This window comes from Humulus lupulus, chromosome 3, assembly GCF_963169125.1.
Source record: "Humulus lupulus chromosome 3, drHumLupu1.1, whole genome shotgun sequence".
NCBI lineage: Eukaryota > Viridiplantae > Streptophyta > Magnoliopsida > Rosales > Cannabaceae > Humulus > Humulus lupulus.
The window spans coordinates 138,556,987-138,629,075 of record NC_084795.1 but is presented as its reverse complement, the minus strand read 5'-3'; the positions used below and the strand labels follow the sequence as shown (position 1 = coordinate 138,629,075).

General features: G+C 41.7%; 2 protein-coding genes and 1 long non-coding RNA gene across 3 annotated transcripts; 1 reads left to right on the top strand and 2 right to left on the bottom strand.

Annotated features, from left to right (window-relative positions):
- Positions 1–41,332: 41,332 nt before the first annotated feature.
- Positions 41,333–42,140, top strand: LOC133821373 (uncharacterized). The gene is made up of 2 exons (XR_009887519.1): positions 41,333–41,665; positions 41,755–42,140. It is a non-coding gene; the product is annotated as an uncharacterized LOC133821373 (long non-coding RNA).
- A 16-nt stretch (positions 42,141–42,156) lies between these two features.
- On the bottom strand, positions 42,157–43,002 carry LOC133821372 (uncharacterized). Its single transcript, XM_062253708.1, has 2 exons — positions 42,713–43,002; positions 42,157–42,612 (listed from the first exon to the last, which is right to left on the bottom strand). The coding sequence occupies exons 1-2, from the start codon at positions 42,932–42,934 to the stop codon at positions 42,487–42,489; spliced, it is 348 nt and encodes a 115-aa protein (XP_062109692.1). The 5' UTR covers positions 42,935–43,002; the 3' UTR covers positions 42,157–42,486.
- Positions 43,003–47,328: 4,326 nt separating this feature from the next.
- On the bottom strand, positions 47,329–48,991 carry LOC133823175 (probable galacturonosyltransferase-like 9). The gene has a single exon (XM_062255793.1). The coding sequence runs from the start codon at positions 48,858–48,860 to the stop codon at positions 47,583–47,585; it is 1,278 nt and encodes a 425-aa protein (XP_062111777.1). The 5' UTR covers positions 48,861–48,991; the 3' UTR covers positions 47,329–47,582.
- Between the last annotated feature and the right edge of the window lie 23,098 nt (positions 48,992–72,089).

Below are 72,089 nucleotides of genomic sequence, written 5' to 3'. Positions count from 1 at the left end.
TCAAAGTTGCAGGTTGACACATCAGCGTGCCAGAGAGCTTCCAGCCGTGGCAAACTAGAATGTCAAACATTTGGCCTGTTGAGGTAACCGAGCTCCAATAATGTTCCGCCTCAAAAAAACCTTCTTGCAGGGTCAGAATAGATGTCGCTCGAGAAGTAGAAGGGTGATCTAAAAGGTCCTCCATCAGCGAAAAGGAAAGCGCACCAGGCTCGTAAGCAACGGTGACTTTGAGTTTGGGATCGAGCAAGATAGCTCTGATCTCGGGGTCCGGATTTGGATAAATCTCGACCCAGAGTTTTTTCCTTTTTCTTTCCTCGACCTCGTTAATCTGACGTCGAAAATGGGCTCAAATGTCCTCTTGTTCGCACCTCGCGCGGTGCTCGCATATCAGTCACTGGTTCTGAGTGAATGGAGACTCGGGACTGGGAGTTGATGGAGAATAAGGAATTGCGAGCACTAACCCCCACTGATTCTCAGAGTTCTGCAACATCTAGTAAGAAAGAAAAAGGCGAGGATTAGGCTTACAAGAAATCAGAGTATAGTTTTAGTGATTCGAGCTCGAAGGCCCGAGATCATAAAGTAAGCTCGATCGAGACTGATGTCTCGAAAGGAAATATCGAATTTGATGAGGAACCCCGAATTATTGTAAAGTTCGGGCTTCAAGCGTGTACTTGACGCGAGGGTGGGAAAGTATGGATTCATTTTAAGAATCCCAGATTTTCAGGGGTAAAGTTGACGATTACCCAAAAAGGTGATAATTTCAGGATTTGTGCAATTAAAATCCCTAATTCAGAACCCCATTTCTTGGCTTACATGATACATTACCCATAATCTAAAAAAACCCTATGTTTGTATTTTTTACACTAAATCTGGGTTTCAGAACTGTGTTATTAAAAAACTTTGAATTGAAAGTTTATGAAGTATTATTTACACAATGTGGCTAAGACTACTAATATCATTATACGACTAGTGAAAAACTAGTAAACATACTCACAATGTAGAAGAAACACAAAAATGCATGAAGAAATAAAAATACGAGAGTCAAGAACAAGAAACTTACACACAGAGGCTTGCGAATACAGTGAAATCGACGACTGGAGGAGTGGTTGCAAGAATGATCTCACGGAGTCGAAAATGCTAGGGTTGTTGTGTCTTCTCAATTTAGAGAACATGCAAGGAGGAGAAAAGAATTTTTGGATCTGGTTATTTCTTTCTCTCTGAAGCTTGAAACATAAAAGTGAAGAGGAGGATGATCATGCAGTTCTATATATAAAAATGTCCCAAAAGTAGGTCAAGGGTCGAGCTAATCTGGGCATTTGGCTGAATTTGGTATACGATCAGACAGTCGGGTGCAAACGTGATGATGGTGGCAAAAAGCTGAAATGTGAAAAGACGTGGGCGTGTTGGAAAAAGTACTCGAGTACTTTTGTTGTGCAACTCGTGGCTGACGCGTGTCCACACTTGAGTGTGGTAGGTGGCTTAATTTTTGCAAATGGCAATTCAAAAGTTTCCTTCTCATAGGATTCGAAATGATACTTTTGAGGGGGCAAAATGTACACCCAGATTTCAAGAATGGAGATTTCGATCTCGAAACTCAAGCTCGTAAGGTGTAAGCTCGAGATAAGCATACTTTTCATGTAAATCAGTATTTATGAGAAAGTCAAGGATAGTCTCGCTAAACAATAAATGTGACAACATTGGAATTGGTGAGCTCGGAAACTACGTGGTCTCGGAGGAGTTTCGAGGTTATAAGTCAGGCTTGAAACCACAATGACAATAGTTTAGTACTTGTATAAATCTCCTGACTTATTTCCTACCATCAGACAAGATGGTTCGAGCTCGAGAGTTGTGAGCTCAGAAAGGATGATCTTGACAACATTACTCGGTGAGAGCATAAGCGAACCGAGGTGTTAGGTTCGCAATGGATGAATGGTCTCGAAGGCGTGAAAGTGTAATGTCCCAGCTCGTAAGCTGTGTGTGAACGTGTTTATTATTGTAAAATCCCTATGTTTAAGGGATCAGGTGTAATCTATTATTAAATCCCAAATATCATGGGATATATACGCGTACGTAGTAACTGTATGCATTTAATTGCATTTACATAATTGATTTGTATCATAACTCCCCAAAATCTGTGGGGAGATATTCGTTGAACCACTCTATAAATAGAATGGAACAGTTCATTTGTGGGAACGGAGGAATTTGTATTGGGAAGACTCTATAAAATTGCTTCCAGAAAGCTTTGAGAGAATTCCAACAAGTGTATAACACAGACTCGTGGACTAGGCAGATTTTAACTGCTGAACCACATAAAAAAATCATGTCTATATTGTTTGTTTCCTCTGGTATTTTTGTTTAATTGCTCTTCATTTCTAAGTTGACGAAAAACGGCGTCAACAATTTGTAATGTTGGCCCGTTAAGGGTATAATTGTAATTATGTGTGTTAAATGATCGGGACCACATTATTATGTGGATATATTTGCGATATTCGACTTGAGGCGATCTTAGTGAACGCATCAGCGAAATAGTCACATCGGTGTCAAATACCCATCTCAGGGTGAGCCTAGGGGTATTTTGGGAACGTAGTGATTATTCGGGGTTTATTGGGTAATGGGTAGTTATTTTGTGATTAAATGGAAATTTATAGGACAATTTGACGATTAGCGGGAAATATGGCAATGACGGGTTTTCCCTTGGAGGCTTTAAAGGGCTAAGGATAAGACTAGGGGCGTTTGAGTCTTTTTCCCTAAACTTTAGATGGACCTAGGCTGTAGAACCTTGAGGAAGCAAAAATAGAGGAAACACTTTCAACTCAGCTTCTCTCTCTCTCTCTCGTTAGTTCTCCCTCTCACTCTCTCTCAAAGGTGGGTTGGAGTCTTGGAAAATTGAAGGGGAACGATTGAGATTTCTAAGGATTGAAGTTGGGATTGGGATTGGGATCAAGAGGCAAGCTGGGGTCGAAATCATTGCTGAGGTAAGGTTTAAAACCTTTTTTCTTGGTGAATTTATGTGATTAAGTTAGGTTTCGGCTAAGTTTAGTGTTAGCTTTGGTTGTTGAGTTGGGCAAGGATTTGTGATTAGTTTTTTGGATAATTGTGATGCCCATGTTGTGCTGTTAAGAGTCCTAGACTCAATTCTGGCTTTAGTACATATTTAAGTTGAATTATAGTGATTTCAGCTCGAGTAAATGCAGGAAGAAAGCTAGGGGATTCTTGGTTCGCGGGGTCGCACCACGGCGCTACTCTTGAGCGCCGCAGCCCACATGAACTCAGAGGCCTAAGGGGGTTTGCTGAATCGCCTTAACGTCACAGTGCATGTCCATGGAAATGCCTAGGAATGCTCTCTTACTTGTAGAGGGTCGCGAGACTTCTGAGGAGCATCGCGGCTCAAATAGAGAGTGTTGGCCAAGTATGGTTTTTAAGCTCGGGAACTCAAACTTAGGGCTCGGGAAGGATTCCACTACCCAGTTTAGTAGAATTCGAGGTCCTGGGGGCTAGAACTAGATTCAGAAGTCTTTATTTACCTGAGATTGATGGAGGCTCCATATTATTGTGACATAGGGCTCATCCAGGCATTTGACGGGGATTGTATCTAGGTCGCTTACCCAGAGCTTTCGGAGTTCAGGTAAGAAAACTGACTGCGCACATAGAGCAGAGCATGGCTCGATTATCTGTGCTTGTATTGTGCTTAGTGTTATGTGTAAATGTTTGTAACTATTATGTCATATATGTGTTTGTGACTGAGCGGGAAGGGCCGGGATCGGCAATAGGCATGTTGAATGTCGGCCGCCATGGCAAGGCCATCTAAGGGTGTTGTACTCACCCACTCGGTTAGGACCGTGAACTTGATGCCTGGTAACCCACCTTGACCAGCTTAGGCCACTGTTGTGAATTTTAATGGTAACATGTGGATTGTTTGTTGTGTTTGATTGGTTATGCACTTATTGAAATGAATTATTATATGCTATGCTAGTTAAGTTTTCTTGTTGGGTCTTGGCTCACGGATGCTCTATGCAGGTAAGTGCAAGGAAAAGGCCAACCAACCATGAGTTGGAGGGCATGGAGTGGTGTGTACATGTTTGGCTTACCTGGCCGCCACAGTTGGGGTACTTTTGAGGAGCACAGTGTAATGTCTTATTTTGTCGCCTAGGTCGACTGTACAGTGACTTTTGAGTTGTAAACACGTCTTAAACAACATTTTGGGATCCAAATGTAACTCTTTTATGATCTTAATGATAGTTTAAACCTTTTATATGGAAGTTTTATTAAATGAGTATTTGCTTTAATTTAATTACACTTTTTGGTCTAACACTTCGATTAGTGAGTCAAATGCACTTTTTAAAACCACATGGTAACGACTCTAGGGTAGTAGGGCGTTATAGTAACCGTCTTAAACTATGTTGGGATTCCATGTATTGAAGTCAAATTCTTTTAATGAAATGGTTGACTTTTGACAAAAAAATTTAATACCTAAACTTGTGGTTAGTTTTCATTACACGGTTTAAGTCCAAATGACTCGTTTAGCGAGTTAAACACTATTTAATTACAAAGTGTAACGGTCTTGGATTAGGAGGACGTTACAGTTTTCTAAAGTTTTAAAGGGACTTAGTGATTAAGTTTTCTTAAGCTTTTACAGATGCAGAGAAAGAAAATATATTGTATCTTTTCTCTAAGCTTGAAAAATCAATTTCAGAACTAATTCCAACATGTCCACACACGTCTTGAGATGTAGAGAGCACTTTGGAAGATCGTGGTCTGAGTACCTACTTTTTGCTTGGATTGGATGTTCGTTAATTAAATACTAAAAGATTGCAAGGGCTCTTGATAGACTTTAACTGGTATGTTCTTCTTCGTATTTGTTTTGATTAGGTAAAATTACACATTGCACTGTAAATTTTAAAATTTTGAAAAATGTGGAATTTTACAAAAATTACATAAATACGTAAACACTTTTGTAACTGTCTGTTACAATTTTCTATTTAGTATGTTAATATTGTTTACAAAATTGTAACATATGTTACAAACTTGTAAACTTTAGTTACAAATTTGTAAACTTTGGTTACAACAAAACTATATTGTTGCAAATCAGTTTACCAGGAAAAAAAATAAGACTTTGTATTTAGATTATGCCCCTCCGTATTTTTGTAACTTTTTTCCAAATTTCGTATTTTGAGTATTTTTTTTAAAATCTTAGGTATTTTTGTAAATTTATCTTTTGAATAATGTATGTATATTAATGGATCCGTTATTTAAAATTTGTTTAAATAAAATTTTTGAAATCTCCCGGGCCCACCACCCCGTGCATTCCACTGCGCACATGGTAAACTTGTTACCAACATGCAATTAAGCTCCTCATATATAATTTTTTGAATAATATTTTATGGAAAAGTGGAAATCTTAAATTCATCATTTTGCTTAGGGTAAATACTATTTTGGCCCCTATATTTTGCAAAAGTTACTGTTCGGACCCTCTATTTTGTTAAATAACAATACGGACCCTGCATTTTTCAAAATAGAACATAATAATACCCTTAGCGTTATTTTGGTCAATTTTTTTTAAATACGACTAAAATGCTCCTATATTTATCAATTATTTAATTTAATAATATAAAAAATAAATTAAAATGAAATAAAATTTAAAAATAATATTTTTAATTTTTAAATAATATATTTAAATTAATTAAAATGTATAATTAATTTTAATAAATAAAAATTCAATATAATCCTAAACTTACAAAACTTAAATTTAAATCAAATGAACAAAAACAAAGCAAACTAAAAAAAAAATATTTACACTAAAACTGATTGGTATAGTATCTAAATTTTATTTTATCATTTTAAAAACTTGAAAATAGTGGGACCTACAAGAATAATTGATTGGTAAGATGGTTTTGAAAATAAAATTCAAATCAGCATTCTAATTTGGTGTTTTAAAATCAAAAACAATAAAATCATGTTTTCTCTGATTCAAAATCATTGAATCCTAAAATCGTATAAACCTATCACTTTTTTATATTTTCAAATTCCCTACCAATCACATATTCAGTTTTTTAAAACTCAAAAACATTTTTTAGATACTGAACCAATTATATTTTCAAAAACATGTTTTGAAACTATAAATTCATATTTTTATTTCAGAAACACACTTTTGAAAATGCAGTTTTCCAATCGCAAACCAATCAGGCCCTAATTTTCCTTAAAACTTTTTTTTCCTACTTCTTCTTTGTATTGTTTTTGTTACCTCATTCTTGCATCCCAATCCCAGATCTGGAAAATGAAGGGAGGAGTAGAGATGCTTCAACCTGGGTTAACTCAGAGCTTCTACGATCTTTGGTCTTCATCGTTGTTGAGGACGATGCTGTAGGCTAGGTTGAAACGATGTGGCTGAAAGATCAAAGAGGCTTCAACCTGGTTCTGAACGACACAACAAATCCAAGCTTCGAAGAGGCTTTGACCTAGGAGGGGTTTTGCGACAGAGTATGGGTTAGCTTCACGGGCGATTGTGCTTCGCATCAAAAGGCTTTGCCAAATTTCTCCTAGCTCTCCACAGTGACCAATGGGATCCGACCCCACTCTAGATCACTCCCAATGAGATCCAGTCCCGATGAGTAGAAACCACCAGCAATGAGGTCCAGTCCCGACGAGTAGAAACCACAAGCAACTCAATCCTACTGTAGCTCCTTAGCAAACTCTGACTTATCTAGTTTTGATTTGTTATTCTGAGATTGAATCTTAGTGTTAATTTGATATTGATTGTGCATTTTATTTTTTTGAGATTGATTGTGTATTTAATATGAAAGTTCTTCTAATCTGGGTTTTGTATGAATGTGTTTTGGGGTTTTGAATTCTTGGTTTGAGTCAGATTTGACTATGAGTTCTGGACTGTGGGGTTTTGTGGTTTAGTTTATAATTTTGTATTGTTGATGTCTCGTTTTGATGGTGACGAAGAACATAAGCAAAGAAAAAATGGAAAGAAAGTTTTTTTTTATTTTAGGATAGAGATTGATTTAATTTTGATTCTGTTTAAGTTTTAATTTGCTACTTTAATGTTCTATAAATTTTTGCTTTTTATTTTGTAATATAAATATTACATTTTGGTTTTATTAAATTATTTTTATTATTTCAAATATAGAAAATACATTAAATATTTTTTTTAAATCAAATTAAAATATGGGGGCAATTTAGCCATATTTTAAAAAATAGTTAGACCAAAATTGTAATGTCTCAAATCAGTTAATAAGGCTTAGTGTCTTGATTAGCGTGTCGGAAGGGCAATAATTGATTTAATTATGTTATGACGTGATTAATTACGATATATGTGTATCAATATGTGATTAATTGGATTAAATATGATTGTATGACTAGGTATGCATGTTTAGGTGAATTAAATATGCATGTGGGTCCGTTCTTGTTAATAAGGGCATATTTGTAATTTTGGTCCATTGAGGGCGTAGATGTGATTATGTGTGTGTTATGACTGAGACCACAATATTGTGGAGATATTTTTGTGATGTGTGATCTGAGATGGTTCTAGGGAATGGAATAGCGGATGTTATCCAGATTTCCGGATAGCGTTTAGATGGATAGCCTCGGGGAAGCAGAATTATCAAAGTCTTTCACGAAGGGTGACCAAGGCTCGCGGATGGACAGAAAGGCTTCGCCTCTCCCGTTTAGTGTCTAGCACACTCTTTCAAGCAGCCGCGACCCGGAAGCTCGTCAATTCTCCCGGACTCCCGAAGGGATATCCTTCGGGGAAGGTCCTTCCAGGAGAAGCTCTTCAGGTTACCTTCGCGGATACAGTTCCGTGCCTTGCACGGAAGAAGACCAAGGGGTCGAGTCACGGAGGAGGCACAGTTGGAATGATACTCACCTGACACAGGGTCCCGCCTGACAGGTCGAGGCCGCACACATCCCAGCACGCCTAAAAGTGCCTTTTCGCCTACTGTTCCGCTGACAGCCTGGAAAAGACAGCTGCCTTTTGACATTCCCCATATTTTCATGTAATTATACCTACGTAGAGCCTTGTAGCCATGCTACTAGGGTAATTGTATCCTCTATTTACGGCTGGTGTAATTAAGACTCATGGGGGCAGAGTAAAACCCTAATCCAAAACCCTAGCTATAAAGACCTCCTCATTTTACGATAGGAGAGAGGCCAAGAAATTACATAGCAAGAACTCTGCCAAAATCTCTCTAGCTTCATATTCCTCAAGAGAACCCGAGAGAAACATTGTGAGTTTGTGAGGTTCTTGTACACCAGCCATCTTACTGTAATTCCCTACAAGTATAATAACATCGACTCGTGGACTAGGGCTCGTTAACGCCTGAACCACGTAAAAAACATGTTTGTCTATTTATATTTCTGCACTTCTACAGTTCTTATCTTTTTATTATTTTGTTTGTATTCGTTTCCGAAAAACTCGGTAAACATTTTGGTGCTTTCATTGAGAGCTGTAGGGAGTTGTTACTCAGCTCTTTTTCTGTGTACGTTTTTTGTATTCACTCCGTACTGAAAAGATGGTGACTACGAGAAAATCCGCGGTTGACAAGAATGCTAGGGTCAACCCCGATACTATGATGGAAGATGCGGTACAAAACGAACCCTCGGCAGCCCAGACCGAAGGAGAAAGTACCCACGACTCAGACTACCAAGGTGAAGACCCGACATCCCGCCAGGATCGGGTCAGTACTGAAGATACGACATACTTAGAAAACGAAGAAGAGTATGTCCGAGACGGTTACTACAAAGACGGCTACTACTACGAGAAGGATCCAGAACTGGTCCAAGTAGCCGAAGAACTGGTGGCCACTAAGGCCAAGCTTGCTGAGCAGGAGCGCGTCTCCGAAAAAATGCAGCGCATGATGGAGCGCCTCCAAAGCAAGTTCGGAGATCTAGGCGACTCGGACGAGGACGCCTCTGTTTTAGGTGGTGCTGATGCCACCATGCCGGATCCAGCCGCTGCTGGACCATCCAAAGCCGCCCCTAACAAGGGCAAAGAAAAAGTTGGGGAGCCTGTGCGCGCTAACGCCCCTGCACCTCCTAAAGGCGTGAATCACCAGGCCGACTGCCCCCCCCCCCCCCCCCCGCGCGCAGAAGGTCTCTGGCGCTCCTAAGCCCAGACGTCCTTCAGCCCCAAGGGGGCACTCTGTGCCTAAAGGGCTCGGTGCTAAGGCACCCAGGCCTAGGGGAAGGAACAACCGCCCCAGTGATTCCATCAACCAGGACGGTCGGGCTGCAGACACGCACTCCGAAGATAGCTGGTCCACGGTGGACCTAAGAAGAAGGTTGGAGGCCAAGTATGAAAAGGCCAAAGGAGAAAAGGCCCGGCCTCGCGGAGATGACCTGCGAAATCATCTCAACGACAAGCTCCGGGGTCGCGACCTCCCGGAGAGCGATACAAAGAGGCTCGAGGAACAGATCGCTGCCTTGGCCAAGCTGGTCCAGAAGCAAAGTGGGGCCCTGTCAGACTCTGAGGAGGAAGACCCGGAACCATGTATTCGGAGGATCGCGGAAACGCCCCTCCCGGAGAACTTCAAAATGCCTCATATAGAATTATATGAGGGGAGGACAGACCCGCGCACCCATCTAGCTAAATACAACAAGATGATGCAAGTGGCGCGCGTCAGTGAGGATGCCAAATGCATGTGCTTCTCACTCACCCTTACCAAGTCCGCGGAGGACTGGTGGAAAAGATTAGCTCCCGAATCCATCCACAGTTGGAAGGAGCTACAGTCCGCATTCAGGAGGCAGTTCATTGCTGCCCGGGACCACGACTTGGAGGTTGGTTCCTTAACCAACATCAAGCAGCTACCCAATGAGAGCCTCAAAGCTTTCATTCAAAGAATGATGGAAGCTGCTGCTAAGACCAAGGTCAGCGATGACATGAAGCTGATTGCCCTTCAATCGGGGCTTACGGTCGGCTCCCTGCTATGGGGAGAAATGCAAAGGAGACGAGCAGAAACTCTGTCCGAATTCATATCAAAAGCTCAGGGAATCATCAACCTTGAGGATGCCTACATACAGGCCTTTGGAGTTCCCCCAGCTCCGACGCCCTCCGTGACTGCGCCGAGCTTTGCTTCGCAAGCTCCCGCACCAGCCCTTACGCTTCCAGGAGCCCAGTTCACTCCAAGCGTGTATGGGCCTTCCGCGTCTGCTCAGACGCCGAGTCAAACCCATTTCTCTGGGTACGGAGCTGTACAAACCGGATGTAGTATCGCTCCCGGCCCGTCGCAACCGCAAGCGGAAGGCCCAGAACAAAATCTGAGCCAATCGCGGAATAAACGAGGCGGAAGAAACTCCAACCGGGGGGACCATTCAAAGAAACCCCGGAAGGACTATGAGCCCAAGTTCACGGAGTACACCAGTTTGATAGACTCACGAGAGAATGTCTATCGGGCGACCTGTAATATGGTCAACTACAGGAAGCCCCCGAAAGTGTCTCACGGAGGAAGGCGCCCGCGAGACTCCAATAAGAGGTGTGAGTTCCACGGAGACGTGGGGCACACCACAAACGAATGCCTTCAGCTGAAGGATGAGATCGAGTCCCTGGCAAGAGCGGGACACCTCGGTCAATGGGTGAGGATACCCATAATCTATCCCGGACAGGGAGTAGTTCATGGAGCTGCATACTCTCCGGGACAGAGGGGGACCGCTAGCGCTCCTGGAGCCGGTCACCCCCAAGCTCCTGGATCTCAATTCCCAGCGCTTCCTGCTCCGACCTCTCCGGCACCCATTTCCATGTTGACTCCAGGACCCGGAAAACCATATCCGCCTGGCCTTGCTCCACCACCCGTTGACAGACACGTAGCCACCATTTCCGGAGGACCGCACCTTGCCAGAAGCACCCGCAACTCCCAGAAAAGGTACTTGAGGGAGTTAGAACAGACCGGGGAGATGTGCGCCTTGGTTCAGTCACCTGCTCAGCGTCCCCGAATGATGGATCTTCCCATCACCTTCACGGAAGATGATGCCCGACATGTGCACTTCCCCCACAACGATCCCCTCGTCGTGGAAGCCCAGATCGGCAATAAGAAGGTGTCACGGATCCTAGTCGATAATGGAAGCTCCGTAAACATCCTCTTCAAAGCTGCCTTCCACGCGATCGGATTAACCGAGACAGATCTGACCCCATGCCCCATCCAGCTTCAGGGGTTCAATGGGGATGCACTCATGCCCTTAGGCAAAATTCAACTTCCAGTCACCCTCAGAGGAGATCACGACGCTTGTGCCTTCAAGCACTGCACATTCGTGGTGGTCGACTGCCCCACGGCGTATAATGCCATCCTAGGTCGACCGATCCTAATTGATGTTGGGGCCATAACCTCGATACGCCACTTATGCTTGAAGTTTCCATGCGACAACGGGCGTATCGGCACCCTCCGGGGAGACCAACGAAGTGCACGAAGCTGTTATAACGTCTCCGTCTGATCCGTCTACACGGTCCAGGACGCGATTGTTGCCGCGCCTTTGGCGGAGGATTTACCAGAAACTGGGGGCGCCCAAGGGGCATACGTTGACGAACTCGACCCTAGAGTGGGGGTCGAGAGGGCGATAGAGCCGATGGAGGAAGTCGAAGAGGTGATCCTCAACTCGGGAGATCCCACCAAAGTCATTCAGGTGGGGAAAAACCTTCCATCGGCCATTCGAGAAAAGATTGTGGCCACTGTGAAGAATAATCAGGATATCCTGGCATGGTGCCACGCTGATATGACGGGGATTAATCCTAATGTTGCGTGCCACGCACTCAACATAGACCCATCTGCAACTCCAGTTCGCCAAAAGAGGAGGCCGTTAAACCCAGTGAGGGCCGAAGCAGTCAAAGCTGAAGTGGACAAGCTGATGTCCATAGGCTTTCTCCAGGAGTCACTCTATCTCGTGTGGTTGGCTAACCCGGTTCTGGTCCCGAAACCCAATGGGTCCTGGAGAATGTGTATTGACTTCACGGACCTGAACAAAGCCTGCCCAAAAGACTGTTTCCCTCTTCCGCGAATCGATCAGATGGTAGACGCTACTTCCGGGTATGAACTCTTATCCTTCATGGATGCATACTCCGGATACAACCAGATCAAGATGCATGTCGCGGACCAGGAACACACCAGCTTCCTCACGGACAAGGGTGTCTACTGTTACGTGGTCATGCCTTTCGGTTTGAAGAATGCTGGGGCGACATACCAGCGTCTAGTAAACAAGATGTTCAAGGACCAGCTGGGGAGGAACATGGAGGTGTATGTAGAAGACATGTTGGTGAAATCCAAGACCTCCGGGGACCACAGTGGCGACCTTGAGGAAGCTTTCGTCGTGATCCGAAAGTACGGAATGAAACTGAATCCGAAGAAATGTACTTTCGGGGTCTCGTCTGGGAAGTTCCTCGGTTTCATTGTCAGCTCCCGCGGAGTGGAGGCCAACCGTGAGAAAATTAAGGCGTTCATAGATATGCCTTCTCCCCGAAAGCATAAGGATGTCCAAAGCGTTACCGGAAGGATAGCTGCTCTCAGCCGCTTCGTATCTAAGGCCACTGACAAATGTGTCCCCTTCTTCAATGTGTTGCGAGGAAACAAGAGGTTCGAGTGGACCCCCGAATGCGAAGCAGCCTTCCAACGCCTCAAGGAACATCTAACTCGAGCGCCCATTCTGTCCAAACCTGTCGAAGGAGAGGCGTTGTTCTTGTACTTAGCTGTGACAAAGCATGCCGTAAGCGCCGCTCTAGTCCGGGAAGACGGCCGTCTCCAGCTCCCTGTGTATTACGTGAGCAAGAGGTTACTGGACGCCGAGTCCAGATATTCAATGATCGAGAAACTCTCCCTCTGCTTGCTAATTTCTTTGTGGAAGCTAAGGCCCTATTTCCAAGCACACACCATCAGAGTACTCACCAACCACCCTCTCCGGCAAGTCTTGCAGAAGCCCGAGTCTTCTGGCAGATTACTTAAATGGGCCATGGAACTGAGCCAGTTTGACATCCACTACCAGCCACGTGTTTCCATAAAAGGCCAAGCTCTCGCGGACTTTATTGTGGAATGCTCAGGAATGAATGACTTCCCAAAAGATCTTGTCCCGGAACTTCCCACATGGAAGGTCTATGTAGACGGAGCCTCAAATGAAAAAGGAGCTGGAGCAGGGGTTATCCTAATTTCTCCCCAAGGACATCAGCTCCAGAGCGCCATCCGTTTCACGTTCCCAGCATCCAACAACGAGGCAGAACACGAAGCCATGCTAGCTGGATTACAACTGGCCAGAGAAGTCGGAGCCCAAAAAATCGAAGTATACAGCGACTCCCTACTTGTGGTAAACCAAATATCCGGAGAATACCAGACGAAAGGCGAAAAAATGGCTGCCTACGTGGCTCTCTCCCGTGGCCTCCTGCAGCATTTCAAAGGCTACCAAATCCGCCAGGTCCCCCGGGACCAGAATTCACTCGCGGACACACTGGCCAAGCTTGCAACGAACCCGGAGATTGAACAATATGGCCTAGTGCCCATCGGGCACTTAGAAGCACCTAGTACTGAGACACAGAGAGTAAATGCCATCATCGACCATTCCCATTCCTAGATAGGACCCATCCTCAGATTTCTCACCACCGGAGAGCTCCCCACTGATAAAGTTGACGCAAGAAAGCTCCAATATCAAGCTCCCCGATACATGGTTATGGATGGAAAGCTTTACCGTAGGGGGTTGTCCATACCCTTCCTCAGGTGTGTTTCCGGAATCGAAATCAGCACCATCATCCATGAGATTCACGGAGGCTTCTGTGGCGACCATACCTCCGGGCTGAGCCTCTCCAAAAAGATCCTTCGTCAAGGATACTTCTGGCCCACCATGAAGAAGGATTGTGTGGATTATGTCAGAAAATGTGAGCAGTGCCAGAGGTACGCCAAGGTTCCGCGAGCGCCGCCTACAGAAATTACCTTAATGACCATCCCCTGGCCGTTCGCCGTTTGGGGCATTGACCTAGTAGGTTCCCCTCCAACTGGAAGAGGTGGAGTGAAATATGCCATAGTCGCGGTAGACTACTTCACCAAATAGGCTGAAGCTGAACCTATGAACATGGTCACGTCTAAGAAAGCACTGGACTTTGTCATCAAGAATATAGTGTGTCGTTTCGGGCTTCCACGAAAGATTGTGTTCGACAACGGGAAGCAATTTGATAGTGAGCATTTCACGGACTTCTGTGCTTCGCATGGAATCATCAAAAGCTTTTCTGCAGTCGCCAGACCTCAAGCTAATGGGCAAGTGGAAGCCGTGAACAAAATCTTAAGACCACGTTGAAGAAAAAACTCCAAGCATGCAAGGCTCACTGGCCGGAAGAGCTTCCGCGAGTACTTTGGGCCTACCGCACAACAGAGAGAACTTCGACGGGGCACACACCTTATTCCATGACCTTCGGTTGCGAGGCCGTCATCCCAGTAGAAACTATGATCCCCTCTCACAGGCAGGACACCTACGACCCTACCCGGAACCACGCCCTTCTCCAGGAGTCCCTGGACATGATCGAAGAGCTCCGGGAGCAGTCACAGGTCCAACTCAAAATGTACCAAGGCAAGATAGCCCGACACTTCAACACAAGAGTCAAGAGCCGTACATTCGAAGTTGGGGACCTTGTCCTACGGAGAGTATTTCCTGCTACGCAGGATCCGGGAGTGGGAGTCCTCGGACCCAACTGGGAAGGCCCCTATGAAGTCCAAGAAAAAGTGGGCCATGGGACGTATCACTTAAAGAGACTCGATGGATCTAAAGTCCCGCGCGCCTGGAACGCGGAGCACCTCCGCCGTTACTATCAGTAGGCCCCGGACTATCTAGTCGAAAGTCCTTGGTGGACGTAGCAAAAATGTAAAGTATGGAGATAATCCTCCCAGCTGTAAAACACATGCCTAACAGGCTAATTTAATAAAACACGGAGAGATTCACTCCGCTTTTACTGCATTTTTTATCCCTTTGTTCCAAGCTGTGTTTTAACAAGTGACCACGCAGCCCGGAGACGTCCGGACCCCACGCTCACTTGGGGGGGTATACATGGCTAAGGCATAGCCATACGCCCCTTGAACAAAACATACAGAGAACACCACTTATGTGTTAGCATTGTGTTTGAAATTTTTAAATTGTTAAGCTTAGGTTGATTTGTTGCCATGAACATATTTGCATTACGTGTCATGTGTGCATTATGTGGTTATGTGAAAATTGCCATGAAAATGTCTGCCATTATGCATCAAGAAAATTATCTCCTGTGTAGCCCAGCGATGAACAGGACTGGGGGTTGAGGCACATTCAGAGAGCTACGCCGAAACACCCCCATCTTCCTGACAAGTCCTTCGCAGAATACTCCGCGACCGCTGTAAAGCTTTGCTTCGCAAGCTTCAGCTCCAAGTCTCATAAAGTAATGCATGGCAAGATCCGCGACCGCTGAAAGCTTTGCTTCGCAAGCTCCAGCTCCGGGTCCCGCAAGGCGAAAGATGGCAAGATCCGCGATCGCTGTAAGCTTTGCTTCGCAGGCTTCAGCTCCGGGTCTCACAAAATAATGCATGGCGAGCTCCTCGACCACTGCAAGCTTCGCTTCGCAAGTTTCAGCTCTGGGAGCAGATATAATCGATCCCCCAATTACAGCAGGCCTTGCTTCACAAAGCCCCTGCTCCAGGATCGCACATGATAGGCGTGACGATTTCCCCGACCGCAATGAACCTTGCCTCGCAAGGCTTCATGCCAAGTCCCTGAAGTCGGCCACCGTGAGGTCCTCAACAATAGTTAGTTTTGCTTCGCAAATATCTAGCCCTAAGTCTAGCGACGCTCACCAAAAGAGCTCCCGTTCCGACGCTATCCCGCGGAATCGTATTAAGTGTTTGCCTCGCAAGCTTTGTAAAGATCGCGATGGGGAGATGGAACGGGTAACTTTAGCCATCCCAGCGAACGATATAACTACAAGTCCCAGGATTGGCTATTTACCTTAGGAAAGCTGAGTACGATGAAAGAGGGAGTCTGGCCGTTGGAACCAAGAACCCTCCGGAACCTAGAAACTACGTGGGAAAAGACATAAGCCGTTGGAGCTTCAAGTTAGAAATGCATAGGTTCTGGCCGTTGGAACCTAAACCTCATGCGCCCCTACAGCAGTTTCTATCGTATAAAAGTCTCTACCCTAAGCACAAAATTAAACAAGGAATTCGGCAGAAAAGGAAAGAAGAAGTCTGCAATTATTACAATGAAGGCCCTGCGGACCGGACATCTGTAATGTTCCCGCAATTAAAAAAGAGTACAGGGAGCTTCGCCCCAAAGGAAAATAAAGAAAAAAAAAATTATTATATATACACAAAGGATAAGACCCCTTCAAGCACTTGGGGTGGCAGCGGCTTCCACGACCGGGACCTCGGAGACAGCGGTTTCAACTGGGGCTAGCGGAGTCGGCTCATTGGAAGGTGCAACTTCATCACTGACAGGTTCAGAGGTCCCCGCCCCTCCGGGATCTTCTGCCTCAGGGGCTCCAGCAGGTTCATCAATGTTATAACTCTGGACGTACACCTCTGGGCTTTGATCCCACACCTGTATCTTTTCCCTCATGGCGGCGGCGTCCTCTCCCAGGTAGCCTACTACCTCCGGATTTATTTTCCAAAGTTGGTGCATGAGGACCACGTGGGATAAATTAATCGTTCTATTCAGCACCACCTCGGCATCTTCCTTCTCCTTCAAGCGCTCCGCCTCAGAGTTCGCCAGCTTTGCCTCCGCGACAGCCAATTGAGCCCTCAGTTTTTCCAGCTCGGCCTTGGATGCATCCCGCTCTCCCTTAAGGGAATCAATCTCCTTGCGCTGCACCTTATTTTGGTCCAGCAAGGATCGCTTCTCGGTCCCATGCCCCCTGACAGCGAATTGCAAGGCTCCAATCTGTTTATCCTTCTCAGCGAGCCCCAACTCCTGCATAGACGCTAGATCCTTGCTCCTCTTGTGATCTTGCTCCTCCTCGTGCAGCCTCTTCTGAAGAGTGGCATATTCCTCGTTCTGCTTAAGGAGGAGATTATTTTTCGATTGCAAGCGGGCATCCAGGGTATCCTTCTCCTCCCTGGCCTGGGATAGCTCTTCCTGGAGCTTGGAGTTCTTGGCCTTCAAGTCATCCGACCGCTGCTTGAACTCATTCTCCGCGCTGGCCCGGTACTCTTGATATTTGGCAAGATATTTCTTGTCCGCCTCTTCTTCAGCCTTGCGGCGGGCCTGGTTAATCTTCTCCACAGCCTCCCCCTTTATGCTCTCGACCTGTTGGATTAGTTTCTGTTTCTCCGCCTCCAAGGCCTGGCGAGCCACCTGGCTCTCCTCCAGCTGAACCAGAACTGCACCCACCTCCCGGAACGAGCGTTCCGCGATGAGAGAGGCCTGCGAGGAAAGACAACAGAATGAGTTAAGTAGAACCAAATGTACTAAGACAATTGATCCCAGAACACAACAACTGACAGCTTACCCCAGAAAGTTGTTGCTTCACGGCATGTGTCAGCCTTCTCGGCCTCCAATCGCCACTTCAAAAAATTATCAGCCCGTCTTACACCCTCCAGGAGGGCAGCGGGGAAACGGGTTGGTTTCTGAGGGAAGTGGAACTTCAGGCCAGGCTGAGGAAGGCTTGTTTGTTGAGAAAGTGGAAGAGAAGAAGAAGAAGGAGACCCCGAAAGGGTGGACTCCCTTTGGACTGGAGGAGGAGGTAGACGGGGTATTAGGGACGGTAGCAAAGACGCTACCGCCCCGGTTTGGCGTTGCTGCTGATGTTGCTGTTGTTTTTGCTGCTGATGTGGCGGTGTTTATTGTCTTTGTTGTTGTTGTTGTTGTTGTTGTTGTTGTTGTTGTTGCTTTTGCTGTTGGGGTTGTGTTTGCTGCTGGGTGGGGGTAGTCTGGCGGGGACTGCGCGCAGCCCGGAGGTCTCCATCACCTCCGGGAGAAGAATGTCTAAGGCGTTTCTTCTTGTCGCCCTCAGCCTCTCCTCCAGGGCTCTTGCTCACCCCGGCCATCTTCGCGGGGAACACAAGACCTTCCCCCTCGCTGCTACTACTCGAGACCACCATGTTCTCGGAAGGCCCCTCGACAGGAGGCTTCTCCACCACGGGCACGATTGCCCTCTCCACCACCAGAGACCCTTGCGCCTCGCCACTTGTCTTCTTGGGTGTGGCAGCTTTACCTCCCCTACCAGCTCCGGCCTTTCGTCCTTTCCCCTTGGGCGGGTCTTGGCTGGTGGCGGCCTTCTTGATAAGTGAGGTAGCTCTCCCCAACATCTTTGCCTCGGGATGTTCTGCAAGAAATGTACGAAGCAAGATTAACCAACCAGCAAGCGATGTGAAAAAAGATAAGCAGAAAACAAAACAAGCCACAACATAAAAGCACAAACAAGTCCACCAGCAGGGAACAAGAAACAAAAAAGAGAAAAGTTTGAAAAGGACGACCATGCACGAGAAACGTGGATGGCCTTCCCCGAGCAAAACAAGACACCGCTTCCTGCTCCAGGAAGCTCCCGTACTCCTTGAAGTCCGGGAATGACATGCTGAGGGAAGAAGGGTCAACCATGGTGACACCTTCTGGCAGACTACCGTCACTCAAACACCCGAGGAGCTCATCTACCCTATCGCAATATCTGTCAAAGGGTATCCTACGCGGATCTAGCCTAAGGAAACGGGGATCGAACCCCATCTGAGAAGTCCGAGAAACCTCAGACAGGCTGGGGGTGTGGATCAATCGAAAGCTAGTCTTACCTTTCCCGGAGGTACCAGCTCCCGGAGTCCCTTCATTGGGGTAAGCTGCGGCGTGGCGATCCTTGATTTCTTCTTCCTCCGACTGGGGGTCGGGGAACCTCTCTGCCCAACTGGGGGATAAATTATTCTCGTCCTGGGCCGCCTGGCAGATCACCTTGGACAGCTTCAGGGCAATCTGCTCTCGGACGTTAGCTGACACCTGACTCTGCCCCCTGCCACTCACTGGCTCAATATTTTGGAAAGAGGCGAGTAACCCATACTCCCTCAAAGATTCGGTGGTCACAAGTCCTTCCACCTTCAGCTCTTCCTCCGAGAGCCCCTCGTAGAAGTTTGACCTCCTTATCATCTCCGCACAGCGAGGTGTCCGCGGGACGGCTTCTGCAAAATCCAAACACGAGTGTTAGAGATTCTCCCGGAAGGCAAACCAAACGTGAAGAAACAAAGTTAGAAAAGAAAGGAAGGAGCACTTACCAGGGACTTTGAAGTCCAAAGACAGAGCTGGCACCCTCTTCAATGGGAAGCCAGTCGTCAGGAACCAGTACTCCCGGAGATCTGGAACCCTCGCGGTATGACATGTGGGACACATCACGTCCAGATACCTCTCCAGCCTATAAAACCCCACCTTGTCTGCATGACCTCTCATGGGCTGAGACTTCAGCCCATAGAAGTATAGCACCTCCTCCGGGGTAGGGGCCACCAGGTCCCGGGACTTGCAAAAGATATACCACCCCGCTAGAAGCTTGTAGCTGGGGGGAATCAACTGGAAGGGGGCAATCCCCGCCTTCACGCAGAAGTTGGCAAAATAACTTCTTAGGGGCAAGTGTGCCCCACACACTATGTGTGCCCAGCTCTAGGCACCAAAACCTTCGTGACTCTGGCTGGCAGACTCACCCAGCACCGACAGGCGGTGCCACATCAGGCCTGGGATGTTCTTCAGGCCTGCCTCTGAGGAATACAGATCCAGCATGCCGTAGTTCCTGAACAGGTTCGGCTTCTGGTCCATCTCCTAGATGGAACTGTTGATAGTCGGTGGGCTAGCCGCGGCCACCTTAGCTTTTTCTTTCCCCTTTGCGCCGGCAACAGGGGAACCTTGCTCCTGGGCAGATTCAGCCTCTACCGCAGTGATGATTTGTTCCTTTGAGGTGTTTGTCACTGAGCAAAAGAAACAAAGAAGAAAACACTCCAAGCAGTCAGCACCCTTGTCATACCCTAACGGTATTAAAGGCGTCGGGGAGACCCTCCCCGAAAACTGCTTGGAGAGGCTCCCACCGAGCTTGCCGAGGGGTTGGCACCATGCCACCCGGAGGACAACAAGGAACCAGATTCAAAACTTCGAGCCTAAGCCCACCGAGAGAAGTGTTTTCCCAGGGGAAGACACCCTAAAGGCATTCACGCTTATGCCCTAAAACAACAAACCAGAACAGCACAAGCAGACGAGAAACAACTTTCCAAAAGCAAATCGTCAAAGCATGCAAAGAAATGACTTATTGACTCACATCAGTCACATGCTTATCACAGCCCTATTCACGCATGCATAAAGATGACACCGGCAGAAAACTCAACCCTAACAACTACCAACAATCTGAGGTTTAGAAGGAAAAAGCAAAGTAAAAATACTTACTGGTATTCGGGTAGTTGAAGATTGAGGGAGTAACCAGGTCACTGCACCGCACGAGCACGTGAAGTAAAGGCTGCAAAGACAAGCAACGATTCAAACCTAGAACTTCGGCGAACAAACCTACTGCCAAATCGAAAGAAAAGTTTCTGGATTCCTTACCAAAAGAAGTGGCGAATTCGAAGGAAAGGAAGCTTGGAAGCTTGAGAGTTCGAAGATTTGGGAATCTGAGAATCTGAAAGCTCGAGAATTTGAAAGCGTAAAGAGGAAGAAGGGTCCGTTCCCTCGTTTTTATAGCAGGAACGAAGTCATTTCGAATTCCACAAATGGACGGTCCCGATCTTCCCATACCGCATGCATCAGATCCGACGGCTGGGGATGAAGTGCCGGTCCCATTTATGACTCCTCGGATGGGAATAAAGTATTTATTTCCCATCATTGCACCATCTCGGGCCCGGTGTACCATTAAATACCGTCAAATCACTACTCAGATGCCTGACGCACGCATACTCAGCCAGTCGCCTCACGCACACGTCTTGGTCACAGAGCCATTCCCTGCATGACGCATGGCCCTTGCCACACTTGAGTACTTGAGTTCAAACAGAAGAAATTTCCTTTTTTTTTCATACTAACACTCAGACGGGAAAAAGGAACCCTTCCAGGAACACAGGAGGTGACCCCTCGCCTAATCTAGAGACCAGAATACCCGGGGGACTGTACAAGCTCCCGGACCTCTCAAGCTCCGTGACCTTAGGGGGTAAATGTTATCCAGATTTCCAGATAGCGTTTAGATGGATAGCCTCGGGGAAGCAGAATTATCAAAGTCTTTCACGAAGGGTGACCAAGGCTCGCGGATGGACAGAAAGGCTTCGCCTCTCCCGTTTAGTGTCTAGCACACTCTTTCAAGCAACCGCGACCCGAAAGCTCGTCAATTCTCCCGGACTCCCGAAGGGATATCCTTCGGGGAAGGTCCTTCCAGGAGAAGCTCTTCAGGTTACCTTCGCGGATACAGTTCCGTGCCTCGCACGGAAGAAGACCAAGCGGTCGAGTCACGGAAGGAGGCATAGTTGGAATGATACTCACCTGACACAGGGTCCCGCCTGACAGGTCGAGGCCGCACACATCCCAGCACGCCTAAAAGTGCCTTTTCGCCTACTGTCCTACGTAGAGCCTTGTAGCCATGCTACTAGGGTAATTGTATCCTCTATTTACGGCTGGTGTAATTAAGACTCATGGGGGCAGAGTAAAACCCTAATCCAAAACCCTAGCTATAAAGACCTCCTCATTTTACGATAGGAGAGAGGCCAAAAAATTACATAGCAAGAACTCTGCCAAAATCTCTCTAGCTTCATCTTCCTCAAGAGAACCCGAGAGAAACATTGTGAGTTTGTGAGGTTCTTGTACACCAGCCATCTTACTGTAATTCCCTACAAGTATAATAACATCGACTCGTGGACTAGGGCTCGTTAACGCCTGAACCACGTAAAAAACCTGTTTGTCTATTTATATTTCTGCACTTCTACAGTTCTTATCTTTTTATTATTTTGTTTGTATTCGTTTCCGAAAAACTCGGTAAACAGCGGAATAGTCACAACGAGGTCGAATACCCAACTCGGGGTGAGCCTAGGGGTATTTTGGGAATGTAGCTCATGTTTGGGGTTATCGAGTAAGGGTAGTCATTTAGCAGTTATTTGGGTATGCCGGGATTAATTGAGGATCTATAGGAATACTCGAGGAATTAGTGGGAATATGGAAAATGATGGGATTTCCCTTAGAGGTATTTAATGGCTAAGGATAACCTAGGGACATTTTGGATGTTTTGGAAGCTAAGGATAGACTTGGACTTACAGTAGGACTCTAGAGCTAATCAGAAGACAAAACACAACTTTCTCAGCCTTCCTTTTTCTCTCTCTATACTCTAATTCTCTCTCTTTGGCTAAGGGAGTTTTTGCTGAAATTCAAGAGAGGAAGCTTTGAATTTAAAGGGGATGGAAGCCTGAGGTAACTAGGGTTTAGCTCAGGGTTGGTTCATCAATTGAGGTAAGGATTTGATATTGGTTTGCTGAGTTCTTTTGCTGTGATTTAGAGGTTTTGTTTAGGTTCAAACTTAGGATCTTATTTTGAGTTTTGATGAGTTTATGAGATAAGTTATGGGGTATTTATGCTGCTGATATTGCCTTGACATGGATTCTAGACTAAATTATGGGTTTAGGAATGAATTAGTGATGTTAGCTTGAGAAAATGCATGGAAGATTTTTAGCTTTTGGGCTCGAATCGCGGCCCTATTCTTCAAACGCCGCAGTCCGTGTGTGCGAGAAGGATTGGGAAGCCTCTAAAGTCGTTCAGGCGTCACGAATCAAATAGGGCGTCCCCCAAAAGAGAGCCCCAAGGCTCTCTAACTTGTAGCATGTCGCGACCCTAAGGGGCTGGGTCGCAACTCAAATAAGGAATAATGGCCAATATAGGGTTTTAAGCTCGGGAACCCAAATTTAAGGGCTCGGGAAGGATCTTACTACCCGGTTTAGTAAGATTTGAGGTCTCGGAGACTAGAATATTATTCTGAAGTTCTTAATTGGTTTAGGGCTTGATGGATGTTTATTATTATTGCGTTGTAACTAGGTTTTACTGCCAAGGCTCAGGTTTAGGAGATCATGCTCGGGATCGCACTAGTCAATCAACTCGGGACACAGGTAAGAAAAAGGTTTGTGTCCATAAAGTAGTGCATGACCCAATTATTTGTGTTTAATATTGTGTGTGAATATTTTAGTTGTTATGCTATGTTTGCATGATTATGATTGATCAGCGAAGGCCGGGATTGGCGAAGGCCGGGATCGGCGAAGGCCGGGATCGGCGAAGGCCGAGAATGGCAAAGGTTGGGATCGGCGAAGGCCGAGAATGGCGATAAGCATGCTGAATGCAGGCAGCCATGGCATGGCCATCTAGGGTGTTGTGCTCACCCATTTGGTGAAGATCGCGAACCCAATGCCTAGTAAAGCACTGGATCAACATGGGTCGTTATTGTAACGTCCCAAAATTACCTAATAAGGCTTAGGGCCTTGATTAGGGGGCCAAGATGACAATATATGGCATTATATATTTATTTGATATTTTTGATTGTGATTATGTGAGTTATATGATAATATAACTAGTTGTGCATGTTTAAGGATATTAAATGTGCATGTGGGCCCGTTTGTTATTAGAATGGCAACTTTCGTAAGTTGGCCCGTTATAGGCATAATTGTATATATGTTTGTATATGTGATATATGTGAGAGACCACATTATTATGTGGGTTTGTTTGGGTTACTCAGCACGAAACAAACCCAAGGAGCAAGTTAGCGGGAAAGTGACAACGGGACCCAATACTCGACTCTGGGCGAGTTAAAGGGTATTTTAGGTATTTAGCATTAAATCAGGTTATCGGGTAATGGGAATGAATAATTGAGGATATATTTGGAGTTAGTGAGTTTAGGAGGGAATAATGGGGATTTTGACCATTTTGCCCTCGAGGACGTTTTTGGTACCCTGAGCCTCGGGATTAGCTTAAGTCGCTTAAGCCTTAAGTAAAGAAAACACAAAAACGCAAACACTTAGCCTTCTCTCTCACTCTCAACCAACTCTCTCTCTCTCTCTCCCTCAAACTCTTCCATTTTCTAAGAGGATTTCTTGAAGAATTTTTGGCTGAATGCTAGGGAATTGAAGGCTTAAGCTTGGGATTGGATTAGCTACAGCTAGGGAGACTTTAATCACAGTTGAGGTAAGCTTTGGACCTTGATTTCCATTGATTTTTTTTGTTTTGTTTGGTTGTTCTTAAGGTGTTCTTGAGCCTTAAAGCTCAAGAGTTGAATTGAGAGTTTTGATGAGTTTTGCATCTAGGTTCTAGTTGGGTTTTGTTGCTGGGAGGATATTAAAATTGTTATATGGATTGAATTATTGTTCTATGGTGAAATTGGGATAGTTTTGGTTGGATATGGCTGATGAAAAATTGAGGAAATCTGGGTTCGCAGGGCCAAGTTGCGGCCCTGTTCTTGAGGGGTCGCGACCCAACTGAACCCAGGGCCTTGGGTGGCTTCTATCTGGGAGATGTGTCGCGACCCTCAAGGGGCAGGTCACGGCCTGTGTCCATTATCAGGGGAGGAGGGCCTCTGACTTGAGGGGCGCACCGCGACCCTCAAGGGCAAGTCATGGCCCGCCTGGGCTGTTTTGACCATGGTGAGTTTTTGGTGACGAGAATCTTTTCCTCAGGGCTCGAGATCAATTCTACTACCCAGTTTAGTAGAGTTGAGGTCCCAGAGGCTAGGACTCAGTCTAGAAGCCTTTATTTTCTTTTTATTGATGGAATTCTATATTTTGGTTGTGACTAGCTAAGGGCTCGAAACCGAGATCGTACTTGAGGGTTGTTCTTATTTTACGCTATACTCGGACCTGAGGTAAGAAAACTGCACTCAATACGTGTTATATGTGTTCAGGGCTTGGATCGACGGTTAATAATAATTATGATTAGGGCTTGGGCCCTTGAGAACATTTGTGTTTAGGTTATCGTTTCACTTGTTGATTAAACCTACTTGAATAGTCTATATCTGCTTAAGTGTTTCATGATGGTTTGCATGGTTTGCGTGGCTAGGGCTTGGCCCGTTAAATAAGCATGATTATTACTATGATTACAGTTACTTAATGATGTTACGTGATTAATATGTATGCGTGTTTCTCTTGTTGAGGTATGCCTATCCATATCTGTTTCTGTATCGATATTCGAATACCTGGATTAGGGCTTGACTTATTAGTGAAGGACGGAAATAGCGCGTTGCACACTAGTCGAAAGGCTTAGACCTAAATCAGCAACATACTATTACGTTGGCCAATCCTATGGTTGTTGATACAATAAAGCACCAGGTACGTTAGACTAGCTCTATGGCTAGTTACTCAGAGCTAAGGGCAAAGGCCCCAGGTGACTCTATGGTCACGTAGCTAGGGCATAGGGCTCGGGGTTGACTCTATGGTAAACTGTTCAGGGTGGCGTGCCCCAGAATGGTCCAATGACCATCTTTTTGTAATTATATGTATGCATGAGTAGGTTATTACTGCTGGCCGTGCTAGATAGGTATCTGGAAATATGTATTTTCTATTCATGCATATATTTTAGTTTTCTTGTTGAGCCTTGGCTCACGGGTGCTTTGTGGTGCAAGTAAGGGAAAAGGAAAGCTAGACCAGTCATGAGTTAGAGAGCTTCAGTGGCGGTGTGTACGTATGCGGCTGCTCGTCCACCACAACCGAAGATATCTCAGAGGAACTAGGATTGTAGCCCAATTTTGCCGCTTAGGTCGGCCAGTTGTAACTTTTGATGTATATACACCCTTTTAAACGTTTGTTTATAATATTTTGGGATCCCATGTATGTATGAAACTTTTTAAATAAAAGTCAACAATTCATTTGACCAAAATGTTTAACCCTAACCATTGACATTAACCTTAGTTACACATTTATAACAAAATGACTTGATTAGCAAGTCTGACAAAATTTAAATAAATAGTGTAATGGTCCTACATTAGGAGGATGCTACAGTTATGTGAATAGTTTGTTACATGTTTAAAGTTGTGTATTTACTGGATTGAATTGTCATATGCTGTGTGTGGAGTTTTATTGTCGGGTCCTGACTCATGGGTGCTCTATGGTGCAGGTAAGGGCAAACGAAAGATCGACCAAGCATGAGTTCGAGGGCATGGAGCGGCGTGTACATGTTTGGCCCACCTAGCCACCATGGCTGGGGTTGTTTTGAGGGACATGTTATAGACATTTGATTTTTTCGCTTAGGTCGACTGTACCTTAACTTTTGAATTGTAAATACATTTTGAAACAGTATTTGGGATCCAGTGAATCACTTTTATAACTTTAATGGATGTTCAAACCTTTTATACTTAATTTTCATTGAATAAGTCTTTATCCCAACTTAAACACAATTTTCAGTCTAAGACCTCAATTAGCGAGCTAATGACACATTTTAAAATCACATGGTAACGACTCTAGGGTAGTAGGGCGTTACAAAAATCAAACTCATGGTATTATTATGTTCTCTTTTGCAAAACATAGGGTCTGAATTATCATTGAACAAAGTAGAAGGTCTGATCCGTAATTTTTGCACAACACAATGACCAAAATGGTATTTACCTTTTTGTTTATAATGCCATATTTTAATATGCGTACATTTTTATTTTTACTTTTATTTGTTATTATTTTTTTTTCAGAGAGAGAAATAAAGAAAAGAAAAAAAGAGAGACTATGAATTTTGTTATAAATATTATATATATGGATGTCCATAATAATGAAGAATCACTAGGTTACCCAAAGTATTATATCAACATTGATTCTTGATTTTATTCAGAGTAGTTACCGGTTTCTTTAGGGCTTATGTATCTGTATAAATAGGGGTCCTTCCTCTATTGAAATAACACACAAGAGGTTAACTCTCTCTTTTCATCTCTCTATTTCTCTGTCAACTTACTTTCTTTATATTGTGTAGTTTAGTATTCTTAATAGTTTTATAACACGTTATCAGCACAATTCTCTAACTACCATTGTTTACAGGTTCAAAATATTATCACGGCTATCTAGCCATAATCATTCATTGAATCTAAACTTGATGATTCAATCTTCAACTGCCATCATATGTTGATATCAAAAATCATCATTAAAACTCTAGTCATCATATTTCATTGAGGTAAAAATATTTTGTTGCGAAGGTATGTTTATATCATTATCATTTTATATATTTTGATAAGACTTGTATATATATGAGTTGCTATTTTACCATTGTGATTGTATGAGATGGTTTAATAACTTATTATCATATATATGGTTATATTTATATATGTATTAATATTATATCACATGTTTGATATTGATTTCACTATAGTATTTATTTTATAATTATGTTTCCATTAGAAATTGTAAACTCCCATGGCATATTGAGAAGAAAAAAAATTATTTATTATAGATCCTTAATAAGATCTTGCATATATCCTGAAGATTATGCAAATTGAAAATGATATTCATCATTATAATTATTTATTAAGGTATATGTGTTCTTTAACAATATTGAAAAAGAAATATATTTGCCAAAGAGTTGTGATATTTTAGCTAAATTCCTTGAAGTGGATATTTCACATATTTGTTAATTGTACAAAATTATATGAACACAATTAAAGAACATTGAAATTTATTATGATTGATGCGGTTGGTGATTGATTTTTTTTAAGTCCCAAAAGTTTTAAGAAAATTGCATCAAAACATTAAAATATGAAATAATGATGAACAAGATTGAAAAACAAATATGAAGAGAATAACCTAATTCAGGTGTAACTACCTTTGATATTGACCTGAATGTGTGTTTATTGTACAATAAAGAAGTTAACATGTATATCAATTTTGTTGTGCATTTAAATGTTATTCCCTGGAGAGTGATAGAAAGTAAATTTCATTTTAAAGAGTATTGGTATTATTAGTCATGTTATTATATATGCAAGATTTCTTGCCAAAATCAAGTATGGTATTTTCAATGTTATTCCTTAAAGTGAATGATTCATTACTTATGTCAATTATTCATTGCACATTCCTAGAAGTGAATGTCTAAATTATTAGTGTTATCCCCGTAATTTCAGTTCAATGGCGTGGCAATCAGAAGTGACAAGTGGCAATGCATGGTCAGTAAAATGGCACATTAATAGTCAATAAATGTGTTGGCTCTTCGGAGTTGTGATAAAGTGATCTGACCGATCTGATAGAATTTATGTCTGACAGGTGAAGATCTTCGACTGATCGGTTGGGAGTTTGGCCGACTAGTCAGTCATATTGACTGACCAGTCAAGTGCTTTGGCCGACCAGTCAATTGTTTTTGGCCGACCAGTCATGTGTCATGCTAGACCAGAGATGTGTCATGCTAGACCAGAGAAGTTTCATGTTAGACCAGAGATGTGTCATGTTAGACCAGAGTGTGCTAGAGGAGTGCTTTGCCTATACCGACCAGAGATGTGCTAAAGGTGTGATTTGCCGACGATAGGTGCTTGCCTATGTCCTTAATAACAGCTTCAACCCAAATCATTCTCAACTGCCGCGGGAATATCTGAATATCCCAGAATAGTAGCTATATTATTGTAATTTAAATTTATTTATATTTGATTAATTAAAAGTCTGTTGGAAGAACCAAGGACCTGGTCAAAGGAAGATATTTGATGTACGATCCATGAGCCTATAAATAAATGGCTCATGACATCATTTTGGGGGGATTTGATCTTTTTGGAGACTGAAAGAACTCTCTAGTTTTTAGACTTTGGGACTGTTACTTGGGGCATTCTTGGGGCATTTTCTGAGAGAGCTTAGAGAGAGAAAGCTTGTATTCACTAGAGAGAGAAACTCTGTATTTTTCAACTTACACTTAAGAAACTTAGTTGGCTCAAGTTCATATGATCTTAAGTGTAGGATCTATATATCACAACTCCAAGTGGATTAGGCTATTACCAATAAATTGGGGCTGAACCACTATAAAATTATCAGTGTCGTATTTTTCTCTTGAAGGAATATTGTAGTTTTGACGTCTACTCGTTGTTGGCCAAAATCGTGGTCAACATTTTGATGCTTTCATTGAGAGCCTAAAGAGAAGAAACACACGACTATCATATCAAGATGGCACCCAAGAATACCAATGTGGCATCCAAAAAGTCAGGCATGTCAAAAGAGCCTGCTAGATCAGAAGGTCCTGGACCGCAGAACCCAGAGACTGAGCCCAGAGTCTTTCTCGAGGAGACCACCCCAGAAGTTGAACAACTCCAGGAATCAATAGGCACTTTCCAAGAGGAGATGATGCAATTTAATGCTCGACAGGAGTCTTTCGCTGAAGAGATGGCTAGGCAGAGAGCTGCATTAGAGCAGCAAAGGCGCGATATGGAGGCCAAAAGCGAAGAGCTCAGACAGCAACAGGAGGAGGTCGACCAGAGACATCGTGAAGCAGCACTTGCTCTAGAGGCGGCTACCCAGTTGACCCAAGACAATGCTCATGTCGCGACACAAGCAGCCACCCAGGGAGCAAGAAATAATAATGTCGGTCAGAGGACCACTGACAGAGCCAATTCTCGGGGACCGGACAGAAGCAGGAGTAACCCCCCTGGTCGGGAAGATGATGGGGTCTGATCCGAAACTGCCTCGATGCAAAGGGAGAACTCTAGAACCCCCTCCAGGAGCCACCGATCAGAAACTTCTAGATCAGGGAGTCACCGATCGGGCAGTAAAAGGACTCCACCCAGGCAGGATCAGAACAAGACTCCTCAAGATAAGAGGACTTCACAATTCAGAGATGGGCATGGTCGTGATGAGGCTGATAGTCATCACACCGACCAGTCAAAGGAAAAGAGGGGCAACGACCAACAAGGAGGAAAAGACTACCCGGGACGTACCGAAAAGCCTCCACTGCACCCCGGCCAGTAGCGTAGTGGGAGAGAGCAAGTCCCATGTAGTAAGCCATCTGAAAAATTGAAAAGTACATTTTTCGATCGGGCAGGAGAGCATGCTTCCCGGAAGGATCTAAGGGACGTTATCACCAACAAGAGGAGGATCCTCCTGGTCGAAGGGAAAAATATGAACCGCCCTGCCAGTCAAGTAGAAATACTTGACGACAGTGCACCAGATGGTAATGCCCGACCAGGCAGTCATGACCTTGGAACTTCCTCAGTTGCACCAGCCATCCAAGCCCAGCTTGACGTACTAACGGCTGCAGTGCAAGATTTTTCAAAACGACCTTCCGGGATGGATGCGATAGACCACCAGAGTGGCAGCCTATTTTGTGCCCGGATTAGAGCATTCCAGCCACCGGTAAAATATAAAGCACTGGTGCTACCAGTATATACTATTAAGGCAGATCCCATTAGACATGTTGGGAAATTCGAGGACCAGATGGAACTGCTCGGGATGAGTGACGATTATCGGTGTAGAGTTTTTCTGACTACTTTGTCAGATATCGCCTAGGAATGGTATTAGAAGTTTAAACCGAACTCCATTACCTCTTGGGAAGCATTCAGGAAGGAGTTTTGTAGACAATTCAACACTGCCCGGACTCCACCATTTTATGCCAACCACTTGGCAGATATCAAACAAGGAAAAGATGAGTCTTTAAAGAATTATATACAGAGATTCATGAGAGAAGCCAATAGAGCAACTATTGTAGGAGACGAGGGGAAGATGGTTGGCATATCTGCTGGGATAACTTATCGGAGCCCTTTGTGGGACAGTATACATAGAAATCCAATTTCAACACTTCAACAATTTCTTGACCGAGCAGACAAGTATATGAAATTGGACGATGCAATCGAGAAAGAGGAGAATGGCATAAACAATCTGGGGGGATCAACTGACTCTCCTAATAATGGTGGAAAGAGACGTGGAAATAACGGGTCTAACCACCATGAGGAAAAGAAACCAAAGTTGAGTTCAAATGAAAAGCCAACCAAGTATGAGCCTCAGTTCACTAATTACACCACTCTCTCGGCCAGCCGAGCGGAAATATATCTTGCTAGTCATGAAGAGGTTCCCTACAAGAAACCTCCACCCATCAAGAAAGAGATGAGGAAGAGAGATAAGTTTTGTCATCTCCATGGAGATTATGGTCACGACACGAATGAATGCAATCACGTCAAGGACGAGATAGAATTTCTTCTCCGGTCGGGCAAGTTGAGGAAGTACCGGGCAGAGACACCCCAAGGTTAAGGAGGCAGCAGCAATCCTGGGTTCAAACGACAAAGATCTCCACCCTTGCAGCCCGGGCCTGTGGACTTTACCTTAGAAACTATATGTGGAGGTCCACACTTGGCTGAGGATAGTAACAAAGCAAAGGAGAGGTATGCCGAGACACTTCGACATGAGTGGGAGTGCTAGGATCAGGAACCACTGGAACGGTGAGCGTCTGTGAATATATTATTTTTAAATACCGCTTTCAGAGTGGTAGCTTAATTTCAAGTTTTTTTACTTGTTATTTACGTTTGGTTTATGAGCTAGATATTTGCTAACCAATCATTTAATTTTTGAACAATTTTTGTTGTTTCAGACTTGTTATTAGACACGTTTTTTCCTTTTTAATTTACGAGTAATAAAAGAGACTACGCGCAGTGTGGTCGAATCTTGCTACAAATGTGCATGTGTGTTAATTATCCGAACACTGTTCAACTGGTCGATAATATCGGATAGTGTTCAACCGGTCGATAAATTCAAGCAGTGTTCAATTGCTTGAATATTTTCCATATATTCTATGTGTTTCACGAGTAATTAACTGCTCAAATAGATTCGGTCAAGTAGCAAGTGACTAAGGATATTTCAACCCTCGATCACTTGGGGGGCACATGGGGTATACTGGTATATAATTTAACACAGGCAATAAGATCACGAGTTAAGATATCTATTTTTAGGCTGACTTGTAAATTTTCGAAGTCCAAAAAGGCCATTAAGCTAACTTGTTGGACAAAGCTTAAGTAACTTGGAATTTTAAAAAAAAAAATCAAGTTAGAAGCAGATATTCGTGTGACAATAAACATTATGCTCATAAAATGTTAGAACAATAAGAGTGTGAGAAAGTATACTTAGTATGGATTTATGAAATGTCTAGAATTTCTAAGTTAGAAAACTAAGTACTCATGCGAAAATATAAGGCATACATCAGAGTGACTTTACTATTCACAAAAAACTTGTAAGTTTTTAAGTCTAAAAAGACTTAGAATGTTTCAAGTTAGCAAAGAAAAGTAAAGTATAAATGCCAACAGCTCAGCTGTATGAGAAAAATATCAAAGTTGCTAAGCAACAATTGTCTTCACAATAAAAAAGAGTAAACTATTGGCCAAGTACAAAGTTTAGCTGATCAGGTGCAAAGTTTTCCTGGTCGGGAGAGCAGATACAACTTCCTTCGTCGGCTGAGCATATATCACTGGTCGAGTAGAAAACTCTATTGTTGAGCATGACTAACAGCGATGAGTCCCTGGAGTGAATTAAACAAGCACGAACAAATGAATGCAAAGTAAATACTACATAGTGAAAAAATGTCTTTGAGAAGAGAAGTCAATTTTTCCCCAAGATTGATTGAGAGAAATCAATCTCTCAAAATAATTTTAGGAGATTCGAACAAGGTGTTTTGATGGTTTTTGGAGGGATAAGTTTTAGGCATATTCTTAAGTAGCTATGCCATTTGCCTGATCGGTTGGGTGATGGCCGAGCAGATGCCGAGTGTGCCCAAGCAGGCTTGTGCACGCGTCCGAAGGCTGGTGTCCGAGCAGCTGGGGGCTGCGTCCGATCTGTTGGCTGCGTGTCCAAGCAGCTAGGGCTGTGTCCGATCGGTTGGTTGCGTGTCCGAGCAGCTGGGGGGCGCGTCCGATCGGTTGGCTGCGTGTTCGAGCAGCTGGGGCTGCGTCCGAGCGGATGTTGGCTGCATGTCCAAGCAGCTGGGACTGCGTTCGATCGGTTGGCTGCGTGTTCGAGCAGTTGGGGCTGCGTCCGAGTGGATGGTGGTAAGTGTCCGAATGGTTGGGGACATCCGAGGAGCTGCCTGTCCGAAGGCAGGGGCGTGTCCGAGTGTGCATCCGAGCGGCGGGTGTGCGTGTCCGATTGGTGGGCGTGTGCATCTGAGTGGCTGGGTCGTGCATCCAAGAGGCCTATTGCATCCGAGGAGGCTGCGCCGAAGAGCCTGGTGCTTCCGAGGGTCCGTGTCCGAGGGCTGCCATCCGAGAAGCCAGCGAGAGGTTACCAATCGGCTCGGTGCTGTCCGAGTGTTAGGGTGCATGTCCGAGGAGCTGCTGGCCAAGCATGCCGAGCTGATGGAGCATTCTCAAGGAGCTTGGCACATCTGAGGATACATGTCCGAGAGGTTGAGCATATATGTGGAGTGGTGTCCGAGGAGCCAGGCAGGCGTCCGAGCAGCAGGAAACAACGCACCCAAGGGTCAGTAGTTAAGAAATTATTTGGATCTCGATGACCAAATAGGCATTTCCAGTCAGCTAAGCAAGCACAAGTTTACTCAAAAAACATGGAGCAAACATGTTTCCTTACTCATGGGGTACTACAACAAGATCAAAAAATAGAATTTGAAGAATACAAAAGTGAAAGTTACTGACTGGATGGAAGCTTTTGGATGACCTCAAAAACATTTTGCTAGAGAAAAAGTTTTTCATACGAGTAAATCATATAATAAACTTGGGGGGCAAATGTTATCCCCATAATTTCAGTTCGATGACGTGGCAATCAGAAGTGACAAGTGGCAATGCATGGTCAGTAAAATGGCACATTAATAGTCAATAAATGCGTTGGTTCTTCGGAGTTGTGATAAAGTGATCTGACCGATCTGATAGAATTTATGTCCGACCGATGAAGATCTTTGACTGACCGGTTGGGAGTTTGGCCAACCAGTCAGTCGTTTTGACCGACCAGTCATCTATTTTGGCCTACCAGTCAGTCGTATTGACTGACCAGTCAAGTGCTTTGGCCGACCAGTCAATTGTTTTTGGCCGACCAGTCATGTGTCATGCTAGACCAAATATGTGTCATGATAGACCAGAGGAGTGTCATGTTAGACCAGAGATATGTCATGTTAGACCAAAGTGTGCTAGAGGAGTGCTTTGCCTATACCGACCAGAGGTGTGCTTTGCCGACGATAGGTGCTTGCCTATGTCCTCAGTAACGGCTTCAACCCGAATCATTCTCAACTGCCGCGAGAATCTCTCAATATCCCGGAATAGTATCTATATTATTGTAATTGAAATTCATTTATATTTGATTAATTAAAAGTCTGTTGGAAGAACCAAGGACCCGGTCAAAGGAAGATATTTGATGTACGATCCATGAGCCTATAAATAAATGGCTCATGGCATCATTTTGGGGGGATCTGATCTTTTTGGAGACTGAAAGAACTCTCTAGTTTTTAGACTTTGGGACTGTTACTTGGGGCATTCTTGGGGCATTTTTTTAGAGAGCTTAGAGAGAGAAAGCTTGTATTCTCTAGAGAGAGAAACTCTATATTTTTCTACTTACACTTAAGAAACTTAGTTGGCTCAAGTTCATCTGATCTTAAGTGTAGGATCTATATATCACAACTCCAAGTGGATTAGGCTATTACCAATAAATTGGGGCTGAAACACTATAAAATTATTAGTGTCGTATTTTTCTCTTGAAGGTATATTGTAGTTTTGACGTCTACTCGTCGTTGGCCAAAATCGTGGTAAACAATTAGTATTATAGTGAACTTTGTCATTTATCAAAATGTAATTTATAATTACATTCCTCAAAGTTTTATAAAGTCACAAAGATAATTTGAGAAGGTTCTTGATGAAACCTGAACACAATTGCTAGCTAACGTTAAACATATCGTATGTACCATTTGTACAATTTCTACATAATTGTGAATATGGCCAAAAATGACTTGTAATATGTACCGGTCGTACATTTAATTACATAATATATCAAGTCATTATAATAAGGAATGATTGATTTCATTAATAAATTTGACCGCTTGTTGGAAAGAAATGAGAAAGAAAAATAACTGATATATTTATATTATGATTATACCGATTTGGCTACAACAAACATGATTATTATCATTGTGTATTAACTTGAATGAATGATAAAGTTTTTTATATTTGAAAAATAATTGTGCTTTTAAGCAAGCACACCATTTGATAGAGAAAATTGTTATATATAAATTTGTTGAACATAATATATTACAAAAATCAAATGGAGAAATCTGATTCTTGAAGAATCAATGTTATTATATGTTTTGAAGGATATTAAAATTATTTAATTATCTAGTATATAAACAAATATGAAACTTTTATAGCAATTATGTATATGTTGAAAATTTTAGTGAAATACAAAGTACAGTGAACCTAAAGTTCATTAATTGAATGATCAATAATATGTAATAAAATGTATAAATTTCCCTAAATTTAGATAAAGAACTAGAAGATTCTTTTTAATTCTTATATGGTGCTCATGAAAATATGTATATATATTTTGTATATGGGAAGTGAATAAATTTAAATATCTTGAATTTTTGTAACGACCCGAATTTCCTAATAAGGCTTAGGGCCTTGATTAGGGGGTCAAGGTGGCAAATTATGGAATTATATGATTATGTGATATTTATGTGTATCATTATGTGAATATGTGAGTTATATCATAATATGACTAGATATGCATGTTTAGGTGTATTAAATATGCATGCGGGCCCATTTCTGTTTAATTGGGAAATTTTCATATTTTGGGCATATTTGGCATATTTGGCATATATGTGGTATATGTGTGGTGCTTCACTATTATTTGGTTATGCTAAGGTTACTCAGCACAAGACGATATTGGGAAGCAAGCTAGTGGGAAAGTCACAACGGGATTCATACTTGACCAAGAGTGAGTCAAGGGGTATTTAGCACATTACCGGAATATTGGGTAATGGGAATAAATATTTGATGATAAATTGGGAGTTAGTGAGATCAGGGGGAAATTCTGGAAGTTTTGACTATTTTACCCCCGGGGGCGTTTTCGGGACCCCGAGCATTAGGATTTGCTTGAGGTTACTTAAGCTTGAAGTAATCTGTTAGAACTATAAAAGAACGTTCATAACGTTCTCTCTCCCTCCAGTTCCATTTTCGACACGCGGTCGCATTTTCGAAGGAAACTTGAGTTTTAGGACTCGGATTCAGGCAAGGATCGAGGCATAGCGATTCTATGGAAGATTATAAGCTTATTTGCCGAAGGATTTAGCTGGGAAACAACTCAATCGGAGGTAATTCAAGTTTTAAGTTCTAAGTTTTTAAAGTTTTAAGCTTTGATTGGATTTTGTGTTTTGATGAGTTTTTGGATGAATTGAAGCTTGGGTTTTATTGGTATTGGATAATTAGGATGTTTGAGAACTTTGATATTGGAATTTGGAGACCGTTGGATAGGTTTTTGGAAGGTTTTTAAATGGAGAAAATGATGTTTTTGGCTGGGTTCGTGGTTGGGTCGCGGCCCTGTTCTTAGGCGCCGCAGCCCAGGCTTGAAGAAGGAGGAGGCTGGCTGATGGGCAGGTAGGGTCACGACACAAGGTAGGTGCGCCGCGGCGCAAGGTGCAGTCAGAGAAGAGGCTCGGCCTTTATTTGGAGGCGGGCCGCGACTCTTAAGGGCAATTTTTCCTAGAGTTGGTTTTTAGTCATGGGAACTTAACCTAAGTGCTCAGGATCAATCTTACTACCCGGTTTGGTAGGATTCGACGTCCCGGAGGCTAGGACTTGGTCCGGAAGTATTTATTTACTCGTTTTTTATGAAGTTTTATATTATGGTTGTGACTAGGTTATCACTAGGGGGCTTGGAAACAAGATCGTGCTTGTGGCTCATTTATTGGTAACCTGTGCTTGGACCAAAGGTAAGAAAACTGCACCTAGTATGTGATGCATAAGATACATGTGATTAGGGCATAGCATGAATGTTGAATATGAGATTGATTAGGGCTTGAGTCTCTGTAAATGTGCATGATCATAATTATGCTAGTGAATGTTGAGTAAGCATGTTGAATGCCCTATATTTGGATATTTGACATATGATATATGCCTAGTTGCATTGCTTACTTGTGAGTGGAACTGACTCCATAGTCAAAATCGGCATTGGTGTTAGTATTGACTGTGAAGTTGTGACTCATTAGTCAAGTTCGGCAGTAGTACTGAGCACTGGTTGTATGGAATTGACCTATGAGTCAAGAGCGGCATAAGCGTAATGAACGCAGAGCCGAAAAGATTAGATCTAATCGACATAAGCATTATCATCATAAGCATGAAATGCTTGACCGACCTTAAGTTCGATGAAAACAAAAGCGCTTGTCCAATCTAAAGGCTAAGGTGACCGTGCTAAGGGATCAAATCTCCAGAGATAGACTCATTAGCCATCTATTCAGGGAGCAGATCCCCAGAGATGGACTCAGTAGCCATCTATTCTCAATATGACTTGATAGTCATCTATACAAAGGGCAGGGCCCATAAGTCATCTGTACAAAGGGCAAGGCCCATGAGTCATTATTTCGACTTGCTTGCATGCATGAGTAGGATTATTACTGCTAGGCATGCCTATTATGATTCACTGACATGTTATTACCTGTTCATGAGCATATTGAGTTTTCTTGCTGAGCTTCGGCTCACGGGTGCTATGTGGTGCAGGTAAAGGCAAAAGAAAGCTGGACCATCCTTGAGTTGCAGAGCTTAGGTGGTGATGTGTACATATGCGGCTGCTCGACCGCCACGGCCAAGTGTTTAAAGAGGAACTAGGGTTAAACCCTATTTTGCCGCTTAGGTCGGCTAGTTGTAAATCTTTTATTGTAATTAACCTTTAAAATATATTTTGGGATCCCAATGTATACAGTAAACGTTTTAGTGAAACATTGTATCTCTAACCAAAAATTTTAACCCTAAACTATTAATCACATTTAGTTACACGATTATAGCCAAATGGCTCGGTTAGCGAGTTTAGCAATGTTTAAAATGCACAACGTAACGGTCTCTGGGTAGTAGGGCATTACAATTTTTAAAAGAAATATATATTTCAAGTAGTTTTCAGATGTTTTGTTTATAAATATTTTAACTCGTACAATTTTATTGTTAAATTTTTTTACTACATATATGTCATTTATAAAAGTGTCACTCATTAGAATTTTATAGCATTCATTTCTCAAATTTTTCATAATTATTTATAAGTTTAAATTTTAATATCTTCTGAAATTATTTTGCCTATGTAAATTATTTTGATATAAAGTTATATATTTTAGTCCAAGATGTACGAGAAAAAATTATATTATTTTTATAATGAGTGTTTAATTATATTATCTTTGCATTCTTGAATCATTATTGGATTTTTATTGCATAATTTTTTATCGATGTGATAAGATCGTATGATCATGAACTTATAAGAATTATAAGCTTGTTTTTTTCAACTATACATATGTATATGACTCATTCTTGAAAATGAAATAAGTTCATAATCGCGATTTATTGAACCAGAAGTTCAATGACTCAATAATATATATGAGTTTGAAATCCCTACAGGTTAAATAAATTTTTTAAAAATATTCTCTCGATCAGGGGGAGAGAAATGCAATTGGATCGATAAATATTTTGAAAAATGATCCTTGCACAAAGTAAGAACTAGAAATTCAAAATGATAAAATCATACATATATGTATGTCAACTGCAAATCAATATTATTTAAATTGAGTCAGAATGAGTCTAATAACGCTTGAAGCGTAAGTGAACAAAGTAAAAATTATGAAAACAAATGTTCATTTGGTTCGTCCTGAAGATGTTGTAAGTAAAAGACACTCATAAAGATACCTTAATGTTATAAAGTATTGATAATTTGAGCATTAAATAAAAATAGTGCTCCAGAAGAGACTCCCTAAAGAAGTTATAGACATAACAAAGTTGATGATAATTGAAGCCTTTAAAGTGGTTATATAGGTACTTATAAATAATATACATGTTTGACAAGTATGTTGCAAAAAAAGAGATCTCTTTAAGTTATGTAAATATGGGAGGAAATTATCATATTATGAATTATTGTCGACAATACAAAATGTTTGCATATGCAATAAACTAATATGAGATAGCAAGGATCATGATATTAAACAGGTCGAGAATTATCAATGTATATATAGTTTTGGCCAAAATTATATGACGCAATCTAGGTAGTATAAATTTACTCACATAAAGTGAAGTAAAACCTGTAGGGGTACAAATAAATATTTGTACAAGGAAATGTAATTAGAATGAGAATTTTGTATATTTGTACACAAATAAATTATTGTACAAAATTTGCATAGACAAGAGAATGATTAAATAAAGACATATGCATATTGTTATGAGAAAATATAATCAATATTTGATTATAGCCTGGAGTATATATGTTTTATGAGAATTGATATGTGTCATATAAGCGTTGCAACACAAATTATTTATTTGGAGCTCCTAGTAATATGAGAATTTAAAATATGCCTTACCAGAAAAATTCCAGAAGAATTTAACATATCTTAAGAGATATAAATTCAAAGTCGTGCGCATTATACAATAAAGTTGTTTGTCAGGATTAAAGATATGTAGGTGAATAATTATTTGAAATTACAAGTATGATTGTCTATGCAATGTGAATTCGTAAATAATACGTTGTAAAATGCTCTTGAAGAGCTTCTGATTATTTTATAAACTATTTAAGAAGGATTTCTTATTTCATCTTGTAGATTGGGAATTATTAAATATATTATTTGTTTATAGATTAAATTGTGAGTAGAGAAGTCCCAAAGAACTTTGTATGCATAAAGAATCATAGTGTATATGATCATATGATGTAGAAATTAAAGAATATGTAACGAGAATGCAACAAATATATGGTCCCGAAGTACCATATTTATTGCAAATGAAAATTGATATTATCGAAGATATCCATTCATGTGATCATATTTAAATTTCAAATTTTGGATTGAACATAGTCATAGATAATGAATATCCACAAATATAATGCATATTATAACATTGTTGATATGATATGATAATGAACAATGTTATTTATATGATTGATTTAATATGTTGGATAAATATTCATATTCCATTCTATACATATGCTCTAGAAGAGTTATAGTAAATTTGTGATCATAGAAAATTTATAGTGATTTATATTACAATGAAAATCATATGAGATATTTGATCACGAAAGTTACCAATGATATATGCATGAGGAGGAGATATATACATGTTGCACTTTTTTTTCCCTTAGTTCAGGTTTTGTCCCACTGGATTTTCCTGACAAGGTTTTTAACGAGGCAACTTTAAATCATCTTGAGATACTTGCAATTCATGAGGCAAAGGAAAAATGTGTGATTGAGATCAACGAAACAACATATTTGAGGAACATGTGGATTATCACACGATAAAGAAATACCAACAATTCTCTATAAAGATAATGATGCATGCACTGCTCAACTAAAATGATAATACCTTAAAGGAAATAAATCTAAATATATTTCACCATAGTTCTTCTTCACACATGATCTTCAAAAGAGTGGTAATTTGATGTTCATCAAATTTGATCAAGCGACATTCTTACAAACTTATTTACAAAGCCATTACAAACATCAACGTTCAAGAAGATGGTACATAAGAATGGAATGTGTCGATTAAATGATCTTCAAGAGCGTCGAAATGAGGGGGAGTAAATATACACTGCACTCTTTTTTCCTTAGCCGAGTTTTTGTCTTACTGAGTTTTTCTGGCAAGGATTTTAATGAGACAGTTTTCATAGACATCCAAGAGGAGGTGTTATGAATATTATATATATGGATGTCCATAATAATGAAGAATCACTAGATTACCCAAAGTATTATATCAACATTAATTCTTGATTGTATTCAGAGTAGTTACCGATTTCCTTAGGGCTTATGTATCTATATAAATAGGGGTCATTCATATGTTGAAATAACACACAAGAATTTATATATTTTACATTTGAGTATTCTTAATAGTTTTATAACATATTTAATCAATTTGGGATATTTTATATATTTGCTTTTTTATATTGTCACTTTGGTAATGTTAGGCAATCTTTTTCATAAAAAATTAATTAAAAAATACATAAGAGAAACTTAATTGCCATTATTTAATGATTTTAAAGACTTAAGTGATATATTTTATAGTGCAATATTAATTTACTAAATCCCCATATAATTCAGGAGCTAACATACTGAGAACTCAAAAAAAATTATTATGTAAAATAAAGAAAAATCTCAAAAGTACAAAATGCTTAAGAAAATATGAAATATGGGTTGAGTTGAATATATAGTTGGGTTTTTATCGACGAAAATACCCAATGTTTACATGTTGTTCCACTTATACACCCAATCTTTATTTTTCGCGGTGAATATACTCAAACCCGCATGAACTGTGTCTCTGTCACTACTTTACCCCTAACAGCGTTAAAAACACTTACGTGGCCAATTGCGTGTACAAAACCAGACACATCATTTAGCCCAGGTAAGTTTTTAATTATTGATTGAAAAAAAAAAGCTTTAAATCCTTAAATACCATATGCACGAGAGATCTCCATTGTAGAAGAAGAAGAGAGAAGAGATGAAAGGGGAAGACCCAAGTGTGTCTTGGGGCGAATCAATAAACCGAGGTGGAGCCAAAATGAGGTCGTCGAGATCTAGGGCACAAGGTGTATATCAAGCTTGTCGTAAGCATTGTGATTGTGGGGCAAAAACAGTGGAGAGGACATCATGGACCGATGATAATCCAGGGAGACGGTTCAAATCTTGCTATAGGATGAAAGTGAGCCTGTTTATATTTTTTGTCTTCTTTTTCCTTTATATATTATTAGCTTGGAAATAAATTAATTCAAGAAAACTATTTGTGAACAGTGGAATGGGGGTTGTAACTATTTCCAATGGATTGACCCCCCTATGTGTGAAAGGTCAAAGATGGTGATACCTGGTTTGCTAAGAAGAGTACGTGAGTTTGATGGTGATCTGGGCAGATATTATGAATATGAAGATAGATATGAGTCTTGCTTTGAACCTAGTGTGGAGCCTTTTCAATGTCAAAATTGTGGCTATATGAATGGGAGTTTGGATGGAAGAGTTCATGCAAGTTCCTGGTTGGTAAAGGGAAATGTGAGGAAGATGATGTTGTTTTTTTTTTTTTTGTAATTGTGTATTGGCTGAAAAAAATTATGTAATGTTCGACTTCCCTGTTTATTGTATTTAGTGTTGCTTTCAAGCATAATAAAAATTATGTATTTTATTTAGTGTTCGACCCTTCTCTGAAAAAAAAATCATGGCTTCATTGAATGTAAGAGAAATATATTTATTTAGTGTTGCTTTCAAGCATAATAGAATGATGCACCAAACCAGATATTTTGTCATTGATTAATATTTTCAACTTTACAGAGCAAACATATGACATATTGTTAAGTAGCATAATGTCTACATGTCAAAAGTATTCCTAATGGCCAAGATGTCCCAAAATATTGATAAAGTCAGACTGAATATGTACATGTCAAAAGTATGGTAATGCCTATATTGTATGGCGACTACACCAAAAAGAAAACAAGTTTTCTACATCAAAAGGGTTTAAGATTAAAGAGAAGCTTCTTAGTTGGTCTGAGATGTGGAACCACCATTCCTTTGCTTCTGTCTCTTAGCTCGCTCCTTCCTTTTAATAGTTTCAGTAGTAGGATTCTGAGATGGTGGTCTTCCTCTCTTTTTTTGCCTTGCAGGCTGTAATTAAACCAAAAACATAACTCATCATACTTAAGCAAATCACATTCATTTTAACTGCAAATGAATACAAGTCTAGCATACCGTGTACCAAGATTACCTCCATAGTTGCATTCTTGCATGTTACTCGTGAATGGCCTGTTTGCTTGCAATTGCTGCAGTGATTAACTTGGCCAACTCTCCTAGCCTTTGTTGCAGTAGTAGGTGGTGGTTCATCTGCCTCTTTGTTTCTAGACTTTTTAGGCCTTCCAGGTAAAATTGTCTCTGTTGGAGGATGTATCGGATTCAGACCAGTGTCAGGCCACTTATCTGGGCTAGGCATTGGTTCGATTGGTGTCGCATAAGTTTCTTCATATGCTTGCCTCTTGTAGTAATCATCTATGAATCCCACTGGATCTAGGTTTGAAAACCAGATAGCAGCTAAAGCATGCCCACATGGTATGCCAGACAATTGGAATAGCCTACATGTGCATGTTTTCGTTTCCAAGTTCACAACAAATGACTGAGCATTGATGCTTTGCAATAAATTTACCTGGAACTTACCACCTCCAGCAAGCATAGGGAAACAATGCTTAGCAACATTCTTGCTTTTCTCAATGATGTCCATAATTCTTTTGGAAACAGGATGCACCCACTTAGAGACACTCATTCTTCTATTGCAGAACAAACTCATCATCCAATGCCTAATATTTTCTAGCAAAATGATAATAGATTTATCTCTGGCATCAAGAATGGCATTGTTGAAACTTTCACAGAGGTTATTAATAAGAATGTCACATTTCACATGCTCCTTGAAATGAAACTTGGTCCATTCTTCTGGGTTTTTTTTTCATCAGCCATTCATACGCCTTGAAATTCTCTTGCTTAATTTCATTCATCCTATTTTTCCATTCCACTTTAGTTGTTGCCCTTGCAGCGGCCCACATCATTTGCTTAAGTAAGAGTCCAGGGAATTGCTTCTTGAAATTGGCATGCATATGTCTCACACAGAATCTCACTTCCGAACCTTGAAATACAGTACTTAATGCCTTTTCTAAGCCCTTTTGCCTATCTGAAATCATTGTTAATCTCTCTGGTTCATCAATCTTCAAATCCTCCTTCAATAAATTTAAAAACCATGTCCAGCTACCTGTGTACTCCTTCTCCACTACAGCATAAGCCACTGGAAACATGGCATTTGCTGCATCAATGCCAATTGCAGCTAATAACATTCCTTTGCAATATCCTTTTAAAAAACAATCATCCAAGCAGATAAGGGGCCTACAACCATTGAGGAATCCATCTTTACAAGCTTTAAGACATATATACACCCTTTCAAATAACCTCTTTCCATCATGCATTCTGGTTTTCAATATTGATGTGCTCCCAGGATTTGTCTCTAACAGTTGGTTGCAATAATCTTCCAGTATGGCATATTGTTCCCTTATAGTTCCTTCTAACATCACTTTTGCACAATTCTTTGCTCTGTAGAAAGTTGACCTTGTTGTTCTTGAAAACCGAGTACGTGTTGTTAGCTGCATGAAACTAGTGTAAGTTAAGTTTGGGTTTATTTTGAACTGTTCAAGATAATGCTTTGCAAGCCAATTGGAGGTTGCATGTTTGTTGTTGAAAACCAATCCACACGTGTGCCTATCCACCAATGTATTTACCCTGAATGAGCGCTTGTCTGACAGTTGGACTCTTGCATAAATGACCCAATTGCAGCCTGCACTCTTGCATTTTTCCCTTACCCGACTTTGGTCATTGGCCAGCCAAACATACTCCCTGTTAATCTTAATAAAATGCTCCTTCAATGCAGTTCTAACTTGGTCCACGGTAGTAAGAAGCATGCCTAATTTAAATCTGAAGTTATCCATGTTTGTTGCATGATTGAATTGGGTGTTGGATCTTTTTCTCCTCCTGGCATTACCATCCTCATCTGAACTAGACAAACTTTGTAGGTCTTCCTCACTAACATAAGCACCTTCATCATCATTTGGATCAGCTTGGCTACAACCGTCTGTAACTGAATGCCACCATGTTGCAGGATTAGCATTAGCAAACATCTCTTCAGCCTCACCCTCATTCTGCATGTACTCCTCCTCCTCCATAACAAATTCAGACTCTTCATTACCTTCACCTTCATTTTGCCCATTCTCATTAACAGCAGCTTCATCATGCTGACTCTCTAGACCCCTTTCACCAACATCACCTTCACTCTGAATATTCTCACCAACATCAGCTTCATCATTTTGACTTGGGCCAAAATCATTATACTCATACTCATATTCGACCTCTTCTCCAACTTGGGCCTCTTCTGCAGCACAATTGAGTTTTGGATTGACAACCACATTGACAAATACATCTGCATCATCAGGCAAGTCTTCAATGACACAACTAGATTGTGTCCATTCCTCTGGCATATTGACAACAAAAAAAGGGTCCTCATCTTCAGAGTTCACAGAGTCAATGTCTACAACTTCAGGACCATCCTCATATCTAATTTCATTGTGATCAAACCAAGGATCTTCATCATCTGATAATGGGTTGACCACTACATCTGCTGGGATAGTTGTATCATCAGGCAACTCTTTTATAGTGCACACCGTCTTCTTAGAAAGTTCTGGGATATAAGGAATTGCATCTTTCTCCTTACTCCATTCCAACTCCAAAGTTCTTTCTAGTTGGACCACAAAAATATCCACTTGTCTATACTTTCTCCTCATCATATCTTCAACCATTTCAATAACTTGTTTATTACCAATTACCATTTCAGCCAAATTCAAATGCTTCTCCTTAGGCTTCCACAAAAAACTCACAGGCAATTTATACCCTAAGCATTGCACCATCCAATCCAACTCATATCTACTGAAGTAATCAGTGTGATTCCAGTCAAAAAAAGAAATTTTACCTCCATGATACCTTTTGTTGCCAAATAGAGTGAAGAAATTTCCTCCATGGTGCATTGCCACAGTAAAATGGCCCCCACACAGATCTAGCATATCAGATAATAAAAAAATACAAAGAAAGTTAGTGGGAAAATGGACAAACTCATGTGATATACGACAAAGCACATTACCCAAACAAAACAAAGAATATCCCACAAAAGTACATGCACAACACAGTCAGGGGCTTACCATATCCAGGGGGTTCTTCGTCCTCAGTCCGAAGCATGGGCATTTTGTTCCAGTTCCTCCTCCTGCTTTGTCGTCCTCCTCAATCCGAAACGATAAAAAGCAGGGGGTTCTTCGTCCTCAGTCTTCGTCGTCCTCCTCAATCCGAAATGGTAAAAAGCAGGGGGTTCTTCGTCCTCAGTCTTCGTCGTCGTCCTATGTGATCTTCGTAGTCTCAAGAAATTAGTTTCAGAAAAAACTTTGAATGTGGGTTTGCCTTTTCTACATGAAATGTGGGTATAAGGAAATCATTCCTTGTTCAAGCCGTTGGAAATTTTTTTTTTTGATTTGCAGTTAATATTTTAAAGCACATGTGTCTGGTTTTGTACACGCAATTGGCCACGTAAGCGTTTTTAAGGCTGTTAGGGGTAAAGTAGTGACGGAGACACAGTTCATGTGGGTTTGAGTATATTCACCGCGAAAAATAAAAATTGGATGTATAAGTGGAACAACATGTAAACATTGAGTATTTTCGCGGGTAAAAACTTTATATAGTTCAATAAAAAGTGCCATTAATTAATGCTATTCCGTGGCTGGCTCTCTCATGGATCGGCGGCTCTGACCCAGAGACATGTCTGCTCTCTTAAATGAATAGTTAGGCATGTCAACCAATTCTAATCTGTAATATGAACCTCATAATGGTTCTCAATGACCAAATTGAAGATGAACAGTATGATCTTGTTTTTTTCTTGAGTGGGTGAAAATAAGAGTCTGAATTCATATGACTAGGCAGCCTAGGAATAATAATAATGAACCTACCTACTTGGCAGTCTACTAGAACGTTCTTCTGTTCACGGCATGAAACGTGTATAATATTGGGTTTGATTGTGTGCTACGTGAATTTGTCTTTTAAAAAATGGAAAGGTATAACATTAACTTCAGCGACTAAACAAAAAATTCTTTTTTTTTTTTTTAAAAAAAAAAAACAAAACAAAAAATTCTATAAAATAAAATTAAAAAGAAAAAAATACAAAGATAATTGACATTTCTAATTAGAAATTAAAATGAAATGGGTCCGACAAGTGGTTGACAATAACACCGTCACCTTGTCCGAGTCTCAACATCAAGAAAGCCCCGTGAGCCTATCTGAGCTGTAACTCTAACATCAAAACATTTGGCTTTTCATTCTCCATTATTCACCTTTATTGTTTTTTTTTTCTTTTTCATTTTCTACAACATAATACTTGTCTTATGCTTGTCAAAATGTAATCACTTTTTTAATCTTCTTTAAGAAACAAAAAGAAAAATAAAACAATAGAAATGTGACACAACCCAAGCACTTGCCCATCTACCCATTTAGCTTTATTATTATTTCAACTGTGTAATTAATTATTAGGATATTAATATAGTATATAATTTTAGAACAGATATCATTACTCTATTTTAAAATACAAATATTTAAATGTGAAATAATAATTAATTATTATCATTTGTAATTACTTGTCCGGCAAACAAGCCAAACTACTCCGAATTACACCCTAAATAACAATAAGTATAGAACGAGTATACTCTAGAGTGAGAAACAAAGCAAATTCGGTACTAAATCAAGAATTGGAGTGAAAAATAACAAAAATGAAGGCATCGGTGAGTGTTATTTCCAAAATTGGATACAAAGAAATCAATCCACCAAAATTGTTCCAAGGCCTGGAACCCAAAAAATAGGAATGTTTGATATCTCTGATATGAAGAGTAAAACCAAATACAATGAACAAATATGATCAAATCAATTAAAAAAAAAATCCCATCTCTAAAACCAATCTGTACAGCCAAAAGAATCTGTGAAAAATCAACTGTAGGAAAGAATCATGAGAAGAATAATCATAACAAGAAACTCGAACGTCCACCGCCGTTCAATCTCGAAGAAGAAGACGAGGACAATAATGTTGAGCCCAGAAGTTCACTATCCTTGGCCAAGTTCTGATCATGATGGTACAATGGCTTATAAAGATCGTACGGCTCCCAGAGACTATCAAGAGGACAAGGCTTACCCTCATCGAGTCTCACCCATGGCTTTCCTTTTCCGCTCCAATGAAGCAAACTGACCGGACCTGGATGCAGAGACCTACAGCTCCCCCTGACATTGTCACCGCCGAGACCATGCTGGTTCCACCGGTGGTCAATGGCCTCAACATTACCGCCGAATACCAATAAGAACGGCGGCAAAGAACCCAGATCGTAAATCCTTTTCTTCCTCTGAACCTCCATCCAGTTTTCGATCCTCTTCCGGAAATTCCCTTCTCTCCACCTCACCAGATCCATAACCATCACTCCGGTGTTAAAATAGCAGGGTTTGCGGGACCCGAATACCCGAGAAAGAAGCGGGTCAGACCAAAACCCGTCGGTGAAGTACTTCGTGAAGTTGGCGTGGCAGTATTCCGGAGCTCCGATGACCCGTGAATCAGTCAATGTTATGTTCCAGAGCTTGTGGATGTCGTCGACGACGACCACATCTGAGTCAAGGTAAATGACCCGGTCAACGCAGGGATCGAGTATGTCGCCGAGGTAATTTCTTGCGTAGTTTAATGGGTTTTCTAAGGCTTCGCGAATCGAGGACGATATGAGGTTGATGACGGTGTCTTCTCTGAAGATGTAGACCTTGAACCGGAGAGAGGGGAAAGTGGATCGGACGAGTTGCGCCAAGACTCGAGGACTTGCCTGGTCGAACTCGGCGGCAATGAAGTGAAAGAAGACGTTATTGGGACACGAGGTGTGTTTCAGGACAGAGTGTACGGCGGCTACAGAGCCCCTGAGGTACTCTTTATCCAAGGTCATGGCAACATGGACCAGAGATGGGTCACAAGAAGAGACAGCCATTCTCCGACTTACAACGCCACTGCCACCTACGGCTACGGCACACTCAGCTCCGTTACGGTACTCCGGCGCTTCGGTGAATCGAAGCAACCCATCCGGAGACCCAAGTTCGTACCCTTCGATTGTCGGAAATGACCGAATCCCGAAGCAAAACGGCAACAAAATGAGGCAAACGACGGTGAGGAAGACCAAAACGACGGCGTTTACTCTCAACGGAACCATTCTTTGGAGTCTTGGAAAGATAAGAGAGCCTTTGTTTCGGTTTCTTGAATGGATAATTTGCATGTAAAAAGAGTGGATAGAAGATTAAAGGGACTAGAATGAGAGGATTCTAGAAATTTAATGCTCTCACTGGAAATAAGATCAAATTAAAGACTCAAAAATAAAAAATAAATTAAGAGCAGAGCAGGGCAGGCTGTGCTGCTCTGTTTCGATTTCACGCGGTTTCCCTTCCTTCCTAAGGAGTGAGAGACCGACGTAGACATAAAAGGAAGGAGGGACCCGTTTAGGCGTTTAGTCTCTCTGGTTTGGGCTCCGGACAAATTATATATACACACATAGTTACTTTAACAAATAATCATTAAAAATATATGTATTTATACACCATAGATATTTGTATAAATACGTATGTCCTATTGGATTCTCTTACTGTCCTTTTCTTTATTTTATCAAGGAGTAATAAAAAGGGAAAAGAAGCCTGGTGTGCGGCGAAAAACCACTCGTTATGGAAGTAAGGAATAAATATGTTAGCCCTTTTAGTTTTCTTTACTATGTATATTATGCTTCTTCTTTTTTTTAACAAAAAAACAAAATTAATGGTAATAGTAATAAAGTTGGATTGTGTATTAATAGCATTGCTAGAATCCGTAAATTTGGTTAGATGTGCTGTGTGTGGGTTTTAATTAGAGATGATCACAACGTAGTAACTAATAAAGCGCTTTTTTCTACGCTTTAATACTAATTAATACGACCTTAATTACTCACTTTTGTGAAATCCTTGTGAGAGCAATTTTTTAATTAAATAAAAAATTGGAAGGTGCCCAACTCATGCCCCTATGTATAGAAACGTTTAATGTGATGCAATGAATTTAGAAGATTATTACGTACGGTGAATGTCAAATGTTAAATACTCATATTTTCGCCAAAACCGTGATAAAAGACGTATCGATGCATTTGGTCTTTTTTTTTTTTTTTGGCTGCATATGCATTTGGTACTATAAATCTAATAAAATAATTCATGAAAAGAAAAATAAAATAAGCATGGGATTTGGAGGAATGGGGGTAGTCGGATAGTGGCATTGAACATATTCGATCGAATTAGACTGACCTTTATTGTAGAAGTTGACCATTTCAATACCAAAAAGTAGGACTAATTAATAGTAAGGGTTTTAATCAGATGTATTTTACTAAAGAAAGGTGTCGTTTATTACAATGAATCTCCTTTTTTTCATTATTATTTTAATCATTATAGTTTTGTGTTAGTTGTAACGATGATAGCATGACCAAGTAACCAGCGAGCTCGTTCAATCATTTTTTTTAAAGTGATCTCCTATGATATTGTTCTTTTGTTTATATAGTTTTATTATTGTTATGAAAAACACAAGCTAACAACTTCTAATTAATTATAGAAACTTCTACCTAATAACATCAACTTTTTGAGTTAAAACCATCGCAATAGAATTCTAGGTTGTTTTTTTTGTAGTGTTTACCTAAAAAAGATTCACTTGATAACGTGATTAGTACGCATGTGAGATGCGCGTGACAATTTAAGTGGTTATGTTCTGGTCGACCATCGACTAGAGGATAATTCACACGACAAAGGGGATATTTCATAAGCGACCAGGGCTGGTCACAGTATGTCAGATATTTTCTAGAGATATTTGATCCTGTATTTATGTAAAAAGTGTAATTTCCATTATTATTCAGATATGTTTGTATTAAATGTAATCAAGGCCCATCGGCCCATAAGGAAATCCTTGAGCCTATAAATAAGACTCAAATGGCTATTGAGAGGGGGGATGATTGTTTTTACACAACACTTTGTATTTTTTGTTGAGCTTGTGAAACTCGGTAAACTTTTGTTTACTAATCGCAGGTTTTCATTACATTAATAAGAACACTAAGTGGACGTAGGTCATTACCATCACTTGGGGCCGAACCACTATAACTCCTTGTGTCATTTATCTTCTTGACTTGAATTCATCTAATTTCTGTCGTTTTATTTGACTCCGTGTCGTTGACAAAATCGAGGGTCAACATTTTGGTGCTTTCATTGAGAGCTGAACTCAAGACCTCCAAGAAGATCAAATGATGAAAACAACTAGGAAAACTGGGCAAACCTCTGGGAATGTGCCAACTCAACCTCCTCCACAAGGTGTAGTTGAGGATGAACCACATGTGGAATTGGAAGAGGAGGAGATGGATGCTGAAACTTTAAGGACGACTTTGATTGTGTTGCAAGAAGAATTAGCTAATTTGATTGTGTTGCAAGAGAATGTGGCTGAAACAATGGTGTTGCAGCAGAGGGAGATCGATCGGCAACGCCAAGAACTGAATAAACGGCAGGCTGACATGGACCACTAGCAAAGGGATGCCACTGCAGCCTTAGAGGCAGCCATTCAATTGGCACGAGGACAGCCTGCACCTGCCTCCCAACTAGATCAGCCACCTAGTACTCACCCACAACAAAACCCACATTCAGAACATCACCACAATTCGCCACAACCAATGCATCCTCAGAGGCCAGAGCCACCCCTGCTGCTCAACAGGAGAGGCCTTTCCATGATCCTGAGCAGCAACAACCCTCTCGCGCTTTTTCGAGAAAACTCCCAACAGCCAAGGCAGAATAGGGTCGAGCAAAATCCTAGAAGCCCTAGACGCCCAACGGCTGAGGAACAAAACCCCCCGAGCAGAGGACAACGTCCTTCGAGGGGCAGAAGGTAGGAGGAATCAGGCTCTGCGGTCAGGGGTCCCCCACGACATAACAATTCCAGGGGACCTACCGACCAACGCAGGCCTCCACCTATCTATCGGGACGTTCCAGCAGGGAGAGAGGGAAATAGTGCAAACAGCAGGTCACACCATCATAGGTCACAATTTAGAGATGGCCATGATTATAATGAGGCGAATTCTGGCAGGAGGAATGCTGGTCGACGACAAGAGGAGAGGGGTGAAGGACAGAACCCCCTACCAATGGAGAACCGACCAATAAGCCAGAATGCTGGGGGGGCAACCTAAACATCCCAATGTCTTTGACCGACTAGGTGTGAGCAAGCAAAGGCGTAGGGATGAAGATCTGAGGGATGTTCTCAATGATCAAAGGGAAAGGCACAACGAGTATTTCCCCCCAGCACCGGTCGCTCAGGCAGTACCAGATGTTGTATATGCCTAGTTAGATGCCTTAAATCAAGTCGTCCAGCAGCTGGCTGGGAACCGGACACCCATATAGAATTTGATCGGAGAAAGGGCACCCCATTTTTGCATAGAATCGTTGTGGCAGAGACTCCAAGCAAATTTAAAATGCCAATCTTGCCCAACTTCACTGGGTTAGAGGATCTCGTATCTCATGTTAACAAATTCGAGATACAGATAGACATCCAAAAGATGTTAGACAATGCTCGGTGCAGAATTTTTCCAGGAACTTTATCTGAAACTGCTCAGGAGTGATTTTTCATATTCCCTCCAGCCAGTATAGTTTCTTGGGAAATGTTTGTAAAGGAGTTTTATGGACAGTTCTATGCTGGTCAAGTACATCCGACCGAGGCCAATCAGTTGGTCGAAATACACCAGAAGGAAGGAGAGACCCTGAAGGGGTATATTCAACAATTCATGCGAGCAGCTGCTGGGGCCAAGACGATTGGGGATGAGGGAAAGAGGATGGCTCTTACCGCTAGGGTACGACACTATCATCCCTTTGGAACAGTTTGCGAAAGAATGGAGTCAAGAGCACTCAGGAATTTTTGGATCGAGCAGACAGGTATATCAAGCTCGAGGAGGCCATTGCCAATGAAGGAAAGTCTCCTACAAACGACCAGGGCCCGAAATAAGATCCCACCAAAGCCGCCAATGGATATGGGAAAACCAATGGCAACGACAAAAATAATGGGAAGAATGGGGGAATGTAACACCCTGGTTACCCCAGAATAGTTACGGTGAACAGTGAACCGAAAATTTAAGTCGCTACCCAAGTTCTTTGGTTAAAAACGTGCTTCTAGGTATTATTAACAGGCTAAGGTGGAAAAGCAATCAAAAAGAAAGGATATATTTTATTTAATACATAAAAATGTTCATGGGCCCATCAAAAACATTTGCAAGCTATTTACAACTCAAAATGGTCATTACTGTTTCAAATTTACAAACTCGCCGACCTAAGCGGCAAAAATAGGGTAAACCCCCTAGTTCTTCTGAGAACTCCTTGGTCGTGGTGGTCAAGCGGCCGCATATGTACACAACACCACCTAAGCTCTCCACTCAAGGCTGGGTGAGCTTTTCTTTCCCTTTACCTACACCACATAGCACCCATGAGCCAAAGCCCAACAAGAAAACACAATATATCATGAATATAGTATCAACAATGATCATAATCATCATTCAGGACTTTCGGTCCAAAACAGATGAGTGACAGTCGCAAAAGTCACTAAGGTGGGTTCCGTTCCCATTAGCCATGTGACGATAGGGTCACCGGGGCTTTATAAATAAGTGATCCATTCACTAGCTTAAACAGGATAGGTGCATGATGACTAGTCACCAACATAACCTACCTCATGACCATAGCGTCATAACCATGGGATTCCGCTTCCTAGCCATGTGACAAGCTGTCACCTAGGCCTTTGGCCCTGGCTCTGAGTAACTAGTCCTAGACTAGTCAAGCGCTTATAAGTTTCATCGACCTTAGGGTCGGTCCAGCATCAATGCTCCCAGAGTCATTCAACGCTGATATCGATTAGATCTAATCTTTAATATGCCATGCGTTCAGGACGCTTATGCCGTTTCTGACTCTCAGGTCAGTAATATGCGACCAGTGCCGTCCCTGACTAATTAGTGCCATACACAAGTAAGCAAGCTCTGCTAAGCATTTAATATGCAATCAATGTCCACATTTATCAACCAACATGCCTCATGATTAACCATGCATGTCACATATGGGGTGTAGTTTTCTTACCTCTAATTCGAGCGAGAATGAATAAAAGAACGACCCTTGAGAACAATCTGACTTTTAGCCCTTTAGCGGTCACCTATTCATAACCAAATATGGGACACCATCAATAAAATGAACAACAAAGGTTCCCGAACCAAGATCTAGCCTCCGGGACATCAATCCCCACTAATCCAGGTAGTAGGAACAATCCCGAGGCCTAAAACCAAGTTTCCGAGGTCAAAACACTCAAACGGCCTCAACACCACTCAAGAGCCGCGGCCCCCAGCCACACCAGGAGCAAGGGCCACGGCGCCCCTCACTCAGGGCCGCGACGCCGAGCAAGGCCAAAACCTCTCCAGTTGCTTCTTCGAGCTTGGGCCGTGGCGCCCAAGAACAGGGCAGTAGCCCCCCACCCAGAACCAGCCATAAACCCGATTTCCTTCATCCCAAACCTTCCAAAAACACATCTAAACACTTCCAAATCCAAAAATCAAAGTTCCCAAACTTCCCAATTATCCAAAACCATCAAATCCCGAGGCTCAAATGAACCAAAAACTCAACAATTCACAAAATCCAAATCGAAGCTTAGAAACTCTAAAAACTCAAAACTTAAAACTTAGATTACCTTTGATTGGGTTGTTTCTCGTCAAATCCTTCGGTCAAAAAGCTTCTAATCTTTCCTAGGATTGCTATGCCTCAATCCTCGCTTGATTCCAACTCCTAGAACTCAAAATTCTTCAAAAATGCCTCGAACGATAAAATGAACTAACAGGAAGAGAGAAAGAGGTTTTCTAACGTATGGTTCTATCTGACAAGCTACTTCAAGCTTAAGTAACCTCAAATAAAACCTAATGCTCGGGGTCCCGAAAACACCCCCGGGAACATTATAGTCAAAACTTCCAGAATTTCCCCCAGATCTCAATAACTCCCAATTTATCATCAAATAAACATTCTCATTACTCAATATCCCAATAAAAGACCCCGTTATGAAAAAACCGCTAATTTGCAATATAAGACCGTCTCATGCCGAATAGCTCGAATATATCTCCATAATAATGGGATCTCATCCATAACTCACAATATGCACCAAAATACACAAATATGCCCTCAACGGGCCAAATTACCAAAACACCCTAATTATCAAATGTGGACCCACATGCATGCATTTAACATCATATTATAATATAATTCACATAAACATGCATATTATCAGTTAATGGCATAATTAAACAATTATGGCCATCCCAGCCTACTAATCCAGCCATTAAACCGCATTAGGGATTTCAGGGCATTACAACTATCCCCTCCTTACAGAAATTTCGTCCTCGAAATTTACCTGAAAAGCTTGGGATACTGACTCTGCATCCCAAGTTACTTCCTCGACCTTGCTGTTCCTCCACAACACCTTAACCAAATGTATTGTCTTATTCCTGAGGACCTTATCCTTTCTATCAAGTATCTAGACTGGCTGCTCTTCAAAGGAGAGATCTGCCTCAAGCTCAAGATCTTCATAGCTCAAAATATGAGTCACATCAGAAACATACCTCTGAAGAGCTGAAACATGAAACACATTATGCACAGCTGACAACGCCGAAGGTAAGGCCAACCTGTAAGCCACCTGACCAATCCTCTCCAGGATCTCAAATGGACCTACAAACCTAGGGCTCAGCTTGCCCTTCTTCCCAAACCTTCTCATCCATTTCCATGGTGAGACTCCAAGGAAGACATAGTCTCCCACTTGGAACTCCACGTTCCTGCGCTTGGGATATGCATAGCTCTTCTGTCTACTCTGAGAAGCGAGCATCTGAGCTCTAATCTTCTCAATGGCCTCACTGGTCCTCTGAACTACCTCAGGACCTAAGTATCTCCTTTCACCTGTCTCATCCCAATGAATGGGGGATCTGCACTTCCTACCATACAACATCTCATAAGGTGCAACTCTAATGGTAGACTAATAACTGTTGTTGTAGGAGAACTCTATCAAAGGTAGATACTTACTCCAAGATCCACCAAAGTCCAGCACACATGCCCACAACATGTCTTCCAATATCTGGATCATCCTCTCAGATTGCCCATCTGTCTGAGGATGATAAACAGTACTGAACTTCAACTGTGTTCCCATGGCCTTTTGTAAACTCCCCCAGAACTTGGAAGTAAAAGTGGGGCCCCGATCTAACACAATCGACCTCGGCGCTCCATGGAGGCGCACGATCTCTCTCACATAGAGATCTGCATACTGATCAACTGTATAAGTAGTCCTCACTAGCAAGAAGTGAGCTGACTTGGTGTAGCGATCCACTATCACCCAAATATAATTATGCTGACCAACAGTCCTGGGTAAGCCCACCACGAAATCCATCGTGATGTCTTCCCACTTCCATTCTGGAATATCTAGAGGCTGCAATAACCCTGCCGGCCTTTGATGCTCAGCCTTGACCTGTTGGCACGTCAGGCACTTAGCCACATACTCCACTACATCTCTCTTCATCCCTGGCCACCAATACAACGATCTCACATCCTGATACATCTTCGTGGTGCCTGGATGCAAAGAGTAAGGTGTAGTATGAGATTCATCCAGAATCTCTCGCCTCAATGCAGTGTCTAACAGAACACATATCCGCCCCTTGTATCTCAGCAAGCCTAACTCAGACACTATATAATCTCTGGATACTCCAGCCAAAACACCCTCTCTGATCTTGATCAGTTGTGGATCACTCAACTGACCCTCCTTGATTCTTTCCAATAGTGTGGATTGTAGCGTAATATTATCCAACTGGCCCACCAGCAACTCTATACCAGCTTTGGTCATATCATTTGCTAATTCTCTGGCTATCAGCCTCACACCATAAATCTGTCCCAGACCTTTTCTGCTTAAAGCATCAGCTACCACATTGGGCTTTCCTGGATGATACAAAATCTCACAGTCATAATCTTTTACCAATTCCAGCCAACGCCTTTGTCTCATATTCAAATCTTTCTGAGTGAAGAAGTATTTCAGGATCTTGTGGTTTGTATAGATCTCACACTTCTCTCCATAAAGATAATGCCTCCATATCTTTAAAGCAAAGACCACAGCCGCCAACTCTAAATCATGAATGGGATATCTCTTTTCATACTCCTTCAACTGACGAGAAGCATAAGCAATTACCTTCTCTGACTACATCAGAACGCAGCCCAAACCCTGATGAGAAGCATCACAATAAATCACAAACTTCTCCTGATCTGTCGGAAGACTTAGAATCGGAGTTGTAATCAATCTCTACTTCAGTTCCTGGAAGCTGTTCTCACATTTATCTGACCACACAAATTTCTGACTCTTGCGTATCAGCTCAGTCAATGAAGCAGCAATCTTTGAGAACCCTTCCACGAAACGCCTATAATAACCTGCCAATCCAAGGAAACTTCTAACCTCAGAAGCATTCTTTGGCCTTGGCCAATCTCTGACCGCTTCAATCTTCGCTAAATCTACCCTAATCCCCTCTTTACTGACAATGTGCCCAAGAAAGGATACCTGAGATAACCAAAACTCACATTTCTTGAACTTTGCAAACAATTTGTGTTCCCTCAGTCTCTGTAGAACCAACCTCAGATGCTGCTCATGCTCTGACTCAGACTGAGAATATACCAGAATATCATCAATGAAGACGATCACAAACTGGTCCAGATAATCCTTGAACACTTTGTTCATCAGATCCATAAAAGCAGCAGGGGCATTAGTCAATCCAAATGACATGACTAAGAACTCATAATGCCCATACCTGGTACGAAAAGCAGTCTTCGATATATCTCCCTCCTTGACCCTCAACTGATGATAACCAGGACGAAGGTCAATCTTCGAGAATATCGTCTTACCTTGCAACTGATCAAACAAATCATCTATCCTTGGCAAAGGATACTTATTCTTAATTGTCAACTTATTCAGTTCTCTGTAATCAATGCATATCCTCAGAGAACCATCCTTCTTTTTCACAAACAGAACTGGCGCACCCCAAGGTGAGAAACTAGGTCTTATAAAACCCAAATCTAACAACTCTTACAACTGTACTTTTAATTATTTTAACTCAGCTGGGGCCATTCTGTAAGGTGCTCTAGACACTGGCTCCGTCCCTGGTGCTAGTTCTATCACAAACTCTATCTCCCTGTGCGGTGGCAACCCTGGCAAATCTTCTGGAAACACGTCTAGGAATTCACAAACAAGTCTAGTCTCACTGGCACGACCTGAGTGGTATCAACCACACTGACCAAGAATCCAATGCAACCTCCTTGTAATAGATCCCTAGCCCTCAATACAGAAATAATAGGTATGCGAGGTCCATGCACAGTACCAACAAACACAAAAGGATCCTCACCTTCAGGCTCAAAGGTGACCATCTTCCTTCTGCAGTCAATGGTTGCCCCATACTTTGCTAACCAATTCATACCCAATATCATATCAAAGTCAGTCATAACCAAATTTATCAAATCCACTGATAACTTTCTACCCTCCACTGTCACCGGCAAAGATCTGACCCATCTCCTGGATACCACTAATTCTCAAGTGAGCAACAAAGTTCCAAACCCCACAGCATAAAAATCGCAGGGTCTACACAGTCTATCAATAATACTACTAGCAACAAAAGAATGTGTAGCACCATAATCAATCAAAACATTATAAGGGGTTCCAGCACTAAGAAGCTGACCTGTAACTACATAGGGAGAAGCCTAGGCTTCTGCTTGTGTCAATGTGAACACTTGAGCTGGGGCCGAGCTGTCCGCTTTCCTGGGTTCTTCTTTTCTGGCCTTAGGGAAATCCTTCTTAAGATGACCCACTGCTCCACATGAGAAGCAGGCCCTTGCCTTACATTCTCCCAAATGAAGCCTCTTGCATCTAGGGCATTTAGGATAAGACTTCCAAGCTTCATTACCACCTGGACGACCCATTGAAATACCACGAGGCCGCCTATCAGGACCTGGAACTGGGAAGGTGTCAGGAACCTTCCTCTTCTGATCACTGGGGCCTCCACCCCTACTTGAACCCACAAATGGAGGACCTGTCCTCCTGAACTCTTTTCTGGCTGCAATGTCTCGTCAGATCATGTTCTCTGCACTCTTAGCTGTGAGTGCCTTCTCAACCACCTGTGCATAGGTAGTAACCCCAGCCACAGTGGTAATATGTACATCACGAGCTAATCTGGGCTGTAGCCCCTGAAGAAATCTCTCTCTTCTGGTCCCATCAGTGGGCACCGGTTCCATGGAAAATTTTGCCAAACGATCAAATTTCAAGGCATACTCAGTGACTGACAAACCTCCCTGAAGTAGCTTAATGAATTCCTCAGCTTTTGCCGCCCTGCTGGCATCATTATAATATTTCTCATTGAACAGAGTCTGAAACTCTTCCCAACTCAGGGCATTAACATATTTGGTCTGGGTAATAACCTCCCACCAAATTCGGGCACCATCCCGAAACATATAAGTGGCACATGCCACCCTCTCATTACCAGTCACCCTCATGAAATCTAGGATGGTGGTAATCATACTCATCCACTGCTTTGCCTTGGCAGGATCTGCACTGCCCTCAAAAACTGGAGGTTGCTGCTTCCTAAACCTTTCATAAAGAGGCTCCCATTTATTTCCAACCTCAGGCAGCTACCCAGCTGCTGACACCGACGCAGGAGGTGCCTCTGATACACTCGCCACTACAGGTGCTTGCTGTTGTCTCAGGAGACGAAGCTCTTCTCCCTATCTCAACACTGTAGCCTGCAGATCACAAATTATCTACTGCTAGTTTACAGGAGCTGGCTGTGGAATCTGTCCTTGGTCATTTTCTTAACCCTGATTGTTATTATTCTGGCCTTGATCACTCTGGCCAGCTGACATATCTATCTGCCCTGGATTCATTCTTATTACTGATACCTTGCTGAAACAATGATCAATACGGCCAGTCAGGTAGTAATAACTAAACCTCTTTCCGCCTTACGGTCCAAGAACAAGCAGACAATTATCATATTCCACATCCATACAATTATACAAGTAGATACATGTTTATAGTATTTAACACTTAGCATGTATCACATAATAATCCACAACCAACAATACTAATAAGTATGTTCCAGTAATTTCAGTACTATTTAGCACACGGTTGCTGAGAATGTATTATTCAAGGCACAGGTTTAACATGGTGTCTCATGCATACAGGTAAAGCATATATACTATATTTAAGTAGTTATACATATAACTACATAAATAGTTACCAAACCATGAGTCGAGCATGTCTTTAGTGGTGAGTGTACATGCCCAGCCAGTCTACAGGAACCCTAACCTTGGCACGCTCTGATACCAAGTTGTAACGCCCTGGTTACCCCAGAACAGTTATGGTGAACCGAAAATTTAACTCGCTACTCGAGTTCTTTGGTTAAAAACGTGCTTCTAGGTATTATTAACAGGCTAAGGTGGAAAACCAATAAAAAAGAAAGGATATATTTTATTTAATACATAAAAATGTTCATGGGCCCATCAAAAACATTTAAAAGCTATTTACAACTCAAAATGGTCATTACTGTTTCAAATTTACAAACCCGCGACCTAAGCGGCAAAAATAGGGTAAACCCCTTAGTTCCTCTGAGAACTCATTGGACGTGGTGGTCAAGCGACCGCATATGTACACAACACCACCTAAGCTCTCCACTCAAGGCTGGGTGAGCTTTTCTTTCCCTTTACCTGCACCACCTAGCTCCCATGAGCCAAAACCCAGCAAGAAAACACAATATATCATGAATATAGTATCAACAATGATCATAATCATCATTCAGGACTTTCGGTCCAAAATAGATGAGTGACAGTTGCAAAAGTCACTAAGGTGGGTTCCGTTCCCACTAGCCATGTGAAGATAGGGTCACCGGGGCTTTACAAATAAGTGATCCATTCACTATCTTAAACAGGATAGGTGCATGATGACTAGTGTAATGCCCCAAATTTCCTAATAAGGTTTAGGACTTTGATTAGGAGGCCGGGAGGGCCATAATTGATTTATTATGCTATTTAATGATAATATGCATGTTTAGGTGTATTAAATATGCATGTGAACCCATTTGTGATTAATTGGGTGATTTTCATATTTTGGCCATTTCAGGCATTTTTGGTATATATGTGAAATGTGTGTGGTGCTTTGTTATTATCTGGTTATGCCAGGGTTACCCAGCACAAGATGATCCTAGGAGGTAAGCTAGTGGGAAAGTCACAACGGGATTTAAGCTTGACTCGGAGTAAGTCAAGGGGTATTTAGAGCATTACCGGGTGATTGGGTAATGGGAATTAATATTTGGTGATAAATTGGGAGTTAGTAAGATCAGGGGGAAATTCTAGAAGTTTTGACTATAATGTCCCCGGGGGTGTTTTCGGGACCCCGAGCATTAGGTTTTATTGGAAGCTACTTAAGCTTGAAGTAACCTTTTAAGAAAATAAGAAGAACGTTCTGTACGTTCTCTCTCCTTAAAAAGTTCCCTTTTCGTTTCCCGATCGCATTTTCGAAGGTATCTTGAGTTCTAGGACTCGGAATCAAGCAAGGATCGAGGCATAGCAATCCTAAGGAGAATTAGAATCTTATTAACTGGAGGATTTAGTTGGAAACAACTCAATCGGAGGTAATTCAAGTTTAAGTTTTAAGTTTTTAAAAGTTTTTAAGCTTGAATTGGATTTTGTGAATCGTTGAGTTTTTAGTTTGTTTGAGCCTTGGGTTTTGGTCCATTGGGGAGTTTGGGAACTTTTATTTGATGATTTGGAAATGTTTGGATGGGTTTTTGGAAGGTTTTAAAGTGGAAAAAACGAAGAAAAGTGGTTGGTGCGAGGTTGGGCCACGGCCTTGTTCTTGGGCGCCGCGGCCCTAGCTTAAAGAAGATGGAGGAGGCTCTGCTAGGGGGGCGGGCCGCGGCATGGCCATGTAGGGCCGCGGCCCTTAAGGGAAAAATTTCCCAAAAGTGTGTTTTTGTGATGGAAACTTAGCTCTAAGGGCCTGGGATCAATCCTACTACCTGGTTGAGTGGGATTCGATGTCTTGGAGGCTTGGGTTGGGTTTGGAAGTATTTATTTACTCATTTTGATGAGGTTTTATATTATGGTTGTGACTAGGTTATCACTAGAGGCTTGGAATCGGGATCGTTCTTGTGGCTCGTTTGTTGGTAACCTGTGCTTGGACCCAAGGTAAGAAAACTGCACCCCATATGTGACATGCATGGCTATGATTGATGCATGTTGGATGTTGAATGTGAACATTGATAGCATAATGAATGCTTGGCAATCTTGCCCATTTGCATATGATTATTATTGAGGCATGCTGGATGATTAAGTGTGATGCATGTGATGCACGAGAAACATGTGATTAGGGCATGCCATGAATGATGAATATGAGATTGGTAAGAGCTTGAGTCTCTGTGTTTGTGCATGATTATAATTATGCTAGCAACTGTTTAGTAAGCATGTTGAATGCCCTATTCTTGGATAATTGGCATATGATACACATTTGTAGCATTGCTTACTCATGCATGGCTCTGACTAATTAGTCAGATTTGGCAAAGGTGTTAGTACCAACTGTGAAGCCGTGACTCACTAGTCAGGTTCGGCAGTGGTGCTAAGCACTGGTCACGCACTGACTAATTAGTCAGATTTGGCAAAGGTGTTAGTACCAACTGTGAAGCCGTGACTCACTAGTCAGGTTCGGCAGTGGTGCTGAGCACTGGTCACGCACTGACTAATTAGTCAGATTTGGCAAAGGTGTTAGTACCAACTGTGAAGCCGTGACTCACTAGTTAGGTTCGGCAGTGGTGCTGAGCACTGGTCACGCACTGACTAATTAGTCAGATTTGGCAAAGGTGTTAGTACCAACTGTGAAGCCGTGACTCACTAGTCAGGTTCGGCAGTGGTGCTGGGCACTGGTCACGCACTGACTAATTAGTCAGGTTTGGCAAAGGTGTTAGTATCAACTGTGAAGCCGTTACTCACTAGTCAGGTTCGGCAGTGGTGCTGGGCACTGGTCACATTGTGCTAACTCACTAGTCATGACAACCCTAGTGTGTAGTGCAAGCTTTGTCGATTGGACCTAATCGACCCTCTGCATTGAATGACTCAAAGAGCATTAATGCAGGACCGACCTCAAGTTCGATGAATATAAACAAGAATTTATCTAGCCAAGGGCTAATCATGTAGAGCCATTGCAGGAAATGGGCACTGGGCACCTAGTGACTTGGTTGTCAGTCACTCAGTATGGTTTACTAGAACCTTAAGTGATATTCACTCGTCTGATCAGGGCTATGAGCTCTGTATGATCATTTTGATCATCATATGCATGGCTTGGGCACTGAGGCCCCTAGTGACTTGCTTGTTGGTCACTCAGCATGGTTTATCGGAACCTCTAGTGTTACGACACTCATCTGATTAGGATTGACTTGATAGTCCTCCAATCAGAAGGCCAGGACTTCTTGTCCTGGATACCCCAGCATCTGTTTGAGTTCATTTGCATGCTGAATAGAGCTATGATTGCTAGGCATGCCAGATATGATTTGATATCATGATATGACTGTTTTTGAGCATATGAGTTTTCTTGCTGGGCTTCGGCTCACGGGTGTTTTGTGGTGCAGGTAAAGGCAAGAGGAAGTTGGACCATCCTTGAGTTGGAGAGCTTAGGTGATGACGTGTACATATGCAGCTGCTCGACCAATACTTGGGCGAGGTTTGAAAGTGGAACTAGGGCTGAACCCTGTTTTGCCGCTTAGAACGGCCTGTTGTAAACACTTTCTTGTAATAAACTCTGAAATTATATTTTTGGAATCCCAATGTATACAGTAAACGTGCTAGTGAAACCTTACATCTTAACAGAGATTTTTAATCCCTAAACCGCTAATCACACTTAGTTACACGTTTATGGCCAAATGACTCGATTAGCGAGTTTAGCACTGTTTGCAATGTGCACTGTAGCGGTCCCTGGAGTTGGGGCGTTACAACTAGTCACCAACATAACCTACCTCATGACCATAGAGTCATAACCATGTGACAAGATGTCACCTAGGCCTTTGGCCCTAGCTCTGAGATGCTAGTCCTAGACTAGTCAAGCGCTTATAAGTTTCATCGACCTAAGGGTCGATCTAGCATCAATGCTCCCAGAGTCATTCAATGCTGATATCGATTAGATCTAATCTTTAATCGGCCCTGCGTTCAGGACGCTTATGCCATTTCTGACTCTCAGGTTAGTAATATGCGACCAGTGTCGTCCCTGACTAATTAGTGCCATACACAAGTAAGCAAGCTCTGCTAAGCATTTAATATGCAATCAATGTCCACATTTATCAACCAACATGCCTCATGATTAACCATGCATGTCACATATGGGGTGCATTTTTCTTACCTCTGATTCGAGCAAGAATGAATAAAAGAACGACCCTTGAGAATGATCTGACTTTAGCGGTCACATAGTCATAACCAAATATGGGACACCATCAATAAAATGAACAACAAAGGTTCCCGAACCAAGATCTAGCCTTCGGGACATCAATCCCCACTAATCCGGGTAGTAGGAACAATCCTGAGGCCTAAAACCAAGTTCCCGAGGTCAAAACACTCAAATGGCCTCAACACCACTCAAGAGCCGTAGCCCCCAGCCACACCAGGAGCAAGGGCCACAGCGCCCCTCACTCAGGGTCGCGGTGTCGAGCAAGGCCAAAACCTCTCCAGCTACTTCTTCGAGCTTGGGCTGCGGCCCCCCACCCAGAACTAGCCATAAACCCGATTTCCTTCATCCCAAACCTTCCAAAAACACATCTAAACACTTCCAAATCTAAAAATCAAAGTTCCCAAACTTCCCAATGATCCAAAACCATCAAATCCCGAGGCTCAAACGAACTAAAAACTCAACGATTCACAAAATCCAAATCGAAGTTTAGAAACTCTAAAAACTCAAAACTTAAAACTTAGATTACCTTTGATTGGGTTGTTTCTCATCAAATCCTTCGGTCAAGAAGCTTCTAATCTTTCCTAGGATCGCTATGCCTCAATCCTCGCTTGATTCCAACTCCTAGAACTCAAAATTTCTTCAAAAATGCCTCAAACGGTAAAATGAACTAATGGGAAGAGAGAAAGAGGTTTTCTAACGTGCGGTTCTATCTAACAAGCTACTTCAAGCTTAAGTAACCTCAAATAAAACCTAATGCTCGGGGTCCCGAAAACACCCTCGAGAACATTATAGTCAAAACTTCCAGAATTTCCTCCTGATCTCAATAACTCCCAATTTATCATCAAATAAACATTCTCATTACTCAATATCCCAATAAAAGACCCCGTTATGACAAAACTGCTAATTTGCAATATAAGACCGTCTCATGCCGAATAGCTCGAATATATCTCCATAATAATGGGATCTCATCCATAACTCACAATATGCACCAAAATACACAAATGTGCCCTCAACAGGCCAAATTACCAAAACACCCTAATAATCAAATGTGGACCCACATGCATGCATTTAACATCATATTATAATATAATTCACATAAACATGCATATTATCAGTTAATGGCATAATTAAACAATTATGGCCCTCCCGGCCTACTAATCCAGCCATTAAACTGCATTAGGGATTTCGGGGCATTACAGGGAAAAATGGCGAACCACGAGCCGACAACGTCTGATATCAAGCGCCCGAAACAGAATAGATGTGAGCCGAGGTTCACCAATTACACGGCCCTAGTCAATAGCAGAGCGGAGGTGTACTAGGCCAGTAACACTATTGTTCCCTTTAGGTGACCAGCCCCAATCAGGAAATATATATCCAAGAGAAACACTACCAAGTTTTGTCGTTTTCATAACGACTATGGCCATGACACCAACAAGTGGAACCACCTCAAGGATGAGATTGAGTTCCTTATCATACAAGGACATCTGAGGAGGTATGTGCGAGCAACTGGAGGTTCTCAGCAAGGGGATCAAGGAGGCAACGAGCAGGCACCTGTACGCCAATGCTCGCCTCCTTTACAGCCAGCTCTAGTTGCTGGTACATTGCTGACCATCTGCGGAGGACCACACATAGTAGGTGACAATGGAAAGGCAAGAGAAAGGTATACTAGAACCTTACGTCATGATGAGGATATTGAAATGCTGAACGTCGAGGAGCCAACTCCCAAAAAAGTTATAACAGAGGAAGAATCAATAAATTTCTCCGAGCTAGATGCTCAGCATGTTCGATTTCCCCACTTAGATCCTCTGGTCGTGGATGTTCAGATTGCCAACATGATGGTCAAGCAAGTGTTAGTGGATACAGGAAGCTCAGTCAACATTTTGTATAAATCTTCACTAGAAAGGATGAAATTGTCAGTGCAAGATTTGAAAGTATGCAACCAAACCATCTATGGTTTTCTGGCGAAGGACTCGCACCAACTAGATCAATCAGACTTCCAGTCACAGCAGGGGCTGCACCTGTGAACAGGACATTACTCGCTACTTTCATAGTAGTTGATTGTCCTTTCGCATATAACGCTGTGATTGGAAGGCCCATTCTCGTCAATTTACGGGCAGTGACCTTAGTATGGCATTTGGCCATGAAGTTTCCAACCGACGCAAGAATTGGATGTGTGTTGGGAAACCAACGAGAAGCACGGGAATGTTATAACTCCTTGATCACAAAAGCAAAAAGAGGCGGGTCAGGAAAAAAAGCCGGGGAAAGGTTGCTGGTGACAAATGAAATACAAGCCCAATCAGGTGAACAGGTCACCAAATAGGGTGTTCCCAAAGTGAGGATAGGGATTTAGATCCTCGCTTTGGGGATTTTAAAGAGAACGTTGGACCCGTGGAAGACCTGGAGGAGGTCCAATTAGAAAACAAATCTGACCAGGGTTGTGAAAGGCGGAAAAAACTTAGAGACAACAACAAAAAACAAACTGGTGGAATTTTTGAAAAAGCACCAGGAGGTGTTTGCCTGGTCGCATAAAGATATGGTTGGGATAGACCGAGCGGTGATTAGCCATGTCTTAAATTTAGATAAAACTTTCCACCTGTTCAATAAAAAAGAAGACTGCTCGACAAAGACAAACCGAAGGCCCTAAAAGAAGAAGTCAAGAAGCAGAAAGAAAATGGATTCATCAGGGTAGCGTTTTATCCATCTTGGGTCTCTAATCCCATACCGGTTCCCAAGCCGAATGGCAAGTGGAGGACGTGCGTGGATTTCACAGACCTTAATAAAGCCTGCCCGAAGGATTGTTTCCCACTTCCAAGAATCGACTAGTTGGTCGATGCTACATCAGGGCATGAAATTTTATCATTCATGGATGCATAGTTTGGATACAATCAAATTAGTATGCATCCACCTGATGAGGATCACACTAGCTTTCAAACAGATACGAGACTTTACTGTTATAAAGTAATGCCCTTCAGTTTGAAAAACGCTGGTGCGACTGGTCAACCATATGTTCAAAGAGCTGATGAGCGTTAACATGGAAGTATATGTTGATGACATTCTGGTTAAGTCAAAGAAGGCCGAAGAACACATCAAGGATCTGCAAGAGTGCTTCAACATCTTGAATAAATATCATATGAAGTTGAACCCTCTCAAGTGTTCCTTTGGTGTTGGATCAGGAAATTTTTTGGGATTCATAGTAAATTCACAAGGAATCGAAACTAATCCTGAAAAAATTCAGGCACTGATCGAGATGCAGTCTCCTACCAAGATTAAAGATGTTCAAAGCCTAAATGGAAGGATTGCCACCCTGAGTAGATTCATATCTAAGTCTACGAACAAGTGTGTTTCATTTTTTAATCTACTCAGGGGTAACAAGAAGTTTGAATGGACATAAGAGTGCGAGCAGGCCTTTCAGGCGTTAAAATCCCACATGTCGCAACCACCAATCTTGTCCAAACCAGTCGAAAAAGAAACTTTGTTCATCTACTTGGCAATCACAAAGTATGCTGCTAGTGTTGTTTTAATCAGAGAAGAAGACAACATTCAGAAAACAGTATAATATGTAAGCAAGAAGCTAGTGGGGGGGGAATTACGGTATCCACCCATAGAAAAGTTGGCCTATTGCTTGATTCTGGCCTCTAGAAAACTGCGACCCTACTTTCAAGCTCACCCCATCGTGGTATTCATCGACCGGCCATTACGACAAGTCTTGCAAAAACCAGAAGTCGCTGGTCGGTTATTAAAATGGGCAGTTGAACTAGGGCAGTATGAAATTTCTTATTCTCCAGGAGCAGCTATGAAAGGACAAGCTCTAGCAGATTTTGTCGCAGAATTCACCGGAATCCCAGTTAGCGAACTGATGGAAGAAACTGAAAGTCAACATCAAGCTCCTTCATGGAAGTTGTTCGTAGCCGGCTCTTCCAACAAGCATAATGCAGGAGCAGGTTTGATTTTAATCACACCCGAAGGACATCAGTTCCACTGTGCAATTAGATTCAACTTTACAACGTCCAACAATGAAGCCGAGTAGGAAGCTCTGCTCGTAGGATTAAGACTAGCAAAGGACATGGATGTAAAGTCACTAGAAATATATAGAGATTCCTGTTATATTATGTTATAATATAATGTAATATTATATTATGTTATAATATAATGTTTTAGATTAAATAAATGTGACAAAGAGTGTCACATATTGTAACATATAATAGAGAGTTACAATATTTAGATATATGAGATATATCCAAATATGTAACATATTTGATGTTACAAATTTGTAACTTTAAAATATCACCCATTATTGTGTAGATTTGTTGTTACACAATATTGAGATGAATTTCTTCAAGCCATATGAGAAATGGCTGATAGAGATTTGGTTCTAATTCACATATTGTGTATGGAAGTTACAAAATCAATTGGGAATAAATTTGGAACATTTTTGGAAAAATTGAAAAATTGGTTGCTGGAAAAGGCCTAGGGCCGTAGCGCCTGTTTGTCAGGTCGCCGCCCAAGTGGCAGGATTACTCTGAGGGCCGCGACGCCTGTTTGTCAGGGCGCATCCCAAGTGGCTGGCAGCATATTCCAAGTTTCGGTTTTATCCAATTTTGAACGTTTCCAACAGCCAAATAACTGTCAAATCTCTATTTTAATTCCATAAAACATCAAATTAATCATTGGTAACAGCCATGGGGGTTGGTGGAATTTGAAATTCAAAGGGTGTCTCAAAACTCTATAAATAGGAGCCTAATGCTCACTTGTAAGACACAACTTTTCTATCCATTAGAGCACTTGGCTAGAAACACCTTGAGTCTTGACAATTCCATAAAACATTTCCTTTAATCTGTGATAAATCCCTTAGTACTTGAGTTAGGGGGAAATAAGCTTTTGGACAAAGGTTTCAAACCTTGTTCAAGTTGGTGATCCCCAACACTCTTCACTTTGGTAGTGTGAGTGAGAGTTGTTTATCTTTTGCTTCTTGTTCCTTTCTTTAATTCTATTGTTTTTCATCTTTATATTCTTCTTCTCTATTTACTTGTATTTTTGTTTAAGAGTTGTAACCTTTTCTTTTCTTTTGTTCGAAACACCTTTACTTTACTTGTAATCTTTTGCTTAGAGTTGTATTTTCACTATTCTATTCTTCTTCTTCTTTTCTTCTTCTTCTTTTTGTTTATTTGTACTTTCAGTTATAGAGTTGTAACCTTATTTAATCAATCTATATTTATTTGTAATATGTTGCCTAGAGTTGTAATATTCTTACCTATTTCCATTGAGGCAATACATATTTTCAGAACATTCAAAAGCTTATCCCTTTGTTTGTTTCAATGGAACGTGAGACCATCAAGATAATGGATCAAGACCTAGTGAGGTTGGATAGGTTTGATGGATCCAATTTCACTAGGTGGCAAGACTAGGTGAGATTCCTTTTGACCACTCTCAAAATCGTCTACAGTCTATAATCCACTCTAGAACCTCTCCCAACGCCATCCGACAAGGACACTCCCGAGGAGGTGGAGAAAAGAAGGAAGAGGAAGGAGGACAATCTCCTTTGTAGGGGTCATATCCTCAACGTCCTCTCCGATAGGTTCTATGACCTCTACACCGAGACCAAATTGGCTAAGGAGATATGGGATGCACTTGAGACAAAGTTCAAGGCGGAAGAGGAAGGTACCAAAAAGTTTTTGATATCTCAATATTTTGATTTTAAATTTTTTGGTGATAAACTTATTCTTCCTCAAATTCATGAATTGCAAATAATTGTTAACAAATTTAAAGTGTTAAAGATTGAGCTTCCCGAGGCCTTTCAAGTTGGTGCTATAGTGGCTAAATTACCACCAACTTGGAAGAGCTATAGGAAAAGAATCCTTCATAAAAATGAGGATTATTCTTTGGAGGAAATCCAAAAACATATTCGAATCGAAGAGGAATCGATATGTAGAGATAAACTTTTGGAGGGGTCTAATGAAGAGACTTCCAAAGCAAATGCGGTGTCACAACCAAAACATCCCAAAAACAAAGGGAAAAAGGGTAACGAAAAACCTTTGGGTCCAAAAACCAACCCAAATAAGTTTAAGGGTGAGAAAGGTCCTTGCTTTGTGTGTGGGAAAATGGTCACTATGCTAGAGAGTGTAGGCATAGAAAAGACCAACAAGGACCTAAGGTAAACGCAACTCAAGAGGAAAACATAGTTGCTACCCTTAGTGAGGTGAATGCGGTCCAAGGCAAGGTGAAAGGATGGTCGTATGACACATGTGCCATGGTCCATGTCACCTATGACAAATCATTGTTCAAGACCTTTAAAGAGTCAAAGGGCAATCATGAGATTCAAATGGGCAATGAGGGAAAATCCAAGGTACTTAGCAAAGGTACCCTTGAAGTCTTTTTCACCTCCAGCAAGAAAGTTACATTAGTGAATGTACTTTATGTTCCCGAAATGAGTAGAAACTTGGTAAGTGGTGATTTTCTTGGCAAGCCCGACATTAAAGCCGTTTTTGAGTCCGGTAGACTTATACTTACCAAATCAAATGTATTTTTGGGAAAAGGGATATTCTTGTGAGGGTATGGTTAAATTGTGCACCAATGATGTAACTTTCAATGTTATCAATAAAAATGCTAATTCCACCTATATTGTTGAGTATGATTCCTTATATTTGTGGAATCTTAGACTATCGCATATATGTTTTTCAACCATGAAACGAGTAGTAAAATGTGGTATGATTGCATGCAATATTAAAAACTATGGTAAATGTGAAACATGTGTTAAGGCAAAAATGATTAAGAAACCATTTCCTAGTGTAGAAAGATCATCTAATTTACTAGATTTAATCCATAGTGATCTTTGTGAATTAAATGGTGTTTTAACTAGAGGTGGTAAAAGGTATTTTCTTACTTTTATAGATGATTTTAGTAGATATACCTATGTGTTTCTTTTACAGCATAAAGATGAAACTTTTGATGCTTTTAAATTATATAAATTAGAAGTTGAAAATCAACTAAATAAAAAGATTAAGGTGCTAAGAAGTGATAGAGGAGGAGAGTACTTCTCTAATGAATTCAATACATTTTGTGAAGAAAATAGTATAATTCATGAGTGCACTGCACCTTATACACCACAACACAATGGTGTTGCCGAAAGGAAAAATAGGACTGACTAGAGATGATGAATTCTATGTTGGTGTTTTCTAAGTTGAACTTCAACTTATGAGGTGGAGCGCTTTTAACCGCTTATCACATTCTTAATCGAATACCGATGAAGAAAAACGAGATATCTCCATATGAGTTATGGAAAGGAAGAAAACCCAACATAGGGTACTTCAAAGTGTGGGGGTGTCTTGCATATTGCAAGAAAAACGAACCTAATAGAACAAAGTTAGGTTCAAGAGTCATAAAGTGTGCTTTTTTTGGTTATGCCAACAATAGTAAAGCTTATAGGCTATTAGACTTAGAGTCTAATATTGTGATTGAATCTAGAGAAGTTAAATTATTTGAGAACATGTTATGTGACAACAATTCTTAGGCTTCAACATCTCTAAAGGAGAATTTGTTATATGAGAACAATTCTCAAGCTTCTACATCCAAAGTTGATTCTCAAGAGGAGAATTCTCAAAAGGATGTAAAGCAACCCCTTGAACTTAGAAGAAGTCACAGGCTTAAAAATCATAAAAGTCTAGTAGTGGATGAGATAGATTCTCAACAAATTTCATTCTACATGGTAGAAGGAAATAGAGAGGAAGTCATTAGGAAAATTCCTATTGCACTTCTCGTTGAGGATGATCCTAAGACTTACAGAGAAGCTATGCAATCGAGAGATAGTGCATTTTGGAAAGAAGCCATCAATGATGAGATGGATTCCATTCTTTCCAACAACACTTGGGAATTGGTAGATCTCCCATCGAGGTCTAAACCAATTGGGTGTAAGTGGGTATTTAGGAGAAAATACCACACTAACGGCACTATCCAAACTTTTAAA

Bases quoted from the DNA above. Each gene is read 5' to 3' on its own strand.
- LOC133823175 (XM_062255793.1), bottom strand. From the start codon at position 48,860: ATGCAAATTATCCATTCAAGAAACCGAAACAAAGGCTCTCTTATCTTT.
- LOC133821372 (XM_062253708.1), bottom strand. From the start codon at position 42,934: ATGCCTAGCCCAGATAAGTGGCCTGACACTGGTCTGAATCCGATACAT. The intron at 42,613-42,712 runs GTAATCTTGGTA...GTTTAATTACAG, and splicing joins GCAAGAATGCAACTATGGAG to CCTGCAAGGCAAAAAAAGAG.